The sequence below is a fragment of the Chelonoidis abingdonii genome, chromosome 1 (assembly GCF_003597395.2).
Source record: "Chelonoidis abingdonii isolate Lonesome George chromosome 1, CheloAbing_2.0, whole genome shotgun sequence".
Taxonomy (NCBI): Eukaryota; Metazoa; Chordata; order Testudines; family Testudinidae; genus Chelonoidis; species Chelonoidis abingdonii.
In genome coordinates this window covers 245,022,079-245,094,167 of record NC_133769.1, presented here as the reverse complement: position 1 = coordinate 245,094,167, position 72,089 = coordinate 245,022,079, and the positions used below count along the sequence as shown (strand labels likewise).

Here is a 72,089-nt window from a genome sequence, read left to right as displayed (position 1 = left end):
CCTAGCGCAAAACTTGTTTTCTCAAGACATGATCCCCAAATCTTAGCCATAGAATCATAGAAATACAGGGCTGGAAGGGACCTCAAGACACCATCTAGTCCATCCATCTGAGTTGAGGGAGGATTAAGTGTATCTAGACCATCCCTGACAGGTGTTTGTCTAACCTATTCTTAAAAACCTCCAGTGATGAGGATTCCGGTGACAGGGATTTCACAACCTCCCTATGTAATCTGTTCCATGGCTTAGCTATCTTTATAGTTAGAATGTTTTTCCTAATATCTAATCTAAATCTCCCTTGCTGCAAACTAAGTCAATTACTAAGTCAATTACTTCTCATCGTACACTCTGTGGACACAGAAAACAATTGATCACCATCCTCTTTATAACAACCTTTGCCATACTTCAAGACTTTTATTATGTCCCCCTTCAGCTTCTCTTCTGTACACTAAATATGCACAATTTTTTCACTTTTTCCTCATAGGTCATGTTTTCTAAACCTCTTCTCATTTTTGTTGCTTTCCCCTGGATTTCTCTCCCTTAACACTTACAGTTTCACCACTTCTCTCCCCATTTTCAAATCCCTGGGGGAAAAGATGAGCCTAGAATAGATAGATTGGATACATGTAGTGCTGGCTGGAAAATAGGATTCTTTACTCTGGGAATTTTCATGGGGAAAAAAATCTCCAGTCAAAATTTTCCCATCTGGAAACAATAGTTTTGCTGTGGGAAAATTCCAATTTTTAAAAGAAAGTGGAAAACTTGCTTTCCCCCACTCTTTTTGTTACTGATTTCCAAGTTTTGTCAATTGGAAACCAGTAACAAAGTACCAAAAAAATGTTTCCCCCCCACACTTTCTGACTGTTTTCCAACAGGGAAAAAAATGAATGTGACTTCTTTTCACATGAGAAATTTAAAAAATAAGAGAAAAATATTACTTTAAAAAGTGAAAGTGTTCATTTCTATCTTTATTTATATTTCCCCCACATTTCTGAGGGGGGAAAGGAAAGAAAAAAAACTGAGAAAAACCAGGCACCTTACCACAATTTCAAAACAACTATATTGAACATGCAAAAAAAAATCCCCAAATTTGTTTTTTCCCACATATTGTTGAAAATTCTATTTTTTGAAAAAATAATATTTCAGCAAGTTCTTATTTTTAAAGAAAAAAAGTACAAAAATTCATTCAGCTACAGATACAAGCCGTTATCAAGCTAGAGGTAAAATAACATGATAGGAAAAGGAAGACAGGCAAGAGACTAAGTGGACAAAGTATTCAGACAAGGGATAATAAAAACAAAGAGTAAAATAGGTAAGAGTTCAAAAAAGAACGTAAAATAGAATGTAAAATGTAATCAAATATGTGTTCTGTTTTCCTACGTATAGAGAACAAAATATATTCTTTCATAGTGATTACTGATTACTTATTTTAGGAAAACAACAACAAAAAACAAAAATAAATCCCCATGAGAAAATCCTATGTGTGTGTTTGTGTGTCCTGGGTTCAAGCTGGAGTAACTCTGAAAACAAAATGGCTGCCATCTCTGCATATTTGCGAAGTCTGTAAAAATGTCAATGTGCCAAACATGGGAAAACAAAGGCATCACAGTTTGTCAGCTACATACAGGACATTCCTCCCCAGGAATTTTTCATTATTATTTTAAGTTTAGTCAAGTGGAAGGTCTGTATTTATGTTGTGGTTGACCGTGCCTGTCAGGAAGGGCATTTGGCACTTGCTCTTCTTCTGCACTTTGAGATTCACTTCCTGCTAGAACATTTTCCAATCATGACACTTCTGTCTTCACAGCTCAGGAGTAAAAGCTGCTCACCATCCCCCAGCGCTTCAAAGTGCATAACCATAATTTAGCCCTAAGGAAATGAACCAATTACAAGAAATCTGGCTTAACTTCCCGCTGCTATAGATAAATGGGGAACAGCATTGAGAATAAGCCTGTAATTTTAAGAAATGTAGTTAGGTATTCAGCAACTACAGTCAATTGGCTTCTTTTTAAGAAACCCCATCAACTTCTGTAAGGCTGTAATAGCTGATTATGGGATTTGAGGAAAACTACAAGATTATAGTTTCCATATTCTAAACAGAGCACTGTTTTTGAAACTTCCTGTTCTGGTTACAGATTTCAATATTTGAATGGTGGTATAATCAGACACCAGTCTACAAACTGCAAACAGTCTGGGTCAAACGATGGTTTCATTTCTGGAAATGGAAAAACACAGATATACTGTAAAGCCTCACACAGATAAGTGACATAGATGCCTCCACATCTTAAGGTTAAATTCAGTTTGAAATAAAATTTTGTAATGGAAGTAAAGGACTAGTTGATCTACTGCTAATACTGATCTGAAAATGACTCTCTTTTGGTGGAGTACTTGTTCTGAAAATAATGCAAAACAATAAATTGGGCAGGATATTCACTCCTGAGGCTGTTCAAGGGTAGCCTCATTAATATTCAGCACCACAGCCAAAGCAAGAAACGGATAATTCAGAAAAAATCATTGCAAGTAGTATATTTTTTTAATGTCTAGGGCTCTCTCTTTAAAATGTTGGATCCTTCCAAACCCAACCCAAGTAACATAATTGGCACACTGCATGTTTTGCAGATAGGTCAGCACTAGCAAACATTAATGGGATGCATATAATACATGGGTACATGATTTTGTGTTTACCAGATAAACAGCAGACAGACTTTTTTATTTTTTGGGTGGATATGTGAATGCCTTAAAACTGCAGCCATATCCTCTGAGGGCTATCAGATAATATTGTCAAATCTCACATGTTAAACAAGGTCAGTCAGGCTTAGTCATTATTGCATGGTGCCCTCAAAGAAAACCCAGGAAGTTGTAATGGTAATTGAGTGTGGTGGCAGCATTCCCTCTGGCTCAGAACTGAGTCAGTGTTAGGACCAGTCTGCTAAAGAGGCTGCTGTCTTTCAGATGAAAAATAAAACCAAAGCTCAGTCCCTTTAATGACACTCTCCCATTACATATTTGGCAAAGGCAGTAGTGCTCACACTACTGTGCTGGCCAGATTCTCACTTGGATCATTAATACAACTGGCCAAATTGTCCATTGTGAACAATCTAGTAGAATCATTCAGCCCTTTTATTTGTTCACAAATTGTCTCATAACCAAGTCATGAATAAAAAAAATGCAATTCAGAATTTTTCAGATGAATAATTTGTGCAAACAAATGTTCCATAAAGTTGCTTGCAAGCTGGTCACTGTGAGCCAGATTTTCAAAAAGAGTTAATCTCCTAGCTAGGTACCTGAAAAGAAGTGGCTGGACTTTGCTTAGTGCCCAGCAGCCTCCCATCAGACCATCCAGTCCAGACTTCACACTAGGTTCTGTAGCTGAGGCCTGACCCAATATGAGTAATTGACACATGGAGGGAGGCCTCATTTTTTGGAAGATAGAATTAGACCGTAAATTGATCATCAGGTTGAGAACAGAACGTTTGTGCTAAATAAGCTGAGTAAGTAGGTCAGTAGGCTAAGAGGATAGAATGTCTGAGCCAACTAAGATAAGAGGGAGAATACCCAGACAATTATTTTATTATGAACTAGATAACAAGGGACAAAATAAGTTAGGAAGATAGAGATTAGGTAAAGAGGAAGTTGAAGCATAGACAGTGCATGGATAGTGCATGCTGCACAGGGATTGATTCCTGCAAAGCAATCAAGCCGAACCAAAAATGTGTGAAGCAATGTATAGTAAATGCAATGAGATGTGTATGTATAGAAAGCGAGAAGGTTTATGTGTAACTTTGAAGTTGTGATACACCCTGCATCCATCCCCACTGCGTTTGAGTCTGATCAACTCAGTGTAGCAGTGCTGTATGCCAAATAAAGATAGCTGAGTAATGAAGGCTGGAGTCACACTGAGTTGGGAAGCTGAATGGAAAGAGATCGTGGAGGGAATCCCAATGTTAGCGATGTCATGAGTCGACTCGGATCCATTTGTCTGGAGCAGGTAACATGTAGTTTATTATGCATGTAGCTTGGCTGACAAGGTTCACTGCCCTCAGCAAAGGCATTAGGTGGGTTCAAATTAGAGTGTGTTAAATCAAAAGAAGGTCCCTATGGAGTCCCCAGAGATTTATTAGGGAGAGATTGTGACCGATTGGAAAAGGAACTGACAGATAATGCTGAGTAAGAAATGCAAAAAAGATAAGCAAAAGACTATTTTGTTACAAGGCTTAATATTGGGAAATGAAGCCTTGAATAAGCAGGTAAAGGACTTAAAGGTCCACAAAATAGAAAAGGAAAAGAAAAGTCAGGAGGAGCAAAAGGAGACTGATAAGGTACAAGCCATAATTTACCTACTTCAGTGGAAAGTGGCCCAAGGGATTCTGGGAGAAGGGTCGGAGAGATCAGGAACACAGAAGACTGGGGGTGCCATTTTTTAACCTTAAGAAAGAGAAACTGAAGGAAGAAGAGAAGAGATTGAAAGCTCTCCGGCGGGGTTGGGGGGCAGCCCAGTGAGCAGCCTTACTTGGTAAACTCTTAGTAGAGCTTACAGACCCCCAAGCCACAGGTGTCTTTTGTAGTGCCTCTTTCACAGGAAGGCTGGATATGCCCCATGGTAAAAACCACTATAGCTGATTTTCAATCGCAAGACCCCACCTGTGCTTGGCACTAGACTTTATCTACCCTACTGCCCAGGCATCCAGACCTCAGCACCAATCCCTGCTAAATCCTCAAGCCAATAGTTTTGCCAGTGTCCAGATTTCTTATTTACCTTCTCCCTTGTCAAAACCCCAGGCTACCAAACTAAGTTATTCCGCCCACACACTTCCAATAGCCAACAACTTAACTTTTTCTTTCACTCATTTGGAAGCCCTCAGGCCAGTAACTTGAGCTACACACCACAGCCAGCAGCCTATCTGGGAAATATTGCTTTGTAGGACAATAGTGACACTAAACATGACAACAACAACCATAGAATTATAGACTCATAGAATATCAGGGTTGGAAGGGACCTCAGGAGGTCATCTAGTCCAATCCCCTCCTCAAAGTAGGACCAACACCAACTAAATCATCCCAGCCAGGGCTTTGTCAAGCCAGGCCTTAAAAACCTCTAAGGATGGAGATTTCACCACCTCCCTGGGTAACCCATTCCAGTGCTTCATCACCCTCCCAGTGAAATGGTTTTTCTTAATATCTAACCTAGACCTCCCCTACTGCAACTTGAGACCATTGCTTCTTGTTCTATCATCTGCCACCACTGAGAACAGCCGAGCTCCATCCTTTTTGGAACCCCCCTTCAGGTAGTTGAAGGCTGCTATCGATTCCCCCCCACACGCTTCTTTTCTGCAGACTACATAACCCCAGTTCCCTCAGCCTCTCCTCATAAGTCATGTGCTCCAGCACCCTAATAATTTTGTTGCCCTCCACTGGACTCTCTCTCCAATTTGTCCACATCCCTTCTGTAGTGGGGGGACCCAAAGCTCTAGATCTGGCCTCACCAGTGCTGAATAGAGGGGAATAATCACTTCCCACGATCTGCTGGCAATGCTCCTACTAATGCAGTCCAATATGCCATTAGCTTTCTTGGCAACAAGGGCACACTGTTGACTTATAACTAGCTTCTTGTCCACTGTAATCCCTAGGTCCTTTCTGTAGAACTGCTGCTTAGCTAGTTGGTCCCCAGCCTGTAGCGATGCATGGGATTCTTCTGTCCTAAGTGCAGGACTCTGCACTTGTCCTTGTTGAACCTCATCAGATTTCTTTTGGTGCAGTCTTCCAATTTTTCTAGGTCACTCTGGACCCTATCCTTATCCTCCAGCATATCTATCTTTCCCCCCAGCTTAGTGTCATCTGCAAACTTGCTGAGGGTGCAATCCATCCCATCATCCAGTTCATTAATGAAGATGTTGAACAAAACTGGCACCAGAACTGACCGCAGGGGCACTCCGCTAGATACCAGCTACCAACTAGACATTGAGCCATTGATCACTGCCTGTTGAGCCTGACAATCTAGCCAGCTTTCTATCCACCTTATAGTCGATTCATCTAATCCATACTTCTTTAACTTGCCGGCAAGAAAACTGTGGGAGACCGTATCAAAAGCTTTGCTAACGTCAAGGTATATCACAACCACCACTTATCCACAGAGCCAGTTATAGAAGGCAATCATAGAAGGCAATCAGATCGGTCAGTCATGACCTGCCCCTTGGTGAATCCATGTTGACTGTCCCTGATCACCTTCCTCTACTCCAAGTGCTTCAAAATGGATTCTTTGAAGACCTGCTCCAAGATTTTTCTGGGGACTGAGGTGAGGCTGACTCTAATCACCTGAGTCCTCCCCCAATCGCCATGAGTTTTCAAAGATAATGTCTAATGGCTCCGCAATCACATCCTCCAACTCCATCAGCACCCTTCGATGAATTTCATCTTACCCCATGGACTTGTGAATGTCCAGCTTTTCTAAATAGTCCTTAACCTGTTCTTTCACCACTGAGGGCTCCTCACCTCCTCTCCATACTGTGCTGCTCTGTGCAGCAGTCTGAAAGCTGATCTTGTTTATGAAGACCGGGGCAAAAAAAAGCATAGTGTACTTTTTTCACATCATCTGTCACTAGGTTGCCTTCCCCATTCAGTAAGGGTCCCACACTTTCCCTGACCACTTTCTTGCTACTAACATACCTGTAGAAACTCTTCTTGTTACCCTTCACATCCCTTGCTAGCTGCAACTCCAGTTGTGCTTTTACATTCCTGATTACACCCATTCCTGATTACACCCCTGCATGTTCAAGCAATATTTTCATTTGGCTATCTCTCCTGGACTCCTTTCCCCCTCACATTAGCCTCTCAGGGGATCCTGCCCATTAGTTCCCTGAGGGAATCAAAGTCTGTTTTTCTGAAGTCCAGGGTCCGTATTCTGCTGCTCTCCTTTCTTCCTTTTGTTAGGATACTGAACTTGACCATCTCTGGTCACTGCTGCCCAGGTTGCCACCCACTTCTACTTCCCCTACCAGTTCTTCCCTATTTGTGAGCAGCAGGTCAAAAGGAGCATGGCCTCTAGTTGGTTCCTCCAGCACTTGCACCAACACACTTCAAAAACTTCCTGGATTGTCTGTGTGCTGCTGTATTGCTCTTCCAGCAGATGTCAGGATGATTGAAGTCCCACATGATAACCAGGACCTGTGATCTGGAAACTTTTATTAGTTGTCTGAAGAAAGCTTTGTCTACCTCATCCTCCTGGTCTGGTGGTCTATAATAGACTCCTATCATGACATCAATCTTGTTGCTTTCACCTCTAAACTTAACCCAAAACTCTCAACAAGTTTTCCTCCAGATTTATACTGGAGCTCTGAGCAATCATTGTGCTCTCTTATATCTCTTTTCTCCCCCACCTGTCCTTCCTGAACAGTTTATACCCATCCATGACAGTGCTCCAGTCATGTGAGTTACCCCACCAAGTCTCTGTTATTCCAGTCACATCATAGTTCCTTGACTGTGCCAGGATTTCCAATTCTTCCTGCTTGTTTCCCAGGCTTCTTGCGTTCATGTACAGGGCCCTAAGAAAACTAGCTGATTGCCATACTTTCTCAGTGTGAATCAGGAAGCCTTCCCTGTTGCACCCTCCTCCTTGTGTTTCCTCCCAGTATCCCACTTCCCCATTTACCTCAGGGCTTAGGTCTCCATTCCCTGGCGAACCTAGTTTAAAGCCTTCCTTACTAGGCTCGCAAGTCTGCTTGTGAAGATGCTCTTCCCTCTCTCTGTTAGGTGGATCCCATCTCTTCCTAGCAATCCTTCTTCCTGAAACAAAATCCCATGGTCAAAGAATCCAAAGACTTCTCTCCGGCACCACCTGCGTAACCACACATTTACTTCCTGGGCCTTTTCCTTCAATGAGGAGAATGGATGAGAACATGACTTGCACCTCAGACTCCTTTATCTTTCTTCCCAGAGCCACATAGTCTGCAGTGACCCACTCAAAATCATTCTTGGCAGTATCATTGGTGCCCACATGGAAAAGAAGGAAGGGGTAGCTGTCCAAGGGCTTGATGAAACTCGGCAGACACTCCATTACATCCTGGATTCTAGCTCCAGGCAAGCAGCACACTTCTCGAGTTTCCTGGTCTGGACGGCAGATGTACTGAGGTAGTAAAAGTAGTAAAAACAGGACCTAGCCTCTCTAATTTAGTCTGATATTTCAGAAGCCGCTGAGCCTCTAGGTGCCTCATAAGAATGACTCCATCTATTAATTTGCTTTTTGAAATCTTGCCTTTTTGATCATGTTTAAGGGTTCTGTACTGAAATGTAGCAGATTCTGTGAAGAAGTGCAGCAACAAAGATGTGGCTTTGGTGAAACAGACAGGTGCTGACTATGCAGGCACATCATGAGTTCCTGAAATATATTATGCTACTGTGCTATCTCTTCACAAGAAAGTCACTTTGTTCCATGGAGACCTAGTGCTGAAAAACTTCACAATGTCTCACAATAACTCATGTGATAATTGTACAATTACTGAGTTACCACTGCTGCATGTACCCTCACAACACTGATACATATTGAGGCTGAAAATGGAATGGAATCACTCTTCAAAACACATCCTAATGTTTAAGGGAGTGCTGAATTCTTTTACTGACTATTTAAAATTGTTTAGCACGCATGGACAGTTTTGCTCAGTGGGCCCATGGCTCCGAGAATAATAACAAAGGATTGAGTTATGTTGTCTCAAAACCAGTGTTAAGCTGAAAGGGGCAAATTTAGCTCTTCACTGCAGCCTCTTTGCACTGTTATTCTGGCACAAAGTGACCACAAAGGGCCACTCACTCCACTGGGGAAATTCCCCAGGTGTATGGAAGTGGGAGGCACAAGTTAGAGCAGATTCAGGACCGCCCTTGCCCACGGCATGGTCTCCAGCTGCAGCAACAGAATAAGGGAAGCATAAGCAGCCACCTCCTTTCTGTCTCTGGATCAGATCCAGTGCCAGCACAGGGATGAATCTAGCCCAAAGTGTCAATCTGAAAATACCATCCCTTCCCAGAAACTTGTACACCGCCACTATTCCTTCTGGACACTGACCTATTTGTAAAATGTGTCGTTTTCTGGAGTTTTCAATGTTTTCCTTTCTTCTTTACTCTGAGCTACAGCTCCCTCAGCTCCTCTTACCAGTAACCCCCCATAGTTGTTAAAAAAGAAAAAAAGGAGGGGGAGGGTCAGAGGAAGGCTGAATGAATAGGCAATTAATGGGAAAACTTATGAACAATAAGGAAAATGCGTTTGGGAACAGACAACTTTTTTTCTTTTTAGCTCTTCATTTCATCTCTAGGAATTTTTTTAATGCATATCAGGCTTAGGTAAAAATTGTGCATCTTTTGTGATGGTTTCATTCTTCTTTTATGGTACTATAAATATCGAGGTAATAATCGCAGTATGGGAAACCATTTAAATGAGAGAAATCCAAATTAATGGGTAAGCTAGAGCAGAGTCTTTCATTTGCAGACTTCATGATCAAACCACATTAAAATCAGCGAGACACAAACCCACTCTGTGTACAGCCTACAGATTATCTAATTTGGAACCTTTCTGTCTAGAATCATTAAGCCACTACTGTACAGTACCCACCATTAATTGGACATTTGGATTCTAATGACTGGTGTTTGGGGACAGAGGTTGGGAATACTGAAACTTGCCCTGTGCCTTAAAATGTATTCATTTAATTTAAAGTCTTTACACAGCATTACAAGTTATTTAAAAGTTAAACACTTAGACACACTGTTCTGCATCCAATGCAATGAAAATATTCACACTGAGATTTTAAATTACCTCCTTTCAGTTAAAGATGCCAATTCCACTAAGTTGCCTGAAACATCATTTACATAGGGCCATTACATCAGGTGATTTTTTTTTTCTCTCTCTCTTGTGTTCAATGTCTGGTTTCTCTAATCCTCACAGACTGTGATGAATAAAGGCTTGCTTTATGCTGCCAATTTCTTTTACTTCACACACTGGCACTTGTCAATATTCCTTACCACATAAATTAGGCAAATATTCTAGGACACATAACAGCTTTAGTAGTTTGCTGCCACTTCTATGTGGCTGTACTGTAAATGCATACATATTAATTATTGGAAAGACAGGACTGCTTTGATATTGCTAGCCCGCAAATGGTAGCTCTACCAGATGAGCTAATGAATCAGTTCCATAAAGTGTTAGTATTCTTAATCAGGATCACATTTTTTTAATAGACAGTAGAATACATTCTTGAGCTATTTAGAAAAAAAATTATCCTATAACCAAAGGAATTCTGTAAACGTGTGCTTTTCTAGGGCCTTTCTAGGAGAAGAAATAAAATATATTTCCAGCATACGTTTCTTACATTATTTTTGGGGATGGGTTGAAACCAACACATCCTCAAATTCTGAGATAGTTTGGATCCAGATCTAGAGTTTGAGGATGTTTTTTTTCTAAACAGCACAAGAATGCATTCTGCTGCTATAATTCTGTCAGCCTCCTCTGGTACAGGAAATACAGAGATCAAATACTTGTACTGAGTCTAAATCAAAGGAGATCCAGTGCCCATGGGGAGTTCCGACAGTTCACACTGTTACCTGGGGTTCTTTCAACCCAAAGCTCTTGGTAACTTTACTCTGTGTGAGAAGGTGTCAGGAAATAAATCAGGGGAGACCCAGCCCTCTGACCAATAGATGGCTGGCACAAACAGGAGAACTCAAGAGTGCTTGCACTTAAAGCTAAACTTTACTAGTCTCAAGTACTTACACATGTCCGCAACAAGATTAGTAAAACACCCCCAACTCTTGATAATTACCAAAGCTCAGTGTGGCTTTCAAGTGATACAGCGGCAACCCGTCTGCCTCTGGGGAACACAAGATGCATCCAGAGGGAGAGACCAGTCCCCCAAAAGGCCCCAAATGAGTCCCCTTATTTATACATTAGGAATAGAATGACACGTCCCTTAAAGAAACCTTGTTAAGTAAGCAGTTTCAATGATCAAGCAAGAGGCTCCTTCTGATTATTGAATAATCAGGTGTGGGTTTTTCCAGAACTTGCGACCCTGAGACCTCAGTAGATATTCCTGGGGGATATCGTACTCTTTTAAAACGCATGTATCCGCAACTTCAACACAATTCTTATCAGGAAGGACGCGGGGTCAAGCTGCCCTTTCAGTGACACCTTAAACCCCCCTCCCCTCCTGCCTTGGTCAAGCTGAGACTTGCTTTTAACAGCTTGCAGACTAGGCTGTCTTTAACAATAAGCCGTAGTGGTTTCAGGCACTTCACTGGTTTGCCAAGTCTCCCCGTACAACATTACTTGAAGCTCTGCCTCCATGGATTCACAACTCCCAAAGTATGGCTTTGGCTAGACTGTGGTGGCATATTATTATGGGCAGTTTACTACAATCCTAAGTTATGTGGTAGGAGAGGTTATCTCTCTTCACATGCTATTAAGTGCACTGACATCTTTTGGGATGAAAAGCACTATGTCAATGTAAATATGAGTTGTTGACATTTAGCCTATCTATAATTGATTATCTGTAGATTTTCAAAGCTAATATTTGAGTTCAGACAAACATTTTATTAAAGGAGAGAGGAGAAGGCCAACAGTGTGGAGGGTTATTGCAAATGTGAATGCAGCCCTTTCTGCAGGAAGAGGTCCTTGGACACAGACAACTAAGAAGACTATGTGGAAGGAGGAAATGGTGCCAGGGAGATAGATGATCAATCTCCTTTCACGAATTGCAAACACAGATCCAAGTGTGAGCTGTCCTTTGTGCATAGAGAGTCACTGGGCACCATCTGGTTCTTTGCTTGGATTGTTGTTAATTACTACTAATATGGCCATTTTTTTAGTCTGATGTTTGTTAAGGAGGTGAATTTAGAAATGGGACCTGAGACGATATTTTTATGCAGCAGTTATTCCAGATACTTGTCATAAATATTCTGTCCCTTACTTAAACCATCTGTTGATACCTCCAGCATAATGGATTAAGATTGATGAGGGTTTTATTTCTACCATTTACAATGGCAATAGATTTAATAAAGACTAAAAGTGTGGAAACACTCTTAAAAGTATGTTTGAACTAATGGTGGCTGAATTTTTTTTTCATTAAATGTATTTAACAAAAACAGTTTTCATTTCACTCAGAAATTTTCACCTTTTCCCTTTTTCACTGAAATAATTCAAAACAAAAAAAATTCCGTTGGTTTAAATAAAATGTTGTTTCAATTTTTTTTTTCAGTTCTCTTGACATTTTTACTCCTCTCATTTTCCTTTCTTGCATTCTCTTTCTCTTTTATATTCTCCCGTTTGCTTCTTTCCACTGGAGAAGGGGCGTGGGTTAACAATGTGAAAGAAAGCGTTACTTTCTCACAATTTTTAATATTCTAAAACCTTCTTTCACACTTTTCCAGTGTATAAAGAGGTTGAAGAGTACTATGTGTCGTTCAACTGGGTGTGGGTGAGAAGGAGAGTGAGTGAGACTTTTATGGATTTTTTTCATACTATAAGATATGAAATAACATTTATATTATTAACTATTTGTTCATATGCAAGATTATGGCCCTGATTCAGGGTAGCATTTAAGCTTGTGCTTAAAGTTAAGTATATACTGAAATTTTTTTCACCTCATTACTGGAACTAGTAATAACAACTAGTAAATAGCTATTATTCCATAAAGGGAAGACACAGCTGCAACTCAAAGCACTTTGTCCTTTAGCCAGTAGGTGTCAGTTATCATGATATCTCCACTGGTCAACTTAACAAATTTGATTATCAGTCTTAATCTATAATGTATGAAAAACAAAATGCAACAATAATGGTTTTATTATAACTTTTTAGCCTCTTATGAACATATACGGTGGGATTTTCAAAAGGCTCTGTGATGACTTAACTGCTCTGATTGAAATGAAAGGTAAAGCTTCCATTGACTTCAAGGGGAGCAGAGTTAGGCCAATACTGTGTGTTTTCAAACACCCCACCCATAACTACTGAATGAAGTACTAGACATTTCAGTATTGAACTTTCATTTGAAGCCATAACCCACTGAAGTTTCTTATTAGTATCCTTGCTGGTGGACACAAATAGCTTGTGAGTCACATAAGTTTGAGCAGCTATTTTGTACAATTTGCTATTCATATCACTAGTGTGAAGAAGACACTGTTCTTACCAAGCAGTACAACAGTGCTGTGTTTGTTATAAAGTAGGGTGGCTGATGTTCTGCATCTTTTGCCTGAGTTAAGACATAGGGAAAAGAGTTCCCTTCAACGGTGCTGCTCTGGATTAGATTCCTTTCTTTGGGTTTGCCCAGAATTTATTTCAGTCTGAAATCATGTTCTTTGATACAAGCTCCCCAAACTACCACATCATCTACAAATGTTTCAACTTTGATGCCTTCAACAGTTTGTTCATTGGAAAAGAGTTTCCATGGAAAACTTCTGATGCCTAATTTATTCTGAATGGCAGATGTAAAAAAATTGCACCCAAATGGTGTATTAAATGTATAGCATTTGAACTCTTGTCATTTCATTTTAGCTGCCAAAATCCTGACCTTACATCAATGGTTGAATAATATACCATATACTGTAGTACTGGAAAACTTGCTTGTAATTTCCTCTGTCATGTCGTGGATCATATTTCCTTTGCACAACAGTGTTTAGGTCTCTTGTGTCCAAATAAACCCTCTAATTTCCATCAGCTTTTATGATAAATAGTGAATTTACCCATTCTGTGTGCCTTTATGTAATTTTTGATTGCTTAAAAGCTTTCCATTTTGTCTAGTTTCTTTGGAAACTATCTATCATCATCACTCGTACTTTCTTTGCTGGAGGCCTTAGACTGATATATTTTATACTGTTATAATCTTCCAAGTATCCCATACCCACGTTTTGTATTCAGTTTAAGTGTCAGAGATGGTTAGTAGAGCTGCTCAATTTTTTTTTCTGACAACAGGTTTCAACTAGAAAATGTTTATTTGACAACTCTGAAACATTTCACTGGAAAGCATAGATTTAATTGAGATTGTCACAGGAAATGATCAAAATGTATTGTTTCAATGTGGTTGAAACATTTTATTTTGCCTTTATTGTTTTGACTTTTATATATTGTATTGTATTATACTGTATTATATTATTCTATAAAAATTGAAATGATCAAGCTATAATGGAACTTTTGGCCTTATCAAAATGATACATTTCAGTGTGAAATGATCAAAGTGAAACTTAATTTCATGGAAAATTATAAGATTTTGACTTTGTGTTTCAATCTGGAACAAAACTAAATTTTGAAATCTCAGAATCTCAGAAACATATTCACTCTTGTCTCCTTTTCTAATTTTGCGCTCCTCTCTCGTTTCCCAGCTGTTTGGATCTGGAACCGTGTCTTCTTATATTATGGGTTGTACCATAAAATATGGAATAATAGCAATTCCCGATCCAGCAAAGCACTTAGCCATACACTTATCTTAAAACATATATTCAGTCCTACTGAAGCCAAAGAAATTAATCGCATACTTAAAGTTGAACATGTGCATTAACCCTTCTCTAGACAAAATGGTCAGTACTTTGAAGGAGTGATCCCCAGTTTTCCAAATTCTGTATTAGATCAGACTATAGTTTTTAGGGTTGTATTTGATTGTGCCCATTGGGTTTTTTCTACCTTGCCTCAAGTTCCATGCATTCAGAGTGACTGTCCAATCCTTCTGATTCCCAAAGCCCTTTATTCCCTCTCCCTGAGTATCTGAGGCTTATTTTCTCCTCAGTGACTTTTGGAAATTTCTGTTTTCTCCTTTTCCTTCCTATCACTTTCTTTGCTCTTGTCATAAACTGGGACGTAAGTGGTCAATCCTAGTGGTCAGAGCCATGGTGTTCAGAAGCCAGGAAGCAGAGACCAGAGACAGAGACAGTCAGGAATCAAGCCAAGAGTCAGAGACAGTCAGAAATTGAGCCCAGGGTGAAAGCCAGAGTCAGTAGCCAGGGGTGGGGTGTAGAAGCAGGGATCTGAAACAAGGCAAGTGAAAAGGCAGCGTTGTGACACTCTGTACCCCAAAGCAGCACCCTGGTACCCCATATTCACTAAGGTCATATAATTATGACATGTTTTGTACAAAGTATGCTGTGTGAGGTATGATTTTAAAAGTCTTGATCTGTTGAACATTAATATCCTGTTGGATTGTATATGCCATGCTTGTATGCGGAATTATGAAGTTTTGATATATGTGTGTTAACTGAAATATATTGTAAGGTTGGGGACACCACAACCAGCCTTTCAACTGCAACAGTGGAGTAGCCAGATATGCTAATGGCTCATTAAGGGGAAGCCACACTCACAAGGACTATCCCAGGAACTGTATACAACAGAGACTTATCAGGGAGAGAACTTAGACAATGGAGACTGCTTGACTCATGTTATGGCAAAAGATTTTTCCAGCAAGCTGGAGGAACTTATAAAGGAGAAGAAGTGACATCATCATTTGGCCTCACTCCCCCCAGAACTCAACATGTGGAAACATGTCTGGAGAACAAAGTCTGAACTGGGGAAGTGGTCCCAGTCTGGAAAGGAGAATCCCAGCTTGTGTATTAAGCAACTATACCATCAGGGTGAGACACTGCTTGATTCAAATCCTGTCAAGTTTATAGATTTCAGATTGTGATTTTACTTTTATTTCTTAGATGACCAACTTTAATCTGTTTGTTTACTGCTTCTAATCACTTTAAATCTATCTTTCTTTGCAGTTAATAAATCTCTTTACCTAAACCAGCATGCTTTGCTTGAAGTACTTGGGGAATCTGCTCAGGAAAAGAACCTGGCGCATGTCCTCTCCACATTGAGGGAGGGGCAGACTGGGTATAAACTTATACTGGTCAGGTTTCTGATGGTACAGCTCTGTGGTCCTAGGCAGGGGAGCTGAGGTAATTGGCTGGAATCTCTCTATTGTTAGTTCATGAGTGGCTACGAGAATCATTCATGTAACTAAGCTGGCTATGTCCCTGCCTGTGGATGTCTGTGTAAGTGCAGGACCTGGAATTGGTGGCAGCTTGTCACAGAATCATAGGGAGAAAGGGAGCCCAGTTCCAGGTTGCACCCTGGGGAGTCCGTCACAAGAGTCTAATGTGTATGCCAGCCAGCCAGTCAGTCTACCAGCCCGACAGATCTAACTAGCTGACTGACCTGTTGTATTTTTCAAAACACAAGACGAAAACTCCAAGATACATCCTAGTGCTATTTTTTTTGGCAATTATTTTACCTTGACAGAACACATATATCATTATTTAAATGTTATTAAGGTGGTAAAGTGACCCATAAAACATGCCTTCCCTTTTATTGTGGTGCTGTTGTAATCATGATCACACTAACAATGCTTGCAATACATTTATATTAGGCAAAATATTATCAGACAGTATTATTGATGTGGCTTAATAAAGGGAAAAAATTAAGAGTGGTGGATCTGATTTCTCAAGAGAATAATCACTGCCTGGTACCTATAATAACTCCTTTTTCTTCAAAGCTATGTACTTTAGAAGACAGAGCTGATGAAGCTCATTGATCCATCCAAGCTTCTTCTGCTATCTATGTATATCATCTAGCTCCTTAATATTCATACCTCTCTTACACTTGCTTTGGGATAAGATTCCTGTTTAACTACTCCAGGATGTTTAACTTCATGAATGCAATCTTAAAGTAATCTGTTAGTGTATGGAAAAAGTAGCACACTGTTCCTCTAATATATTTAAATTATATGTGCTTTTTCCTCATAACTGCTGGTATTTTACAATATCATAGGCTTTGACTACGTCCTATACTACTGATCAAAGTGGATTGTGCAGCAGCATATGAAAGGGATGAAATAGAAAGAAAGATATAGATGCTTCTACTCTTAGTTATTTCTGTAATGGGGTAAACAATCTAAAAGTACAATTCCTGAATGGTTATATTTCTAGGTGGGAAATATCAGGCCAGAAAGTCAGTGCTTTGAGTACTTGGGGCCCCAATTCAGCAAAACCCTTAAGCATATGATTCATTTTAAGCATGCGCTTAAGTCCCAGTGAAGTCAATAGAACTTGAATACATGCTTGAAGCTAGGTAGATGCTTAAATGCTTTGCTGACTCAAGGTCTTTTAATCCCAGAAAGAATATTTATGAAGGCAATATAGCCCCAAATCAAGTAGCAATGCAGTGAGGGGCATAGCATAGCATTGCCCTCAAAGCCAAGGAGTGGCAAAATTACTAAAATAAAATGTCCTATCCAGGGGTTCTCTAGTAGCCATGGATCAAAAATGAAAGCCGAAAAACAATGAACCGAACATCCTAAAGTTTGGATAAATTGGACCTAGAGCTGAACTACCCCTGGTTTTAGTTTTGCAACAACAGACTAATTGACAAAGATTTACAAAACCAGCCTCTTTTTAGCTCCCCCTTATTCTACAGATAATATCATGTTAAAAAATTCCCACACCTTGGTGAGGATACTTAGTTAGCTTTAATTAAATGAGAGAGAGAGACACACACACAGAGAAATAAGTTTGAAAGAGCTGCTCCAGTAATTTTGGGGCTATGCCTATGTTACACCATTGTGTATATTTAACACAAGTTTGGAAGCCAGGACTTGTGAGTTCTATTTGCAGCTTTGCAATTGCCTCCAAAGTGTCACATCAATTAACCTCCTCCGTGACTCAGTTTAACAATCTGAAAAAATAGATACTATGATAATGCTAACTTGCAGGGCTTCATTGAGGTTTTGTGAAGGTCCTTACGTTACTGTTGACAGCGTGCTCCCTGAGATTCCTGGATGAAAGTTGCTACTAGGTGCAAAAATAGGATTGTGAAAAACAGAGTAGGTAGCATAGCCTAAAAGGATAGTGGCTGGAATTATGTTTTATGATTAATGCGCAGGGGTAGGTTCTATTCCCAGTTTTGATGCTCACTTGCTGCGTGTGACCATAGGCAAGTTATTGTGCCTCAGTTTATTCAAATATAAAATGATTAGAATTAATATTCAGCATAATTAATGTTTAAGTGCTTAGAGAACATGGGATGAAAAGTGCTATAGATGAGCAAAGTATTTTTGCTTCAACCTCTTTAAGACTGAATCCCCTAGCCACACATTTTCAAAAAGTCTACATTCCTTACGAGAGCTAAATGACTAACTCAAATGAATAATTTATCTGAAGAATTTTGCCTTGTTTTCTCTTTGCAAATTGTTCTCAAATAGGCTGAAAAATTCTTGGGTTTATTAGTTATTGAAAATTGTTCACAGATGTCTTCAGTGAATAATTCTTGATCTGCAGAACATTGGCAAACATTTTGTTGCAAATATTTTCAATTTTCACTGTGCTGTTTGTGCTGTGTTGTGTTTTTTTCCTCTGGTTGGATACCTTATGCAATTAACCTATCCAGTGTGAGTGGCAAACATTGAATTTTATAACTGTATATAAAATTCAAAATTCACAAATTCATGGATTTCGGGGACAGAAAGAACCATTAGATCATCTATTCTGACCTCCTGTGTAACATAGGCCAAAAAATTTCAGAGTTTCTCCTCTGTTGAGCCCATTTACTTGTTTGACTTATAGCAAATCTTTCAGAAAATCATTCGGTCTTAATTTGGAGACTTCAAGAGATGGAGAATCTACCACTTCCTTTTATAGTTCGTTCTAATTGTAAATCATCCTTGCTATTAAAAATATGTGTCTTATTTCTAATATTTATTGGTCTTGCTTTAACTTCCAACCATTGGTTCTTGTTATATCTTTTTCTGCTAGATGAAAGAATTCTACGTGAAGTGATTTATACCCTGTAATCAAATTACCTCTTGATCTTTTTGATAAACTAAATAGAGTGAGTAAGTCTTATCATAAGGCATTTTTTTCAAGCCCTCAAATAATTTTTGTGGATCTTCTTTGCACCCTTTCCCATTTTTCAAATTTCTGTTGAAAATATGGGCAGAATTGGTTGAAGAATTCCCATATCAGTCTCACCAATACTGTATGCAGAAGCAAAATTCATGAAGTGTTGATTAATCACATACATTTCCCAATCAGGGAATAGAAAAAAACCTGGTGTGACTTATGTCATTAATCAACACAGCATGAATTGTGAATGTTACAACTGAATATTGGGTTATGAGGCATCTCGCACTACCTGCCCTTAGTGTGAAGGAGTCTCATCTTTGCTTGCTGTGGATCAGCTTCCTGAAACCAACAGCCTTTGGCAGCATTTAGATATATTTATAGTGAAAATAAGAATAAGTTTATTATTAAAGACTAGAGATTCAAGTAATAGCGAGTAAGAAAACTGGAAACAAATAGTTACGTATAAAACAAAATCATAGCACACTTTCTAGGGACTAAACTTATCTAATTGGTTAACCTCCTGTCTAAATAAGCTTATCTCAGAGTCCTCTTCAGCATTTTCAACCCAAGCTAGCTGAGACTCCACTTTCATGAATGCAAACACACTACCTGTTTACTTCCTAGGAGCAGGATGATAGGGTGTCTTCTTTCTCTTCTAGAAATACCCCCAAATTTAATCCCCATTACTTACAGACAGAATGAGCCTGTGGCTTGTTTGTTTTTTTCCCTGTGTGCTCCTTTCTCACTGATTTCACATCTCTCAGTTAACAGTTGACTTTTATGTAAATAGGCATCCACTGTGTTAGCTTACAATGCTTACTTTATATCGTGTCACAGAGATACATGGTTTTTACCACCTGTCTGGAGGAACTGGTCTGAGACATGTCACCTTTTGATGACCTCCTTTGAACTTACAGGCTGAAGAACATAATTTTCTAGTCCAGATACATAAGTCCTCACACAGTACATGTACATACATGTCACAGTCATCTTGATGACTAGTGTGACACTGGATTTCATTTGAGATCTGACATGACTTTCTTTGCTGAACCAGAATGTACATACCAGAACCAAGAGATGCCTGTATCCTTCTGCACTCCCTTGGCATTTGGCATTAAGAGGTTCTTGGGTCACAAATATACAATAAGAAATGTATTTTCAAGTAATAGCCAAACTGAAAACCAGCTTTTAATGGACATCTTGTAAATCTAAAGCACATAGGTGCTGGAACTAGAGGTGTAGGGAGAGCTGAACCACCCCCTGGCCTGACGTGGTTTCCATCATATCCAGGGTTTACAGGTTGGTTCAATGGCTCTCAGCACCTCCATTATACAAATTGTTCCACCGGCCCTGCTAAAGCAAGTGAATATTTGCAGCAAGCAGACAAGAAAAGGTCACAAATATGGCTGGATTGAAATGTTCTTTTGAATCTAAAAGATAATTTTTTACATAATTTGTGCAGGTGTATTGCTTATGGTGTGTTTCAGTGGCTCAAATGCCTGCTTTAAGGCCTGACCCAAAGCCCACTGAAGTTAATGGCAGGATTCCCACTGACTTCAATTGGGTTTGGATCAAGCCCTTGTAGAGCACAGCTACTTGGCAGCATACTGCAGGTTATATGAATGGACACTTCCCTTTCCTCTAAGCGGTCACCATCTGTTCTGTCCTCTAATTGCAAATGCAAAATGAACATAATTAAATATTGGCATCACACAAAAATAAGTTAGAAGTTATTTCAATGAAGATGTGTGTCCTTTATTAAATGCAACAAGCATCTAGTCTGTGGGTTTGAGATCTTGTTTGTTTTGTTTTGAGACCCAGGTGGGGGAAATCGCTTTTTCCTGACAGAAAGGATTTTTTTAATAAGCAAACTGGAATTTAGTACATGAGGGTAGCACTCTACAACAGCTGGTAAATTGCACAAATTCCATAAATACAGATTCAGGGCTGAATTCTCTTCTCCTGGGGCAGTATGAGAGTAAGCGGCAACAGAAAGATTGTGATTATACAGTATTTTGGTTATTCAGGGAAAATCAGGCTTGGTGCATGTACCTGTGGATAGCTTCACTGATCAATGAATGGACTAGCACTTCTAAATAATGCTAAGACTCTATCTGCATTATAGTTGCATCTTAGGCTACTCACCTCCTTTACATTGGCCCAAACCGAAATCTTGCTTTCTACCGTGGTCTAGACTCCACCTAATCTAGGGATTTATAAGGCTTCCAATACCATAGTATCTAAGCACTTCACAACTTTAACGTATGTGAGGTAGGATTAGCCAGATTTTACAGATGAGGATCTGAGGCACAGAGAGTGGAATCCTCAAAGGTACATAGGTACCTAAACCCCAGGTTTAGGCTCAGGTGCCTAAACTCACTTTGCACCGAAATTTTCAGGGTAAAAATTCCCTAGTCACCTAAATTATGGCCTCTGAGCATGTGCACTGCAGCTCCCCTCTAGGCATCCAGATACCTACCTCCCGCCTAAATACCAGAGCAAATCACAAGCTGAGGAAGACAGGCCTTCAGCCACCCATCTCATGTACAAAGCCAGATCTGATAGGTGGCCTCTGAGCACACCTACCAGCTTAGGTCCCATTCAAAATCTGGCTGGAGGAGGTGGTGGTGCCACCCACTTTGTACCTTTTAGCCCAGTGGTTAGAGCACTAACCTGGGATGTGGGAAATGCAGACTCAGTTCCCCCCTCTCTGCCAGAGAGGAAGAATGGATTTGAACAAGAGTCTCCCATTTCTCCTGAGAGGGCTCAAACCACTGGAGGATGGGATATCCTGAAGTTGGTCTCCCTCAGTCTCTCCTTTTGAACCTGTTTCACTGCGGCTAAATAGTGAGAGTGACTGGAGCAGGGGACTGAGGGAGAAAGAATTTAAACTGGGGTCTCTCACCTCTCATGTGGGTACCTAACCATTGGACTACAGAATTACTCTTGATCTTGCTCTCTTTTGCGGTTAAATGTGTTTCATTATTTATACACAGTGCAATAGTCATTGGGCTGAGAGGTGGGATGGGGGATAACTATGTAGTCCAGTGGCCAGAGCTCCCATCTGTGAGGTGGGAAACCCTGGGTCCCCCTCTGGCAAAGAGGTGGCATTTAAACCTGGCTCTCCCACATCCCAGGGTAGTGCTCTAATGCCCCAAAAAGTTATAAGAAGGACAGCATCACTGTCTCCTCCTCCAGCTGTTTTGTGTGGAGCAAGGCAGGTGACTAACTAATTCCTGCAAGAAATGCCTGAGGTGCCAAAGCCACCTTACTCTAGGTTGGAGATTCCTGTTTGTGGATCACTGCTAAGCAGAGCTAGGTGCCTCCCTGCAGCCTGAACTTAGCTGGGCTAGGTGTGAAAGAGAGAGCAGGGCTTAGCATACACCTGCCATGTTGGTATCTCCCATTGGCTAGTTTAGGTGGCTCTCTGCCTAGCATGCTGGCTTTTGCGGATTGTATTTTGAGGGACCAATTTCTCCCCATTCATTCTATAGGGAACCTAGGGACCTAACTCAGCCTTTGTGGATCACAAGGTTGTTCCTGTGTTTGCCTAGGTGCCTAAAAGTTAAGAGCCATAGCATTCAGCATTGCAACACTTAAGTCCCTTTGTGGATCCCGCCCAGCGAGACTACTTGACATAGTGTGACTAGATCCCATAAGCATTCTGGAGCAAGGATTTGAATCCAGGTCTTTTAAATCCTTGGCTGGTGCTGGTGCCCCAACTATAGGGCCGTTATCCTTCTCCACTAGGTTATTTACTTTCTCATAATCAACATTGCCGATTATCCATGCACCCTCGCAGTCTGACCCACGGCTTTAGTATCATAGGCTGGGACAGCTCCAGGCCCCAGCACACCAAGCACATGCATGGGGTGGCAAGCTGCGGGGGGCACTCTGCTGGTTGCTGGGAGGGCGGCATGCAGGCAGCCTTCAGCGGCATGCCTGTGGAGGGTTCGCTGGTCCCACGGGACCAGCGACTGGCAGAGTGCCCCCCGCAGCATGACGCCATGCTTAGGGTGGCAAAATGTATAGAGCCGCCCCTGATCATAGGTGCTGGAACTACAGGGGCAGAGGGTGCTGCAGCAGCCCCTGGCCTAAAGTGGTTTCCATCATATGCAGGGTTTACAGTTTGGTTCAATGGCTCTCAGCACCCCCACTATACAAATTATTCCAGCCCCTCTGTTTATTATAAATTTAACATATAATCATTTCATCAAGAAGGAGCAGCTCTTAACTAAATGATCAGTTACAAATGAAAGTTGCACCAGTGGGCACATGAGTCAAGTGTAACTTCTCCCATGGCTCCTAAGTGAGCCCCTCCTACCTTCCTGAAAGCTGTTGATCATAACTGATGTAAAATTTGTATAAGTGCTGAGCAGTATCTAGGGCACAATTCACTAATCTGATATTGCTATCGCTCTTTGTTAGAAAGAGGCAGACTATGACAGAGACATCAATTAGCCTCAATCATGATTTTTTAAAGATGGGCCTGAGATGCAGAATTCAAATCCAAGGCTGAACTTACCCATATTTTAGGGATGTTCTGAGTCAGTGTTTCAGATCAGACCCATGAATCTGAACTGCAAAGTTTGGATCCATATCTAGCTCTGGGTTTTCCCAAAGTTCAATGGCGGCTGGGAAGGAGGTCCTATGTCTGTTGCTTTTAAATGCAAAGGTTTGTTTGAGGAGGATAACATCAGACTGGGAATACACCTCACCCAGTGTGAGCAGAAAGCAGTTTGTTTTGCCAGCAGTCCTGTTGAAGTGTTAATTTAAAGAAGCAATAATATAACTCTTAGTTCAAACATTTTGTTTCCATCACACGGCTCTGTTAAGACACTGGGGTAGCCAACCAATGTTACCTGAGCTCGGTGGGCACTATTTTCTTTTGGTAAAAGGGAACTAGAGCAAATTTCAACAAGAAGGAGCAGAAAGGGCTTATTTAAAAAAATCAACAGTCCTAAATAAGGCTTGAATATGAAAGGAAAATATGAAACAGATGAGAATTATTGAAACTTGTTTTCATATCTTTCTTTTCTTTTAAGATGTTTTAAAAGCTTCCTTCATTGCCTTGGCTTTCTGCTGTTGAGTTACATGAATAACAGATTTGTTCAGCAGCAGCAGCTGGGAAGTAGCCATTGACTGCGCATTGTAGGGCTGCTAAATGAAGTCAATGGGAATCTTGCAGTGGATCCCCAAAGCAACTTAGCCACTGAGTTCCATGGGGCAAGAAGTTTACCTCTAGTGCCCCAGACACAAATCTGGGTACCCTACTTACCAGCCCAACAAGTTGAGATGTGAACGGGTGCCTCTGTTTGGCACCTCAGATCAAGTGTACCTCTCTTTCGAGTTAGAGGCTTGAAAATTGTAACAAAGATGAGTAGGGGTATGTTTGAAATGACACTGGACTCCTCAGCCCTCTTTTAACTCAGCAGCTGAGAAGGAATTTTTGTCTCCTTTTCTGCTCCTCCTAATTAAGAGATAGTGGCCATTGCAGCTCTGGGGCCCTTTCCTTAAGCCATTGTTTCTCTGTATTGTTTTACTGGAACATTAAAAAAAGGCTGAGGGGTAGGAGTCACATGGTATTTTCTCCTGAAGCTTCAGCTTTAAAGCTGGAACTCAGACTGCTTCACTCTACAGCTGACAGTTTAGCAAATGGTCCATGTTATGCTGCTTTGATCTCGTGAAAGTTTTCAAAAATTTCAGCCTTGAAGAAAGCTGCAGACCCAACAGATCCCCCAGTTCATTAGCAATCCTTTAGCAGTTCCCAACAATTAGAGCTGTCAGCCAGCTGAACTCCGTTCCGAGGCCGTACATTCAAAATCCCTGACTAATGACTTGTTAAAAAGGCTTGACAGTATGTTGCAATTTGTTATAATTGAATCTAAGCTGCATTAGCTGTTTGAGGGGCTGAAATGTTTTCAAACATTACACTGATTTAAATTAATGCCACAAAAATATTCAGAAATCGTGTCTGTCACATTCAGTGCTAATAATCATGTTCTCTCCATTTCATCACCAGTTTGAAAGCATTGTCAGAAAGACAGTTTAAGTTTTCCCTGCCCTTCCCCCCTTTACATGAGAAGTAAGGTGACAATCCCTATTTTTCGTGAAAGGAAAGCGCTAGGTAACTGTAGGAGAATCGGTTGGGTCTCCTGGGCTGGTGTACATAGAGGTAGAAAAATTTGCACAAGCAATTTGCTTTAAAAAAACTCCCTAAAAGACTAATTTGCTAAAACATTAAAACTTACCAACCAATTCTCTGTTGATAATGAGAGAAAAGTAGGGACAGGTTTTTTACTCAGTGCCTGTCTTTATTTTAACAATGGGCCAGGAATCCGAACAGTGGGACATTTGACAACTGAACATTCTGCACAAGCTTGATGGTTAAAAACTCTATCTGCTTTCAGAACAACTTTCACTAGAAGAGAGTCAGACAACGCAAGATATCAAAGCAGCTTTATGATCCCAAAATCAATCATTTGTCCTATTTTCTTATAATTCTCTGTTCTTATTATAGGAAGTGTCACAGGAAGGCTGGCCCTCTGTGACTGAAATAGGTCCAGCACCCTGTGCTGGGAGCAGGTGCTCCTAGTTGAGGCAATTAAGGGGGTGGGGCTGCACCTAGGCAATAAAGAGTCAGAGGGAGCTGAGTGAGGGCAGAACAAGAACGGGGAATGACAGAATGAAGCTGGCTGGGCAGGGATTGGTTCCTGCAGCGGTCCTGGAAGAAAAGAGGTGAGGTTGGGTAAGAAGACCCAGCTAAACATTTTGTTTTCCTTTCGGAGAAGGAAGGTCAGTCCTTGTATCTTCTCCAGCTGCTTAGAGTCATAGAACTGTAGGACTGGAAGGGACTTTGAGAGGACTAAGTATTGTCTAGACCATTTCGGACAGGTGTTTGTCTAACCTACTCTTAAAAACCTCCAATGATGGAGACTCCACAACTTCCCTAGGCAATTTATTCCAGTGTTTACCCACCCTGACAGTTAGGAAGTTTTTCCTAATGTACAACCTAAATCTCCCTTGTTGAAATTTAAGCCCATCGCTTCTTGTCCTATCCTCAATTTTTTTCTCTCCTCCTTTATAAGTACAATCTTTCATATACTTGATAACTGTTATCAAGTCCTCGTGCTCTCTCTCACACTCACTCGTATGCACAGTCTTCTTTTCTTGAGACTAAACAAATATACACACACAGAGTCTTCTCTTTTCCAGACTAAACAAACCCAATTGTTTCAATCTTCCCTGAGATGTCACGTTTTCTAGACTTTTGATCATTTTTGTTGCTTTCCTCTGGACTTTCCTCAATTTGTTCACATCTTTCCTGAGAACAGGAAAGGATAGTACCTCAGACAGGATGGGCTGTGACCAGCTTAAGGCTCAGGGAAAGATTTGTTTTTGTGCTTTTGGAACTTTCTGTTAATAAAGAAACCAGACCCTAAGAGGGGCTGTGACTGGATAAGCAAGACTGGATGGAGTTTTGTTTAAGGAGCTGGAAGAAGTGGGAAACAGAAAAGGCACTGTAAAGGCATTTCTGGCCATGAAAGGGTGCTGATGTGGAGGTCAGCCCTCTTGCAGTTCATATTAGAAGGGTCTTGTTCTAAATTGTGATTGGCTTTATCTGTATTTTAAAATTTTGAATGTTCCAGAGTTCAGGAGAGAGGTTTCGGCTCAGTCCTTCATAAATATAGAGGCCACTTACAGAAGTGAGCTCCAGATCCAGGTTGGGATTTCAATTATTCCTTTGGATTCAGGGATTTGCTTTTAAATTATAGGTGTGTATCCATCTGTAACAAAAGGACTCTTTTTAGCTAAAAAAGGTGAAATATTCAGGCTTTGCAAGTGCAGCATCTCCAGCTGCACAAATGTATTTTAAAGAACGTTTCTCCCTGCACTGTGTGTATGGAACTGTACAGGATTTGGGAGCACTTCCTGAACTACAGCAATCAGAGAGCATGACTCCTCCCTTTGTCTAGCGTGAAAATGAAAGTTGCCCCAGGATGATGTTCACTGAGCTGAGCATACTACGGATAGACTTCATTTCTCTAACCTCTCTGGAGCCTCTCTTGACACCAGTTCTCTTCTTCCAACATGCACCGAATTGATGTCCACAAAACTTCTGAATATGTAGAGGGAACAGATTCATACTGTTTGCATTTTGGGGTGTGCTGGCTAAAGTAAGAAAAGAAGCTTTCAGATTATCATAATGAATCAGACATCTTTGAAAAATCTGATTGTTTGAATAATTAAAAAAACCTGACTGTGTATGCAATTAACTCCTCTCATCTCCTGATTCTCCTTTTCCCTACAGTCCTAATTCCCCAGCTAGTTGGGAATTAAGACCAAATAGAAAAGGAGAGCCTATTATCTATATAAATATAATTTGTAATCACACACACACACACACATTTATGAATTATACTTGTAATAGATTATAGGGTACAAAGAAGCTGGGAAAACCATATTTTAGTATTGCAATATTTAAATAAATACATACAAACAAAATATGGTTGTGATAATGAAACATCATTATTTGGACACTACAGAATATTCTTGAAGAAATCGACCATGCAGATCAGGCAGAAGAATATAGCCTTCAGAAATGACCTTTGCTGCAAGGTTGTTAAAATATGTGTGTAGCTTTAAAGGAAATGGAATACATTTTTGATCCTTGTGTGATTTCTACAACTTTAGGTTTATATATCGGTAAAAGGGAGAATTGGGAAATATAGTTATACCTAGACACTCCTTTAATCTTGCCCAATTCACAAATGAATGTGGATCATGAAACTGCTTATATGACTGATTTGTGAACATTTCAAAATTTTAGACAGACAATTGTATCTTTTTACAATATACCATCCATACCTGTTCCAATAGCAAAAGAATTAATTGCACTTCTAGGCACATAGTGCTCACCATAGTTACCATTAAACAAATCACAACAGAATCCTCTGGTAATATGGAGTAAGATTATTTTCTTATAACCATTCTCTTCAAATATTATGGGCCTAATTCCATTACACAGTGAACTCCAGTGAAGCCCTACATGTAACCTTTGATGAGTCACATAATATTGTTCATGACACAGGAATAAAATCAATTCAAATGCCATTTCAGGTCAAAATGCTATTGTTTATTAGATGCTTAGGCAAAGAAAGTTCCAGAACCATCCATGAGGTTGTGATGAGGAATTTATATTCTCACAAGGCCATTTCCTCTTAATTAAACCTTCCAAAGTTCCTTACGATGAGCTGGGTAACAAATGTCTTGCTTGTTCCCCTAAGGGTCTGGACTATGAGCTAGGGTGGGTCCCTTCCTGTACTTATGCTCACAGTCTTGCATCAAGAGTACAAACCCTCCTGAAACAATTGGGTGCATACTCAGTACGGCTAAGCCATGTTTCTGCTACTGCGACCCATGCTGCTGTGGCTACACTGTTATTTATATCTGCATTAGGTGTTGTCCAGCTAGCACAAATGTGTATATACAAACAGGGGAAGCACACCCGTAGCTTGCAGTGTAGATGTAGCCATTCAGGTTATTACAACTCCTTGCCATATTTAAATGATCATTTTCAGCTGAAGTCATGATCCCATCAAGGTCCCATTACATAGCAAACCTCATATCAACAATTAAGCCATTTTTTTTTAATTATGTACCTAAAGTGAGGCTCCTAAATCCATATTTCGGCATGGACTGATTCCAATAGTGCTAAGTATCCAACATCTACTGAAGTCAGTGGGAACTGGTGGGAGATCAGCACTTTTGACAATAAGACCATGAATTTAGGTGCTTAAATATGGATTAAGAGGCCTGAACATTGAGCATTGTTTTTTGAAAATATAGAGTAAAATATACTCACTACGTTAATGAAATATACGAGTATGTAACTGACACATTTTTGTTCTGAAAATCTGACTATTTCATCAAAAAGAAGCAATTTCCCCTTGGATTTGTATTTTCCTGTTGAATTTCTGAGTCAGTTTTTACACCAAAAGAGTACTTTCAGATTGGATCATGCAGCAATCATTCCAGGTTACTTTTTAAAGCATCCCTCATCCTCCTTTGTGAATCACTTTAATTTTTTTTAAATTTGCATTGTCTTTTAGAAGGCAGTTTGCTTGAATGTTTGGTGTAGTTTCATTTTTGTTCATTGATGTTAGTCTGATCAAAATATTTAGCATAAAATAAAAGCTGATAGAGGGAAAAAGTGTAATCGTACAAAGGTGTTATATCTACAAAAAGAGCCAAGTCACAAAAGGATTATCCATTTAATTTAAATAGCCAAGTCAAACAAGACACAACTGAAGTTAACTTAGCTTTCCAGGCATTCATAAACCAATACTTGGGAGGTCGAAAGAGAGAGTCAATTAGCTCCAATTGTGCCTTGTTTAACTTGGCCAGTTGAATAGCTAACCTTTTTGTAACTTGGCTCTTTTTATAGATATGACACCTTTGTACAACTGAACATTTTTGTAACTTGCCTTTTTTATTGATGTTACATATTTTTGATCAGATATCGCTTTTTTTGGCACGATAGCAACAGAAGTAAATAGTGAGAATGCAGCCATACTTTGTATTTCCAGCGGAAAACAAATTCTTAAGGGCAGAATTTTGAATGAAGTCACAAACTCAACAGGTTTTGTGTTCAGAAATTCCTGAAACAGAGCCAGACACGTAATCCACTGGACTATACAGAGCCTTTGGTGAAAACTTGCTGGATTCTCCATGTGTTAAAGAAGCCACCCTAAAGAAGCATCAGTAGTCCCTTAAATGTAAAAAAACCCAACACAAACTATTTTAAAATGAGCATAAAAAGAGCTACCAACTTGAAAAACTGTCTTCCACAATTTGTTGTGCTCTTCATATGGCTTCTTGATGGTAAGGTGGAGAGGATACTATTCATTAATGCCATGGATTAGATTATATTTGCACGAAAAATGTCACTAAAATTATTTTTTGTAGTACTATGGCTAGAAAACTTGGTCCCGCTCACAAAACCTGAGTAATTGACCTTTGTTCAGGGGAATCAAAGCTGTCATTTACTATAATTTTCCCCAAACTCAAGAGGTAGGGAGCAGGCCCCTAACTGCCTTGCAATCCAGCAGCAAGCTCTATACTTTAATTAGTGGTGAAATTCTGAAATCCCAAGTCCAGAAAATATGAAGTTTTTCATTGCAACAAGTCCAGATCCCTGGAACAGTTAGTGATTATGAACTGTATCCGGAAGCCCTAACTCAGGGAAATCTAAGGGCTTGTCTACACTGTGCATTAGTTCAGTGTTTTTAAACAACTGGTCTGTGGACCAGCACTGGTTCCTGAGATCTCCCCTGACACAGCTTAGGAAGGCAGCAAGCTGGTCTCTGACTTAAATTGTAGACCTTGTTGGCACGCACTAAAAGTTCCCTAGTATGCAGAGCTTTAGTACTGTTTAAATTGGTACTACATCAGTGTGCACTAAGGGAACTTTTAGTGAAGCATCACCAGGGTCCACATGGCCAGTTAGTGAACAACATGCTAGTATGCACTAGTGTTTACACTCCAGCTGGTGAGTACTAATGTACTGTGTCGACAAGCCTTCAGAAGGCCTATTCTCCAGCTGCAGGATGCAAGTACAGTAACTCCCACAGAAATCAGTAACAGCTATGGGTGCTCTGATCTTCTGAAAATCAGGCCCACGATTTAGGTGTCTAAATATGGATTCAGATGTCTATCTTTAGGCACTTATGTTTGTAAATTATAGCCTTAATTCATAGATTGATAAAGTATTCAGATCATAAAGCTTGATAGTGATTCAGTCTCCACATGTATTCTCTGTAGCAATGGGAAAAAATTAAAAGAGACCCAGATAGTGCATCCATAGCAAGTGTTGAGGGCCCCCTTTTGAAATTTTCAGGCAGGGATGTTAAATACCTAGTTGCCAGCTGAATCCAGCTTGTTTGGTATATTTTCATGGCCCTTGTGGCATATTTAGATTCTGCAGAATCTTCTAGCACTCATGAATGTGGCAAAACTTTTTTAAATGCAGAGTGAGTATAACTGAGGCAGGTGCTATCTGCCTGAGTCTGCAGAAAGCCTGAAACAATGACTCTGAGGGATGTGAACAACCTCCTAGTTAATTTCATTAGGCTCTCAATTTTAAAGCCCAGTGATGACAATTGAACCATTTCATTGCTTCTAATTTTAGCAGATGTAAGGGGCTGGAATGAAGCCCCCAGGAGATGGGAAATAAAAGTTGGCACAGGTAAGGAGTTATAGAGGGGAGGAGGGGAGAGAGAGAGAAAGGCAGGGAAGTGGGAGAGAAACAAAGAAATGAAAGATAGAAATGATGATAGGATAATGGTGATGTCAAATATAATGAGAAGGTCCTGAACAAATGATAAATAATAACTAAAAGTTTAGTTACTACATACAGGCCATCCCAGGTTTGATCTTTGTGCAAACCTCCTCAGGCAAGAGACCAGAATGAAAATTAGAAATTTGCCATCTCCACTTAATGAGTTTGCCTGGCTTAAGGTGTATAACACAGAGGACCTAATTGACCCACGAGTCACCGAAAAGTGAGTCAGCCCAACACATGGGTCTGCAAATGTGAGGGCTGCCAACTTGTCATACCAGGAATTGAAGCAGGCACCACCAGAGCTAAAAGAACCAGGCTTTCTGGCTGAGACATGCATTCTTGTTGACCTGGCTCAGAAGAGGACATGTAACATGTAGTGATCAGTGGGTTATTCCATAGATTCCAAGGCCAGAAGGGGCCATTGTGATCATCCTTCTATATAACATGGGCCATAGAACTTTCCCAAAATAATTCCTAGAGCATATCTTTTAGAAAAACCTCCCATCCTGATTTTAAAACTGTCAGTGATGGAGAATCCTCCATCACCCATGATAAATTGTTCCAATAGCTAATTACCCCCGCTGTTAAAAATGTATGTCTTATTCCTGGTCTGAAATTGTCTAGCTTCAACTTCTTACCCTCAGAGCATGTTATTTTCATCTTTGTCTGCTAGACTGAAGAGCTCCATAGTGAGTGCTGAGTGATGTCAGCATCCATGGTAGCCAATGAGAGTTGAGGGTCCACAGCACCTCTCAGAAGGGATGAAGTATCTCAGAGTACTGGGCCCAATGTGCACAAGATTGTATATCTGAACAGCAGCACATCTATTTCCCCTATTAAAGAAGAAGATGAGAGTGCAGTCATGTTGTGCATGGCACAAAAGTGTAAGGTGATGGGGAAGGCGATGAAAGAGAAAGCAGGAATTGTCTCCCGACAAACCAAAACCCAGCTGACAAGACAGTCATTCAGTAATGGGAAATCCAGGGCCAGTAGATAGATCAGATACAGTTGAATGATAGCCATGACTTGTATCCGTTACTACATGGTCTATTTCAGAGTCTAGCAAGCCAGACTTGGGAAAAGAATTAGTAATGCAGAAGAGGCTGCCAGCAAACTCTCAGTACTTGTTTCATAGTATAGAACTGTAGAGAAATGCAAGAGGCACAGTGACACTTTGTCAGTGCTCCACCTGGGGGAGTTAGGTTCAGCTTCTACAGATGTTAAATGAAAGGCACCTATTGATTTCAAAGGGAGTTGGGTCAGGCCCTCCAAACATAAGACATGAAATGTGAGTAGAGAAAGAAAGGAAATGTATTACCAGCCTGGTATCATCCAATGATTCATTCTTTGAAGATGAGCCAGTGATGAAAATGAAGACAGAGTGTTCATCTACAGCAATCAGCAATGGCCACCACCACACTGATACCATGACTGCCTGCTTGTATGGTATGCACACATTGTAGATACCTCTGGTGGCTTTAGCTTGTATTCTTTATGCAGTCTGCAGAGGAACATTCCAGGAGTGAGCATGCTATCTGGCCATCATTTCACCCATCCTTTGCCACCCCCTTTTCGGATTACTAGTTTTTGAAGTATGCCATTTGAATGAACAGTTGTCTCACTCTCTCGGCCACAATATTTGTTTCCCAGCATGAAGCTACCACTATTAAAGTGTTCATGCAGGCTGTCCATCCTTCCTATACTCACGTCATAAATTTAACTTTTTGACTGTAGCTAAACAGGTGATCAGGCCTGAGAATTGCTATAGAAATCTTATTTTGATAGATGACAGCTATCTTGGAGCTTATGTACCTACTAGTCAGTTTTTAGAGTGTCATTAGGAGGTCTGATAGATATGCTTTCCTTTTGCTTGTTTTATTTGGAATATTCCTTGGATAAGAAGATTTAGTGCAGGTCATTCCTAAACACATTGGCCCAGGGAATAAAAGAGTTTCCTTCTGGATGAATTGAAGTTACCTGCCTCACAATATAATGTTAATGTATGTTGTCACCAAGCCATCTGGAGATAGCATTTCTTTCTGATATGTGGTTATGTTGTACTTTAGTTGCTTTGTCTAGTTATATTCCTTAGAATTACTGAGATACTGGAAATGCTTGCACTTCCCTACCCTGCAAAAGAGTCATGCATTTTCATTACTTTTAATTTAAAGGACCTTTGGTAATTTAAAGAGGTTAGAGATGTATTTAGCTACTGCCTGGAATTAATCTGACTAAGATGAACACAGGTCTCATCAATTCCTGGAGATCATGGATAATTCAGTGTCAGCTGTGGCTGGTTTTTCATATGCAGGGAATGAAATCGTATGTACCAAGTCAACAGACAAAATAAACTCTGTAGTTAGCCCTTTGATTTTGTCATGAGCACATTTTAATTCAGCAGTTCTTCCTGAGTATACCTTCTAAAGATGTTTGCTTTCAGAGTACTCTAAATGATGTTAAAGGTACACACACCCTTACACTTTATAGCACAGTGCCTTATGTTGTAGTGTGCTGTAGTTCTGTCCATGCTGAGTCTAACATTAATTTCCTCCCCTTCAAACTAGCAAACTACACAACTACACTTGCAAACTACAAATCTTCAAGCCTAGTGAAGGGGCAGAAAGAATACATCGAGTGAGAGACAGAGCTCACTAGGGGAGACAGGGAGTCAGAGGAGGTGGGAATGACCATTAATTAAATAGGATAGAAGAAAACATATCACAGGGGAAGTGGCATAGAAAAGAGGACTATCCTTTCTGAAAGACAGACAGCTAAGTGTTGTGCTGCAGTGTCACATTTTGGGGTCCAATTCAGGTCAGTGAGAGTTTGTGTGACCTCAGGGAGCAGTAAGGAGCAAAGATTGGCCTGTGTTTTAATCCCTGAACACGAGAAGCCTCTGTGAGCACATCACTCCTGTGCTCCAATCTCTCCACTGGCTTCCAGTCCATGTCTATTGCCAGTTCTAATCCTTGGTCCTGCTCTTCAAAACCATTAATAAGGCAAGAATCAGCAAACCTATCTCCATCCAGGATCGATCAAGGCAGCTGTGCTCTTTTCAGACATCATAGTCCTCAAATTTAGGAGAAAGTGCAGAAAGTGTTCTCAGTCAAAGGGGTATAGCTATGGAACAAGCTCCTATAGGAGATAATCCAGAGTGTGACCACTTCTAGGGCAGGTCACAAGCCCTTTAATAAACCTCTACAACCACAACCAGAATGCTGGGTGTAAATGGGAGAACTATAGATGTATCCCAAGCAAAGCTTCCCATAACCAGGTAAAGAAAAAGACCAGAAGACCCCATGAAGGTGACTGGGAATTTTGTCATGGTAATCTAATTTATCTAAGAAGCACTTAGACACTAGGATGATGGGTGCTATAGAAAACCCTAAAACACCTAGATAGAAATTGTGATCCATTGTCTTTTCTTACACAATTTTTCTTTGAGAAGTATCTGTTGGACCCAAATCTTTTCTTTAGTATCAGATGATAGAAATACAAATCATCCTCAAGGCAAAGCTAACATTTTCTCAATTCTAGCATTTCAACACTAAATCAGCACTTTTTGGTTGTGGCCCTGTAAGGAGGAGCATGGATTAGTAAACTGTATAAAGTGTGAAGGACTATTTTGTGGTACTATGAGAGTGAATTTGTTGCATTTTCAAAGACTTCCTATATTTGCTCTTCAGTCTACTTCTGATCATTCCACCACTGCTGTGATTTGATGTGGTGGTGATTGTTTCTACAATAGACTTAAATATTTGCAGGGATTGTCTACTCCTGCTCTTTATATCTTTGCAGTCCCTGCAAATGTCTTTCAGGCAAGACTATCAAGACAATGTATTTGCACTCTAGTGAGTTCAGCCAGCCTGGTGCTGAATGATGATTGGCTATGGAGTATCACTTTTTCACAGTCAATCTGTGTGATTCAAAAGGCACAGCTGTTGTGTGTTTGTGTGGGGAGGGAGCTGCTAGATTTTTCAGGCATTCATCAAAACATCAGCTACTAAGAAATAATAATCAGCTGTTATGGATGTCTTTAGACATAGACTTTTCCATCAACTGTGCTATCTCACTGTGGCAGCGTGAAGGACTGACAAGTCTTCTTGATATATGAAGTATTAATTTTTTGGTTCAGAAAATATACCCTGATAACTGTTTAAATGTGAAAGGTTACAAAATGAAGTATCTCACTGTCTAAATTGCAGCCTTCAAGGCACAATGAGTCTGTTAATCTCCCTATATAGTTACTATATGGCAGCTCGCATGATGGAATTTCTTCTTAGCACAATAATAATACAATCAAAAAAGACACTGTTAAGCTGTGGAATTTCCCCCCCCCCCCGCTTTGACTTACTTTAATGCTACCAGAAGATTCAAGAATAGCAGGTGTTCTGTTGGCATCACTTAGTCCCATGATACCTCATGCATAATATAGTCACATTTGTGTCAGATATCCCTGATTGCCCTTGAAGTTCACATTTAGTGCGTAAAACAAGACTGTTTTTTTTCTAACTAGCCAACTGCAGAAGCATACCTAGGATTCACTACACCACTCCAGAACTGATCCTGGCCATTGCAGACTCCTGTGGCATCAGTGCTGATTGCTGGCCTGCATTCTAAGTGTCTTACCTACATCACCTCGTATCAGTCTGCACAACCATTGTGATGGTATTATTCAAGCACAGACATCTCTTCACACTCTTATGATGCTTGAGCATCCACATGTGGTGACTGTGTTTGAAGCAAAGTAGCAAATTTGCACAAGCTGTGGGAATTTGCCCAGTAAGAGCTGCTCACAATCTATTCATTATTTAATAATATTATTATTTATTATCTGTATTGCCACAGTGCCTAGGAGACCAGGCCCTCATTGTCCTTGGTGCTGTACAAAGACATAGGAAAAAGATGGTCCCTGCCCCAAGGTGTTGTTTGAAAACCATACAAAATCTTGCACTGTTCTTCAGCACCTTAGAACCTGACACAAGAGATTCCTGCTAGTGATGAGTAAATCCTCAGAACTTAAGTGTTTAAATTTACTTAAGATAAGCAATTGCCCCAAAGTGCTGCTTATCCAAAACTCTTGGGTCTGCACCATTGAGCTGGAAATCAAATGACATGAGGCACTCGTACATTTAATCCCATCTGCTATAAACAGAGAACCATAAACATTCATTGAATAGACAAACAGAGCCATTCTAAGCAGAGGAATTGCATTAATGTTAGAATACTTCCAATGGCTTTGTATGCAAACTAAATCTTCTGAAGCAGAGCCAGTCAGGAATTCTGCTCTCCTTCCCCACCAAAAAGCAGTTTTTCATTGGATACGCTGATTTGACGAAATAAAAAATATCAGTTTCGACAAAACTATCAGTTTTGTTGAACACATGATGAGCAGGATTTCTTGTCAGCTCATGTGGTGGACTGCTGGGGACTGGGACTTCCAGGATCTGTGGCTTCAAAGCAGGCTCACCATGCAGACTGCCCAAGGCTTTCAGGGTCTGTGGCTCTGGGGCACCCCCATCAGGTGGAATCAGGGAGCCCGGGCTGCCAAGTTCTCAGTTCCATGGCAGGGAACCTGAAAACCCCAAGAACCCAGCTCAAGCCAGGGCTTCCAAAATCTATGCTGTGGAGCTGGGATGCCTAGCTCCCAAGCGCCAAGGCTCATGGCTGAGTTGTGGCTCTTGGCTCAGCTGTGGTTTCTAGTCTTTCATCTCCCTGTCAGTCCACTGGGACTTCTTCAACCAGTTTTCCCTCCTCTGCACTAGCCAGATCCCTGTGGGAGATTGGCCTTGCTGATCTGTCCTGAGAGAAAAAAATTCTACCTCAAGAAGAATTTTGACAAAAAGACCTTAATTATAGAAGAGAACCTCAAAGTGGGTATGCTTGAAATTTCAGAGGAACCCCAAACCTGGAACTAACCCAATATACTTTTCATTTCCCTGAAGAAGGTGCATGTGTGGCAGAGGGATCAGATTGCATTGGAAATTTTACTATTCGATGACATGTACATCTAGCAGAACCTGGTGGAAAGAGATGCTTTAAGTGGTCCTTCCTTTCTGTTGCTTGACAGCAGCTTTACCTGGCTGAGGACCAGGGTGTGCCGGGGGTTTGTGGGGATAGCTTGTCTGGAGTTCCAGTCTACTCTCATTAAAGTGAGATTTTTGCTACTGGCTTTAAAGAACAGGATGAGACCTCTGGAGCACAAGCTGCATGATCTTGCCACTGACCAGATCTTGCCATCCTAATCTTCTCAAGAGAGCTCATTTATCTTCTTCAGACTCTCATCCATGACATGCTTTGGCTTCAGACAGGTATCACCAAAGGACTCTTCAATACCTTCTCTTCAGAGACTGGCATTTTCTTCATTTTGTGGAGTCTGAATTTCCCTAATGATCAGTTTAGCTGCTTAAAGGGCAATTCATTGGAGCCCTAGGATTGCCTGGCCATTACAAAGGCTAGATGCACAAGAGCCAAGATGGAAAAGAAAACCAAAATAATGAATCTACTAATATAGTTAGAGTATGAGACTGTTAGGATTTAGGAAACTCCATAGTTCAGAAGGCTGCAACGTGTCTCCACAGCAACACTGTCTACCTCAGTTCTCTACACTGAGTTTCCACAGAATTTTGAATCAAGTTTAAGGTCTCAGTCCTAATTTTCAGAATTTTCCATGGCCTTAGCCCAGGATATCTAAAAGACCACCTAAAGCTCTGAGGGGAAGACCATGGTTGACAACTATGCTTCACTGGCACAATGGAACTCAAAAATAAAAGTAAAGCTTATCTGTGTGGGAGACAGAAATTTCTCTGGGGATGATCCAAGACTGTGGAATGAACTCATCATTTTTTCTCTCCAAATGTAAGGCCCATTTTTTTAATCCTCTCTTCCATAAACATATAGCAACAGGCAGGTATATTTCTATTAAACTAACAAACAGAAACCCTACAACCTACTAAAACAAGACTCCTCACTGCACACACTTCTCCTTCTGGGAGAGGATGAGAGAACAAACAACATGTGACAGATGTGTAGTCATGTTACTTAATGCACTCCTGGAAGTGCTCAGATGCTGCAGTGATGAGCGTGGTATAAAATAGCATATCACATGAGGATGCTGAAGTACTTTATAGTTCATTAGTAACTAAGGAAGATGTGAGTAGAGTGACATCTCCTAGAGATAAACATTTTCAACTCAGCAGGCCTGGATAACTTCAATCCAAGAGTCCTAAAAGAGCTGGCTGAGGAGATCTCTTGTCCACTGATATTAATATTTAATACATTTTTGAATACTTGGAAAATTCCAGAAGAATAGAAAAGTGATAGTTTTGTGCCAATATTTAAAAAGAGCAAGTGAGATGACCTGGGTAACTATAAGTTGGTTAGCCTGACCCGAATTCCAGGTGAAATAATGCAAAAATTGATACAGGATTCAGTTGATAAAGAATTAAGAGACATTCAACATAGTTTTATATGTTCTCATACAAACCTGATTTCATTCTTTGAAGAGATTACAAGTTTGGTTGATAAAGGTAACAGTGCAGATGTAACATACTTAGACTATTTTAAGGTATTTGATGAGTACTGTAAAGCATTCTGATTAGAAATTAACACTCTACTGTATCAATAAAGCACACATTAAATGAATTAAGAACTGCCTAACTGACAGATTTCAGAGTCGTTGTGAATGGGGACTCATCACTGAATGGGGGTGTTCACAGACGGGTTCAGCACTCTCCCTGACAGTAGTCAACATTTTCATTGATGATCTGGAATAAAATATAAAATACACTGCTGATAGAATTTGCGGATGATACAAAGATTGATGGAATAGTAAATAACGATGACAGGGTAGTTTTAAAGGTAGTTTGGTAAGCTTGGCCCATTCAAACAAAATGTGTTTAATACAGCCAAATACAAAGTTATACAAGTAGGACCAAAGAACACAGGCAATACCTACAGCAGGGGTGGGGGGAGAGGCCAGGGCTGCCCGGGGGGGGGCAAGTGGGGCAATTTGTCCCAGTCCCCGGGCCCCACAGGGGCCCCCACGAGAATATAGTATTCTATAGTATTGCAACTTTTTTTATGGAAGGGGCTCCCGAAATTGCTTTGCCCCAGGCCCCCTAAATCCTCTGGGAAGCCCTCCGAGGGGCTGTATCCCGGAAAGCAGAGACCCTGAAAAGGCTTTTGGGGATCATAATGAACAAGCAATTCAGCAAGAGCTCCCAGGGCGATGTTGTGGCAAAATGGGCTAATTCAATCTTTGGATGTAAAAACCAGGGAGCAATGAACAGGTGTGATGACTAGGAGGTGATTTTACCTCTGTGCACAGCATTATTGAGACTGATACTAGAACACTGCATTTAGTTCTGGTGTCCACATTTTAAAAAGGTTCTCTTGGCCTGTAATACAGTGTCAGCATAGGTTTTGAGGAATTCATTATGTTCCATCCTGTCTAAATCAGGCTTTGGTTTCCACCATTGGCACTCAAGTTTCTGCCCCTCTCTGTTCGTCCATTGCAGGGCATCAGAAAACTGAGGATTTGTGTGGGCAATGGGGAAGAAAGGCTGTTTGAGAGACACGTGTAGAATGGTCATGACTGATTAGGTCCTTGACTAGAGGAAGAGGCGTTGTCCTTTACCACACTTGCAATTTGTGGGAGTCCATGTGTCTTTGTTGTCAAATCAGGATCATGGGTCTTCCTTGTTACTTGGAAGGTCTCTGACACAGGGAATGCTCTTCCATGTATCCCAGAAGTGTACATCACCCCAAAGGGAGCATGAAGGACACAAGACTTATTGCTAATCCACTTTGCACTGTTTTGCTTTGCAGGCCAAACTCACCAGAGGGAAGTTGTCCCATCACCCAATACGGTACAGTGATTTAGTGCCACAATTTAGCTCAGGAACTGTAAATTACTTTTGTAAGGTCAGTCAAGTCTATAGCAACATCAGGAACTTAAATCCTGACTTCCTTTTAACTACTAACTGCTGCTTCTCCACATTCCTAGACAGCTTTCAAAGTGAAGATTATCTTCTAAAATCCACACAGGGTCTTTTCTCTATTTGCTAAACGTAATTTCAGAATAGAATGGGATCTGTCTTTTTTATTTAAAATTCAGTTTACACCTCCCCCCCCCACTTCTCATTCTTTAAATAATGAAGTATGTACCAGGGACAATAATAGGTGCATACCCGCAAATTTCCCCTTAGCTTGTTGCTCCATGGCTCCCTCTACAAAACCTTCTGACTGTGCAGAATAACATTTATTTGTTTGTTTGTTTATTTAATTCATTTTCCTTAGTGTTCTGCACCCTCCACATGGATATTTCAGATCATGCTGTTACACAAGCAAAAGGGTTCCATAAATCAGCATCTAGTCATCATACATAAACATTTTTTTAGGTTTGGGGTTTTTTTAATCAGAGCCAGCATTATATGCACACATATATATGTATACATTTTCCTGGCACATTTTGTATAATTTAGATTATTTTGGTATTGTATGTTCTTTCTTCTGTTCTGATGAATTAGTTAGAATGAATAATTTCTGCCAATAATGAACACAGGAATCCCGTACAGGAATACTCAACGAGATGAATAAATATATAGGCTTTACATATCAATTTGTGGTGAATGTATCATTGAACAAATGCACAGAAGCTGATTTAACTAGCAGGCAACACAGATAAAATTGATGGCATCTAAGTGTAATTATATTACATGCAAATAAATAAGGAGGTATAGATAGCACTGTGCTGGGTAAGTGGATATTGTAATGAGTATCAGGGTGGTGGAGGGGCCCTCTGCACAGACAATGCATCACTTCATGGCTTTAAAAAATGTAACAGCCATAGAAAAATACTAATAAGCAGCAATGGTAATAGGTAGAAAAATAAATGTATTCAGAATGAGACAAATTAGTGAGGGCTAGGATGAAGTTATGAGTGCAGAAATGAATTTGTGCATGTGGAAGGAGGAGGTGATGGGAATGAGGTGACATAACTGTAGGCCCACTGAAAATGATTGCAGTCATGCCATCACAGACTTTGAATCAGGCCCCACAAGATGGAATACTCCATATGTAGCATGACTATGGTCCTTTGAAACCTTAGTTATGTTGTTTTCTTTAATTTTTGACTAGATTAAAAACAAGATATTTTCTCAATTCCTAAACCTTTGAAAATTTCTCTTATGACTAAATAGTACTAAGTATTTTTAAACTAGGTAATGTTTTTGAGACACTCAGTCATCTGATGCTGTGGCTATACGTAATACAGAATAAATGTAAACACTAAGAGAAGTTGCGACTTAAACTTTATCTTGGCTGTTTCAATAAAATGCAATTTAATATAGCAAAGAACATGTTTCATATCTAATACTGACATTGAGGGATCTTCTATTGCTTTTTTTTTACCAATTCAAATGACAGTGATTCATCAGCTTTTGTTCCACTTTATATTGCTCTCTTGCTCCACAGTTCCTTCCGCCAGTGAAGTTCTTCTAATCTGTGATAAACTTTACTTACTGAGTTCTTTTTCTTGCTGCCTCTGAATCCCAAAATATATGTCTGCAAAGGCTCTGGTATTTTCGTTACATTCCTGATAGTCACATCTGATAGTTTCTTGTCCCTCTGGAATCTGAAGAATTCTCTCTCAAATGACTCCTTTTTTGAAAACGAAGATGTAATGACCAATGTGTCATTCTAAAGGCTTTTGGAGTTTTTGGTTACCCTCTCCCTTTTTTGAAGAGATTTCCTTGATTTCTGTGTGTGAGAAGAGGAGGCAGAGTTTGAAAACCATGTTGGTTAGCATATCCCTAAGATATATAGCCTTATAAATATTAATTGCACTCTTTGTCAGTAAACTTGATTTTGCAACTCTAATTCGATTAATCATTTTTACAGCTCATATGTTGCTTTTTATTTTGTGTGCCAGTCTATATAGTGCTTTTAAATATGGGCCAAGCAGGGGTAGGCTCTGTTGTCCTTCTGCACAGCCAGATCTGTGTACAGCTTGAACTTCTTCTTCCACCAAGTCTATCACTGTGTTAGGTTAGCATTTGCAAAATCCAGCTCTCCAGAGGACTTCAGACTGAGTTCCATGGCTTATTTTGCCAGCAGTTGCACTTCAAACTGCACAGACACTGCCACCATGTTTCATTCACAAAGAAAAAGTCTGGATGCAGGTTAAGTTGAACAAGAGGTATGTGAAATGGAGCGATTCCATCAGTACACCTATGACCATCCACAAATCCCAAGAAATAATCATGGAAAAGCCTCTTCTTAGTGCTCCAAAGAGATTGCAGCACATATTGATGCATCTTCACAGTTTTACCAGGTAGAGATCAGATATTATTCAGGACAATCGCTGTTATTAGCTGTATCAGCAGGGCATATATACTCAGCATATGCAAGTTGGGAAAAGGGGATCAGAACATAGCGCAGATTGTATCTGATAAGAGCAGCAGTGGTTGCAGGGGTGTGGAATCCATTGTTGATAAAGTATCTTCAAAACTTATCTGTAGGCATTAAGTGAAAACTCAGTGTGCAAAACCCTATACACAGGACCGGTGCTAGGGTTTTGAGCGCCCTAGGCGGATGCAATTTTGCCACCCCGAGTGCTGGTCCCACGGCTCTGGTGGAGCTGCCACAGTGGTGCCTGCGGAGGGTCCGGTGTGCCTGCGGGCGGTCCATCCGAGCCATGGATCAGCGGACTGCCCGCAGGCACCACTGCGGCAGCTCCACAGGAGCTGCTTGCAGCCCCCTCCGACGGCGCCTGACCCAGGGGACACCCTGGGCTGCCAGCTGCCGCGGCGGCACCCTGATCCAGGGGACACCCTGGGCTGCCAGTTCCTGCCGGCAGCTCAGACTCCCTCTCTGTCCTAGCAGCAGGGCTGCTCAACCATTTAAAAAAAATTGGGGGGCGCTTTTTGGTGCCCCCAAATCTCGGCACCCTAGGCAACCGCCTAGTCCACCTAAATGGTTGCACCGGCCCTGCCTATACAAAATACATACATGTATGTTCATAAACACATAATGGGCTGTTATAAACAGATAGTTAAGGGTTAATGTCTCTTTTACCTGTAAAGGGTTAACAAACAGGGAACCAAACACCTGACCAGGGGACCAATCAGGAGACAAGATACTTTCAAATCTCGGTGGAGGGAAGCCTTTGTTTGTAGTTTTGGGTTTTTTCTTTGTGCTTTCTAGGCTCTGAGGGTGACCACACGTCTCTACAGGCTCTCTAATCTTCTGTTTCCATTTGTAATACAAAGGTAGAAACAATATTGTCTTTTATGTGATTTGTTTTCTTTCTGTCAAGTGTGATGTTGCTGGAAATATTTTAAATTGTTTGTTCTCTGGATACGGGCTGTTTATCCCATTTTTTATAAGCTAAAGACCCGTAGAATATTTATTTTGATCTACAAGCCATTTTTATGTTTTTCTTCTTATTTATAAAGTTTTCCTTCTTTTTTCAATTAATTAATTATGATCTTTTGGTTATTCTGTATATGGCTCCAGGGAAGGAAGTCCTGCACTCACCAGGGATATGTTGGGTAAGAAAGGAAAGAGGGGAAGGGAATGGTTTATTCCCCTTTGATTGTGAGACTACAGGGAGAATCTGGTTTTAGGGTCTCCAAGAGAAGGTTTGGGGAAGACCAGATTTTTCCGGGGCTCTACCCATAAGTCCTGATTGGTGCAGCACTACAGCAATTCTAAGGCTGGGTAATTTAGCTTTTGAGGTTATGCTGGTACCTCATTATTTGGACCACTAAGGTTCAAATTTTGGAAATTATAACCATTGAATTGTGACAACGGGTGGATAAGTAAGCAGATCCAAAGCGCAGTAAAGATTATGAAAATTTTTTTCTCTTTCCTGCTAGCAGCTTATTAAAGCAGCAGAGAAGGGTTTGTTTTTTTATAAACTGCCAGAGAAGATTTTATTTCTTTCGTCCGCATTTTCTTTCCGGCTGTGCCAAAGAGATTGCTCTACAGGTCCAATAGAACATTAGGTTTAATCAAGGTCTTTCTGTTAAACAATAGAACCCACTGTGGAACACCGAGACAGTAAGACATATTTCATAGCAAGTTTTTTTTGTTTACATTTACACGTGAAGACTAATAGAAGATAGTTAAAAAAAAAGACACTATTTAGCTAGGTACATCCCAAGCAAGCGCAAGCCAGAAGGAACACAGTTCAGTACAATAAACGACAGAGGCGACCACTCACACACAAGATAAGACAGGACCTATCGACTTCCAGGGCAAACTGACTATGCAAGAAAAAAACAAGAAGCAACACACAGGCGACAATGGAAAAAGAACAAGAGGTCGACTGAAAGAAGGGAAGAAAACATCAAACTGGTAGTCCTACAAAGAGAAACAAGCAGCCAAGAGGCAGCCCATGAAAGAAGAACAAGAGCCAAACGACGCAAGCCGTACCACGGGCTGGAAATGAAACAACAACAACGAACGAAAAACAAAAAAGCAAAGTGAAGAGAGAGTGAAACAGACAGAGAAAGCATAAACTGGAGTTAGCGAACTAGGCTCGGCAGCATCTCCACCAACCTAAACACACCTTCGCCAAATAAGTTGTTCCAACATCACAAGAAATTTCCACCTACAAGCAGTGAGTTGACAGCCCTACACCGGCGCTTGCTGTAGAAAATTTGAAAGGGCCTGCCTGGTATACATGCATCTCTGAAGACCAGTAATGTAACTGAGGCCCAGCTCAGTGACCCTTAGCAAGGTTGGAGGGCTGAAATGCTAAGGAGAATGACATGATTATAAACTTTTCGAAACCAGGCCGAGATACGAGAAGGGGAAACACCTGACGTCCTGTCGGCGTTCAGAACCCTAAATGGAAACTCAGATGTGTGCATTCTCTGACCGCCTACACACCACAATTGCAAAGAATTATGATAGTCCTGGATATAGGAGACTAAGTAACAGATATGGACGAGTTGCAACTCTGATCACAATGTGAGCAGTCTTAGATGGTGTTTCCTGAAACAAAAGACGAGGTATAACTCTAGATGGGAAACCCAAAACTCAAAAAGGCTCCCTCGCATCCGAGATTTAAAATATCTGTTCGCTGATTGTCCCTCTCGGTCAAGTGTTCGGTTCCCTGTTTGTTAACCCTTTACAGGTAAAAGAGACATTAACCCTTAACTATCTGTTTATGACACGTCTTGGTCAGGTGTTTGGTTCCCTGTTTGTTAACCCTTTACAGGTAAAAGAGACATTAACCCGTAACTATCTGTTTATGACACGGGCCTATAAAACTTGGAAGGAAGTATAGGTGCACATAGAGGGAAGTACTTTTAATATGTGGAGGTTGCTTTTACTGATGACTCATGTGTTAACATAATTTGTATCCCTTTCATGTTTTTCTTTCACTGTCCACTGTTGCTGCCATGAACAAACACTGTACTCGACTTTCTGAAAGATAGAGAGAGAGAGAGAGACTTAAAATATTTCACCAGGATAGACTGCTTTCTTGCTTCCAAATTTTCTCGGGTGGTTAAACTCAGGAGCATAAGTGTGGGTCAAGTAACTTATTGACACACACATAGACAAACACATTGGGGAAGACAAGGACACGGGCCAGTTGCCCTAACATGAAAAGGCAGCGTGACTTTACACCACAATGCTGTCACCCCACCTGAACTCTGTGACAGCTCTCTCTGAAAGCAAGCAGAGAGTAAGCAGGCTCCTCTTTTCCACAGGATTTTGCTTCCTTGCATTCATTGACTAAACTAGAAATAAAGACCCAGAACCAAATATCACACAGTTTTCAAAAGCAGTCAGTTGCTATGATACAGAAAAATTGCCAAAACCCAGACATTGATGGCCCCAGTATAAATCAGGAGTAACTCCACTGAAGCAAACAGAGTTACACTGATGGGCCACTGGTGGAACTGAGGAGAATCAGGGCTACTTTTTCCAGGCTTCGGTGTAGTTGTTGTTGCCTATATTTTGCAGTGAACTGCACCAATTATGAGTGAGCTTCAGCTCCAAAGTCTATTCCAAGGACATGCAGGGAGTTTAGTTGGAAGAGGAGTTCCCTGTTCATGGTGCCTTTTTTCCCATCACAGTGATGAAGCTGAGTATGATTATACTATAGTAAGTTTTATTTTTGTTTTAAATAGGAAGAGGATATAAGGGATGAAGCAGCAGAAACCTCATGGAGGAAGTGGGTAAGAAAGACCTTGAGCAGGAGAAACTTCCCGCTAGGGTGAGTTGAGGTAAGAGAATGAAGAAACTGGGAACCTTTAGCAATTCTCGCACTTCATCTAATTACACGTAATCTAGTAAAACTATATGTGCTACCCTTGTCTGGCTTACTGCTAGGAAAGCTGACTGTAGTACATGGATGTATAGAGGATTGTGAAAAGAAAAGGGTTAGATATGGTCAAAGAGAGAAAGCTGAGTTAAATAGTCAAGGAGCAAGGCAAATGTCAATGAGGAGGAGGGTGGGAATGGTAGCTAGGTAAGAATACTGCAGCAACACCAGAGAGGTCTACGATTTTTAAAGAGAAGCTGTTGTATAGGTGACTGAACCCTGAGCCAAAGGCCTTGGGTCATCTCTCTAGTATTTTCTTTTTCTGACAATAAATACATTTTTGTATGCTCTTGAATATGTCACCCCCTGCCAAGCAATAGCAGATGTGGGTGGCTTGCAGGCAGACTTCCCATTGGAGGATAAATTTGTGATGTACTGTCTGGATATACTTAGGGAGACCAGATAGCAAGTATGAAAAATTGGGACAAGGGGTGGGAGGTAATAGGTGCCTATGTAAGAAAAAGCTCCAGTCCTTGAACAGAGGTATTTACAAACAGCATGCAGACATTCCTCTTCAAGGCTTTCAGCCAAATACCAGTGCTCAGTTTCCAGGGAATAACTTCCCCAACAATTGAAACTAGTTAGAGAGATTAGGGCAGAGATCAAACTTGCTTTGTGCTTGCCTCAATGCTCCTCCCCCGAAAAAAATCTGTAATAAAACTAACAATTTAGTATCTCTTCAAAGACAGAACATTGCTTGCACGCTATGAACTTGTAAGACTGTGGGTAACAATACTATCTAGGGAATTCTGTCATAACAGTAACATTCTTGTTACTCAGTATTTGAGCTGTGCAAATAACTGATTTTCTGTTTTCTAGTCAAACTGAAAAGTTAAAAAAAACATTTTGGGTCAATTCAGAACAAAATTATTTCAAATTTTTGAGCAAAGTCAAAAAGTTGAAAAAATCCCCCTTTCCTTCATTTTAGAGGGAGTTTAAAAACATTTACTATAAAATTGGAATCTATTTTGCAATGAGAAGTCATTTAGAATCAAAATACCCGTACATTTTATTTAAAAAATGATGGAACAAAACATTTTGCTTTTTCCAGATGTTTTGTTACTGACCAAAACTATTCAGAGAATCTGACATGAATTTGCAAAGTCATTCTCTCAACCTGAATCTACATTTTTTCTTTTTGGCAAAAAAATGGTTTGTGCAAAAAATTTTGATGCTGTTCTACTTGCTATATTACCACACTTCAAAGTCCTGATCCTCCTCTAATGGAATTCAGTTGAAAAACACCCTCTGACCTCAAGGAGTGGATAGATATGATTTTCTGCTTTATTTTGCATGATTATCCATTTTTCCAAAACTTTAAACAATAAGGTAAATAAAATGTAAGCAGGGTCTGAATGAATGCTTCTCTGACAGCTAGTTGGGAGGGGGAATGACTTGGGTGTGTTTATGTAAAGACAGTTTGCTTCTGCTCTGCTTACATACTCAGCAAATACACCGGTGTCAAAGTGATCAGATTTGGCTGGTGTTGGGTACAAATCACCTTAGTACTGAATGCAGGGGTAGTGAAATATGGTTACCAATGTTGTAATTATTGTAGGAATACAAGAAAGCAGGACTGTGCTTAACCTGTCTGAAATGAGGGGGCACCTTCAGCTGAAAGAACCTACTTAAGCCAGGGGCTCAAATGTCAGAGCCCTGTGAAAGTAAGAGGGGCGGGGACAGGTATCCCCAGCTAGGAGGCTGCACACTCTCATCACCTCCCTAGACTGGTTTAATCTGTTCCTTCTCACTGTTCAAAGAACAGAGATAAATAGGCTTCACTAGGAGCCTCTTTATGTTAAATGCCACATCAGAGCTGAAATCTCTTGAGATGGGGCAGTGTTTCTGCCTAGCCTGCAAAGAGGTGAAAATTACTAAGAAACTGATACGCAGAGGTCACAGCAGAGAGGCAGCTGACAGTCAGCTGGTGCGGTGGAAAGGCGTGATGAGCAGCCAGCAGGGCGGCTTGTGGAGAGGCATGGCAAGAGTGGTGAGCAGCCAGCTAGCAGTGCAGCGGGTGGTGAGGCATGACGAGAACAGTGAGCTGGCGGCTGGCAGAAGTGGCCAGCGAGATGGCTGGCAGAGAGGTGTGGGGACTGAGTATCTGAGCAGCGGAGCAAGTAAGGTACCTCTTTACCCCACCCAGGGTGGAGGTGAACTCTGCAGATGCACCTCTGAACTTTAGGTATGCACTGACGAAGGACAGCAACTGTGAGTGAGGTGCAGAGAAGGGTTGGACACATGAAAGGGACTTGTGGGTTGCTGGACTTAAGAACTTGAGGGGAAAAGGACACTGCCCAACCTACTTGCTGGTGGGTTTTTTACTCATGGTTATGTTTATGAACCCTATTTGCAGTGTTTTCCCAAATTAGCACCAAATAACTTCCTTCCTTTTATTAAAAGTTTCTTTTCTACGCTCGGACTCTATACTTGCAAGTGAGGAAGTATTGTCTCTCAAAGATATCCAGGGGTGGTGTATAAATTTCCCAGGTTACTGGGAGAGGGGAGAGGGCTCAAGTGGTTCTCTGTTGTATCAATGGAAAGGAATCCCTAGGCTTGGCAGATTTTTTATTTTTATCTTTTTATCATTTCAAAGGATAATAGCAATGATTTTTAAGCTTTTTTTTATTTTTATTGATTTCAATTTTCAGAATTCCAGGGAATTATGGGGGAACAGACAATTATTTAATGAGGGTATACACTGAGATTTTAAAAGTTAAAGCGTTATCACTTTTAAAATATAAATTGTGAACATCACATCAAAATACACAAAGTAAATATCCTTAAATCAATAAAACATACCTGGTTTTACTACTCATTTGTAAATCCATTTGTGACAAGCCTAATTCAGAATTTTAAATCACTGGATTTTGACTTTACCAAGTTCTCAGGCAGCATTTTTCTTATTTTACCTATTGTTTGATTGGTTTGTATGTGTATCGCGAAAGTGACAATTACAATAAAAATCAAATCCTTTCAAGCCTACTTATAATGTATTGTAGTTTGGAGTGATGAAAGTAAAATGAATGAAAAACTCTAATTTAGGAGAGGGATGAGAAATGTAGGGCCTGATTCTGCTTTCACTTTCAGCAGTTATACAACCATGTAACTCCATTCATTTCAGTGGCGTTACTCCAGGTCTACGCTGTTGTTAGGGAGAGCAGAACAAGGTACATCTACGCAGCCTATGGCAGTGAAACTCCCAGCCGGAGTTGATAGGCTTGGGCTCACAGACTTATGCCACCATGCTAAAAACAGCTGTGTAGACAGCACTTTTAAGTTGCCATTTGGGGTCTGAAGCCCACCCCCGTCCCTAGGTTTCAGAGCTTGAGCCACAACGTCTACACAGATATTATTTGTACAATAATATGAGTCTTGTGAGCCTGAGTCTTGTTGAACCAGGATCAGAGGTTCGCTGCTGTGGGCTGTGTAGACATATGCAACAAGGCTGATTTGTGCCTTAAAGTTAATAGAAATATTAAAAATACTCAGGAATTATTGATAATGTGTTTGTTTGGCTTCTTGGCAGCAGCCTCAACATTCAAGTATGGGCTGGTTGCTGACTTAACACACACACACGAGTGCATGCACATACACACACACAACCCCATATACACCCACACCCTACTGCACCAAGACAAGAAGTAATCCACTTCAGGCCAACCTGACATGGAGTTCAGGTTTTCATCCATCCTTCATTTTAATAGTCAGTTATTCCTTCTCATTTCAAACCCCAGTTCCCCCTCTAACTCATGTGCCATAAGCCTTTTATCTGGGAGAGCAGGTGGTTTCCTGGAACTCTGCCATGCTACTTATCCTGACAGCTAGGAGAGGTACCTGCTGTATCTTTCTTCCCATTTCCTTATACTGCCTCTAATACAGAGGCTCAATAACAGCCAAGAAGGGTGGGCATATGCGATATGATTTGCATTCACTCCTATAGAATACTGTAGAACTTTTATATAAGGGATGCTTTTGTTCTCTGTGACCATGTGATGAGTGAGAAACTAAAACATGAGTTTCTCCAAGAAGCATTAAGTGCAATTCCACCAAGCACACTCATGAAATTGCCAACTATATTATCTGGGAATGTTTTTGAAATGCGCATCTATCAGACAGGCATTCTCTGTATAGAGAACAAAACATGCTGTTTAAAAGGAAAAATAATTCCCACTGTAAACATTAGGAAATGACAAATACACTCAGGACATATTTATGTATCCAAACCAAAATCAATTATTAAAGAGAAAGGGGGTTGGAGGGAAACAACAAAATTTAACTAAAAATAATGCCGAGTGTTTAATAGATTTGTTTAAGAGTCATAAACAAATAACCCATGAATACTTTAAAACAGTGAGTGTTGAAGGATAGAGATACCCAGAAGAGTTTATTAAAGATTCAAACACTTATGGAGTGTGCTCTAGAAGTTAGTGCAGGGCACTGCCATTCAAGAGAACTGACTTCTGCTCCTAGCTCTGACATAGACTCACTGTGTGATCCTCGGCAAGTCACCTAATCACTGTATGCGCTGGTTTACCCACATATATAATGGGCATAATAATACTTGCTTACATTAGAGTGTTTTGTGATGTCTCATTAATTAATGATTGGCAGTTTCAGCCTAGGGAAAGGCCTATTAGATAGCCATCTAGGATGCCGCAATTGTTATAAGCATAAGTCCCAATTCTGAACCTTAGCGTCCAAAATCTGGGTGCCTGCATGAAACCTCCAAGCTTAATTACCAGCTTAGATCTGATATCGCTGCCACCAGCCAAGGATTCCAGGGCTTGGCTCCCTCTGGTCTCCCAAAACCTTCTCTGGGGGACCCCAAGACTCAGAAGCCCTGAGTCTTACCACAAAGGGAAATAACCCCCCTCCCCTTGTCTTCTCTTTACTTCCTCCCCAGGCTTCCCCTCCGTGGGTTATCCTGGAAGATTACTGTACTTAAACTCCTTGAATTACAAAACAGAGAGGGCAATTTACCTTCCCCCCTCCTTCTTTTTCCCCCTCCCAGTCTTTCCCTGAGAGAGACCGTAATCCTGGCACAGGGATTTCTATCCCCTAGAGCCTCACTTAGAAAAGAAAATCCAACAGGTTTTAAAAAGAAAAGCTTTATATAAAAAGAAAGAAAAGACATAAAAATGCTCTCTGTATCAAGATAACAATATACAGGGTCAATTGCTTAAAAGAAAAATATGAATAAACAGCCTTATTCAAAAAGAGATACAATTAAAACATTCCAGCAACTACACACATGTAAATACAAAAAAAACAATATAAGCCTATTGTTTTTCTACCTTTGTACTCACAACTTGGAAATTGAAGATTAGAAACCTGGAGATAGAAAGATCACTCTCAGAGCCGAGAGAGCACAGAGCAGAGACACAGACAAAAGACACACACCCAAAAATTCCCTCCCTGAGCTTTGAAAAAATCCGGTTTCCTGATTGGTCCTCTGGTCAGGTGTTTGGTTCCCTTTGTTAACCCTTTACAGGTAAAAGAAACATTAACCCTTAGCTATCTGTTTATGACAGCAATGTGGGAAGTATCACCATTTATTAGGAAATTTCTAGCTGGGAAGTGGACAGGGTCAGGGATTAGTAAAGGTAGAAAGCAACTTCTTTAAGCCTTTGTCCACCATTCAATCAGACCACTCTGTTTCTTCACCCAAGTGCCACTGCAAACGGATGCAGGCTGCATTGTGTTGACAAAAGGAGGTGCTACTACCCCTGAAATGGATCTTTACTGGCTTCCGGTGGAGCAGATTACTGTCATACCAGTGAAAAAGGTCCACAGTAATTATCTTCAGTACATAACAGTTTATTGAGAAGGAATTACACAAGCAGTAAAGAGTTATATTAAGCACATAACTCCTATCTTAGACATTAAGAGCTATACATTAAAAGCTATATGTTCCTTTTAACGAGTCTCTCTTTCACAAACCTATACAAACAGGCCCTGCGCTAGCCTCATGCAGTTCTTGCTTGGCAAACAGAGAAGGTAGTTACCAATTTTATAGATGGCTTCTCCTCTCCTGGTCTGTTCTTCTCAGCCCTTTGGTTTGTTTTGGATTTGCTCAAGGCAAGGCCTTGGTTGCCTTGAGATCCCCTGGTTCACAGCCCTACTCGAGCCCAGGGAGAAGAGTTTTAGCTACTCTGTCTAGCAGCATTGCTTCTTCAGGCATCAGTTAAGGAATCCCAAACACAGTAATTTAATTTCCTTGATTCTTATGACCATTATCCTCAAAGAAGTCACGTCTCAAAAGCATGCCCAATGCTTATGTGGTTACTAATTTTTACCTGATTAGTATTTTAGAAGGAGTTGAGGGGAGGGGTACCGAACACAGATCACCGCATGATTACTCGCTCATCAATCATTCATTCCATGTCTCTGTGTGGCGTCCTTGTTGTAAGGTCACTACAATGCAGATCTTCTGCATCACAGTTCAGTACCTTAAGCAAAAAGCCATCATCCTCCTATGCAGATGAGACACTCTCCTCTTTTGGCCTCTCACTTGGCATTCCCCCAGTGGAACCTCACTGGCAATATACAATGGTCTGGAGTGTCTTGCACTTCCGTCAGCAGCAAGGACAGAAGCTTGCAGAGAATAATTAAGAGCCTTGGATGAGCCCTCTGTGCCTCACGGATCTCTCCATCTGACTCTCTCAAACACCAGTGCTGCTTCCCTGCTGTCTATTACTCGCCTCTCCTTGGGGAAGAATCTATGGCTTTTGATTCATTCAAAGGTCTCGGGTGACCTTTCCCAGCCCCACCTGGCTGAGAAGGTAAGCTCTCATTGCTGTGGGGACTGGAGCCAAAACTAGTGCTCCAGTCAAGAGGATTTGGGGAAAGATTGTGTCTGGAGTCACTGCTGTAAGTATGATTGTATTTACCTGAGCCCCACTTCCCCACCTCCTGACTTTGAAGAGAAGGATTAGCAGTGTAAACAGACTAAATGGGAAACCTGCTCATGGCTGCATTTGCAGTGCAATAGACTTTATTAAATTTCATAAAGGGAATGCTACCCCAAATTGTACATCTCATCTAATCCCAGATTAGTACATGCATTACATGTATTAATATTATTTACTCTGCAGTAGCACCTATAGGCCCCAGTACCATTGTTCCAGGCACTGTACAAACAAATAACAAAGTTATGGCCAGACGAGTTTACAATCTAATTTTAACACTAGAGACAACAGATGACTATGACAAACAGCTGGGGGAGCACAAGTTAACAGGGAGACAACTGTGATCAGCCTGGAAAACTGCAGTCACAGCAACTAGCTGCCTAACCATTGCATGGTACCTTAAAAAATCTGATCACTTTTATAGCTAGATGGATAATGATAAGTGTAACGAAAACATTATATATGTAGTAGCTCTGTCAACACCAACTCTGCTATGGTAGGAATGTAATTGATTAGGCCTTTTGTGAGTTATGCAGTCATCTACGATTAATGAAAATGAAAGACCGTTCCATTGCTCACCATCCCATTTTTTTATAGCTGTGTATGTGTTAAATGATATCAGGAGAAGTCCTTCTCCCCCATCCCGGTAAAGAGATTTAGCAAGTTTCTCCTGTTTCTTTTTTAAATATCTTAGGAGGAAATGACAGATGTGCATTTCTTCCTTTCAGAAAAAGGTAAAAAAGAATACAGCTATCCCCGTTTTCTTGTAATCCAGGCTCTAAGCAGATTTAATGGTCCTGTTATTGATGAGCAAAATTAAGTCCTTATGAAACATGTTACAAAGTACCTTTGTAGATCCCACTTTTCAATAAAAGAGGGGTTTAGGTCATGTTGAACAATCTGCTACTTATTAGCACTTTGCTTTCAATAGGTCACCTTTCAGAGTGCAATACTCTGTTTTCATTAAGCATTGAATCCAAAGGGGCTATATTTTAGAATTCAAACAAAATATATAACTTGTATTGTGAGCACAGTATGAAGACACTCAAAGCATTTAAGTCCCAAACTCTTATCCTGTACAAATCTGTCAGATCCAATGCTTTTAGTTTCACTAAATGCTGTGATCATAAAGGCAACAGATCATATTTTTTTTTAATTTAAAACTTCAGGTGTAACATTTGTTGTCCAGCCAGTTTTCTTTCTCTAAAGCAATAAACAAAGACGATATTTGAAACAGAACTTACAGGCCATAGCATGATCATCTGGTCTACATCTCAACTTCCTCTCCAATACACCACGGAAGAAAGAAAATAAGGTATTATAAAAGTTAGTGTGCAATAACTGTAATAGATTAAAATAACTCTAGATACCATATGTCATAAATTGTTTTATGAATGATTTTGTTTTATTTTTAATGCATCATCTTCCTTTCAGGTTTGTTTCAGGAATATGTTGGAGGATTTTTAAAATTCTTTTTCCTCACCCTCACTGATAATAGTTACCTCTTCTGAGAAGTTCAATCTGTGCCCTTGTTGATATTTCCTCAGTGTTACTGCAGCACAGGGGCACCCTTGTTTGTTGCTTTTGAGCTGCTTGTGAATGTTTGGCTTCTCCTATTGGGTCACATTCTGCAGAGCCATTACTTGGGTGCACAGCGGTAAAAGAAAGAAGGAGCTGTCCTACCCTTTGCCAAGCATGCATATAATCAGGCAGAATTGGTTTTACTCAGAGGCTGCTCCCTCCCTCCCTTTTCCCTTAGGAACACAAGACCCTACAAATAGTGATGGTTGGTAAGTAGGTGAAGCCAGGACTCTATTAGTCTCTATTCACCAGCTCAATGATCTGGCCAGTCACATGATAGGGGTAAGATCCTCCCCACAAGAAGGTGTATAGTGGATATGCGGTTTCTGAGGTTTCCAGGCTTCCCAAGGTATTTAGGCACAGGAGCCACAAAGGCACTTAGGTGCCGCAAGGCTCAGCATCATGGCACCTACCTTTTAAGCACCTAGAAAATCTCTCGAATAATCCTGCAATCCACAAAGCCTGAGTTAGGCACATAATCTCCCTATACAATGACTGGGAAGAGACAGGTGCCTTAGAACGGGATCCACAAAAGCTAGGCAGCTCCCTGCCTAAGCTAGCCAATGGGAGATGCTGACAACAGGGGTAAGTGCTAAACCTCACTTCTCTTTCTGAGATAGGTGCCTAAATCCAGACTATAAGCATATGCCTGTGTCACTTTAGTGATCCACTAATGGAAACTTTTCACCTGGACTCATGCAGCTTAGGTGCCTAAACCACTTATTGAGGGAATGAGTTCGGCTCCTGCCTTGCTCCACACAAAACAGCCACTGGAGGATGTTTTGTTATCTGGTTCTACTAGTTTATGCTTGTTCAGTTTTGGTTGGAGGATATAACAGTAGCCAATGGGATAGATAGACACTGACACTCGCCATCACTATTAACTTTTTGCAACTCTGTCCTGCATTAGGTAAGTGGAGCCAGGAAATGAAAAGCAGTTTCTTATCAGCACTCCTCTGTGTGATACAGAGCGGGAGGGAATTTCAAACACCAGGATTTGTATGTCTAAATGGTGCACACAGGACACAAATATCTCCTGAGCTGAGCACTAGAATTAAGTGGGAGAAGAATTCTGCCATCGAGTCATCTGGAAGCAAGAGGAGAGCTCCATGGAACCTATTTGAACCTATGGGCTACATTGGGCTCCTTGGCCTCAGTGTGGGGAGGCAGAGACTGTAGGATCCACATAATAGTGGCTCCCCTGGCCCCACCCCTGCCCAAGCCCCAGAATTCCCATGTGCAAGAAGCATCCTCTGAGCTGAATTTAGTGTCATGTGCCTTCTGTAGGAACACCCCAAATCTCTTTTGTCCAACAGAACCACATAGGTTCCACTACCTGTGAGGTCCTCTATATGTGTGGAAACAGGATTTGCCTCCTAGTGCCTACAAGAGTGTATGATCTGATGAGCAGTTAATGGTAACCACAGTATTAAGGCTCTCTGTCCACTGAAGTATCCCTCATTTTTAGTAGGGACAGAACTGGAACCCTAAGGTAACTTAAAATGTTGGAATGGTAATTATCTCTCAGTGATATCTATTTAAATCAATATTGCTTTCAAAAACCATATTGACATAGTAATGTATACAGTATTTATACTCTTTTGCACATACACAGCATACTGTTGATGTGTACAGTATCAGTGATGATAAATATTAGCACTTTATTAGTGTCTCTCTGACAAATGATGAGTTGTTTTATATGAGAGTCTTTTTATCTGGGTGGAAAGGCAGAATTTTAATTTTCTTTATTTCTATTCTCGGTGGATTAGAAATAATTTCTCCTCACACCATTAATTTTAACTGGTGTGTACATCCATACAAGCAATAACTGTATACATTTGGGCAATTATTGCTGAAGATGTTATTCCATTTGAGAATCCTGCATTTTAAATATCAACTCCAGTGCATATTGGATAAGAAGGCTGTGGTTAATATATGGAAACAATATTTGTATATAATCATACTATTGGGAGTAGTTAAAGCAAGTGGATGTAGACAGTTTACAATGCACAGATTGTTGCTGCAACCTAGCTTGCCCTGGGCATTTTTTCCCCTTAGCGCTGAATAAATGAGGCACAATAAATTTCTTCCCCTTAGTGCACAATAAATGAGGTCAGCATTTGACCAAATATTTCTATCATGTAAGTTAGACTCAGACCTATTAACTAAGGTTGCACTCAAGAGTCAGGAAATGTGAAAAAGAAGGTAGAATGTGCAACCTTAACATTGCCTTTTGTGCACTTTCCATGTATGCCACAGTAGCAAACACCTTCCATTAACAGGTGCAGCCTGGGCTCTCCCTTGTTCCTGACCAGTTCTCCTGCACTGTGAAGACAGGGTGGGGCTATGGCTCCTTGCTGACCTCTTCCAGAAGGCTAGCACCAATGTGTTGTGAGCAGCATTCACTGGAGTCAGCACTGCTTCCCAGCCACAAGGTAGCTGACTCCTGCACTGGGCTCAAAGGGAGAATTTCTATCATTTTGCACAGCAATGTGAAGCCAGCACTGGACCAGGAATAGAACATACAACATGTGTTCGGTGGGTAGAGTTAATAGTACTGGGATGAGTTTCCAGAACAAATTAAGCTAATTCACATTCTGAACCCCATTAGAGAATCCTGCAAAACCCCTTTCATTGATGAAATCTCCCTCCCATAACTGGACAATGGACTTGAGTGTAAATACATTCCTTAGGCAAAACCTCCTGTATACCAAAAAGCAGAAGACGCTGATGTCTACTAACATACATCTAATTTTCTTGGGACTCACTTCAATACTACAACAATGGGCCTCATAGAAAAACTGAAGATGGTTAAATAAACCCATATCTATACACATGGTGCAGCAGCGTGCCTAACCTTTACAAATTGCCCTTAAACTATAGCTGTAGCCATTGAGAGCTTTGCACTCAATACCAATTTTGCTGCCTCCTACATCCAGGTAGTACATAGTAAGATAGTGAAGGAAGTGAGCTTTTGTTCTTTTGTTCAAAGGAACAAATACACTGCTCCTGTGGCGTTCAGTAACATAAGTGTACAAAATTAGAGTTACAAAGGAAAATGTCGGGGTTGATATTCCTGACACAGCCTTTTTCACTGAAGTAACATCTTATACTTGCACATCTGAGATGGAATAATGCAGTAGTCCAAGATCCCAGGAGGCTCCTGGTACCATTATCTCTTAGTTTTTTAGCCTGTTGCCTTGATTGAAAGGAGAGTTTCAGTTGGGAGTACTCCTGCTTTATTATTTTTTAAAAAATAGGTATTTCTGGTATGCTTTGTGAGGCTGGAAAAAAAGGCTTTTAAAATATTTGCTCTCTGCTCCTGTGTAAAAAGTTCTGAGATGGAGTTTGGCAATTGATGTTGAAGTAGAACTAGGCAGCCTTTGAAATGCTTACCTAGTTCACTAGTAATATGGACGATCTAATTCAGTGCAGTTTGGATTCATAGATAGCATTTTCCATTTCTGTGATCAATTTTGCGTGTGCATTTTGAAGGTTTTATGATCAGAGCTGAATCTACACAACCAGGCATATGTTTCTGAGGATTTTACTAGCCTTTAGCATGATAAGTCAGTGTTGTAATGGAAAGGGGGTATATAGGAGTCAATCTTATTTGTAGTCTACAATGCTAGAGTCTTACATGTACAAAGTATTTTAAATTTCAAAATTAAATTAAATTTCAACTTCAGTAGGCTAGAAAATTGAATTAACATTGTTCTCTCTACATATGTAATCTCCTTTCCAGTTCCTCTCCAACGCTGTACACCACTCACTCTTTGCCAGCTCTTCAACGGGTGCCATGTGGCATTTCCCCACCAGGAACTGTCTTGAGGGGCTGCTTGGTATTGCTGCTGCCTCTCTAATCCAAAAAATTTAAAAATGCTTTCTGAGAGGTTGGAAGTTTTCTCCTTGAAAGGCATCTGTGGCTCTCTGTAACAGGCACACAAAGAAGATTTGACAAATTATTTTATTATATTTATATTGTGGTAGCAATCAAAGGTCCTAATAAGACTCAGGACTCCAGTGTGCTAGGAGCTGTACAAACAGGAAGATTTGGTCTCTTACATGCTTGCCATCTAAATTGACAAGACAAACACATAGTAACCATGTAAGCAAAATGTCAAAGGCATGTGGTTTTAAAATGTTTTTAAAGCCATCTCTCTATCTAAGGGCCAGGTGCACCAGTCAATCGGCACCATCAGTGCAGACTCAAAGGGCCCTTCTGCTCCATGCTACAGATACAGGTTCAGTGTGAGTGTATCTGTTAAATAATTCACAGCTAACTGAAGTCCAGTCAGCCATTGGTGACAGATGGGCATTCCCCACAAATGTCAGTTGTGAATGGATGACCCCTTCTCAGCACCTCACACTGGTGATCCAACTTTATTTTTTCATACTAGCTGGGTATTGCTATTTGACTAACAGTGTGCTATGTTTCTGTATAGCTAATCCATTCATCAGAGAAATCCTTTGTCTCTGCTACTGAAAACAGGTGAGGAGCATACTAAAGCTGTATTCCCTTAGTGACCAGTGCTATTTGTCTGTATGGGCTGTACTAAATGTCTGATTTTTGCCAGCCAATGTAACCTATTTCTCAGATTCCCTAACAGAAGAGTATCAGAGGAGTAGCCGTGTTAGTCTGGATCTGTAAAAGCAGCAAAGAATCCTGTGGCACCTTATAGACTCATAGACTCATAGGTCAGAAGGGACCAATATGATCATCTAGTCTGACCTCCTGCACAAAACAGGCCACAGAACCCTACCCATCCACATCTATAACCCTTAACCTATGTCCGAGTTATTGAAGTCTTCAAATTGTAGTTTGAAGACCTCAAGCTGCAGAGAGTCCACCAGCAAGTGACCCATGCCCCACACTGCAGAGGAAGGCGAAAAACCTCCAGGGCCTCTGCCAATCTGCCCTGGAGGAAAATTCCTTCCCGACCCCAAATATGGCGATCAGTAAACCCTGAGCATGTGGGCAAGACTCACAGCCAGCACTCAGGAAAGAATTCTCTGCAGTAACTCAGATCCCATCCCATCCAACATCCCATCACAGACCATTGAGCAGACTTATCTGCTGATAATCCAAGATCAATTGCCAAAATTAAACTATCCCATCATACCATCCCTTCCATAAACTTATCAAGCTTAGTCTTAAAGCCAGATATGTCTTTGCCCCCACTATCCCTTGGAAGGCTGTTCCAGAACTTCACTCCTCTAATGGTTAGAAACCTTCGTCTAATTTCAAGTCTAAACTTCCTAATGTCCAGTTTTGTACCCATTGTTCCCTTGTCAAACTGGTACATTAGTACTAAGCTTAAAAATAATTCCTCTCCTCCCTAATGTTAATCCCCTGATATATTTATATAGAGCAAGCATATCCCCCCGCAGCCTTCTTTTGGCTAGGCTAAACAAGCCAAGCTCTTTGAGTCTCCTTTCATAAGGCAGGTTTTCCATTCCTCGGATCATCCTAGTAGCCCGTCTCTGAACCTGTTCCAGTTTGAATTCATCCTTCTTAAACATGGGAGACCAGAACTGCACACACAGTATTCCAGGTGAGGTCTCACCAGTGCCTTATATAACGGGTACTAACACCTCCTTATCTTTGCTGGAAATACCTCGCCTGATGCATCCTAAAACGCATTTGCTTTTTTAATGGCCATATCGCATTGGCGGCTCATAGTCATCCTGCGATCAACCAATACTCCAAGGTCCTTCTCCTCCTCTGTTTACTTCCAACTGATGTGTCCCAATGTATATCTAAAATTCTTATTATTAATCCCTAAGTGCATGACCTTGCACTTTTCACTATTAAATTTCATCCTATTACTATTACTCCAGTTTACAAGGTCATCCAGATCTTCCTGTATGTATCCCGGTCCTTCTCTGTGTTAGCAATACCCCCCAGCTTTGTGTCATCCGCAAACTTTATTAGCACATTCCCGCTCTTTGTGCCAAGGTCAGTAATAAAAGGTTAAATAAGATGGTCCCAAAACTGATCCTTGAGGAACTCCACTAGTAACCTCCTTCCAGCCTGACAGTTCACCCTTCAGTACGACCCGTTGGAGTCTCCCCTTTAACCAGTTCCTTATCCACCTTACAATTTTCATATTCATCCCCATCTTTTCCAATTTAACTAACAATTCCCCATGTGGAACCGTGTCAAATGCCTTACTGAAATCGAGGTAAATTAGATCTACTGCATTTCCTTTGTCTAAATAATCTGTCACCTTCTCGAAGAAGGAGATCAGGTTGGTTTGGCACGATCTACCTTTTAGTAAAACCATGTTGTAATTTGTCCCAATTACCATTGACCTCAATGTCCTTAACTACTTTCTCCTTCAAAATTTTTTCCAAGACCTTACATACTACAGATGTCAAACTAACAGGCCTATAGTTACTCGGATCACTTTTTTCCCTTTCTTGAAGATAGGAACTACGTTAGCAATTCTCCAGTCGTACGGTACAACCCCTGAGTACCGATTCATTAAAAATTCTTGCTAATGGGCTTGCAATTTCATGTGCCAGTTCCTTAATATTCTTGGATGGAGATTGTCTGGGCCCTCCGATTTTGTCCCATTAAGCTGTTCAAGTTTGAAGTCGCAAAGCTAGGTGGATAATAGTAACATAGATCCTGGAGGGGTGGGGTTTACCTTGAAATAATGTGTTTGTACTAATCTGCATGGAAGTTGTAGGCCGCCTGATAGGCTGAAGGAAGACAAGATTCCGAGGACTGGAGTGCACGGTGGAAACTTCTGGTTGAGTTTATTAGAAGGGCTGGTTCGGAGCAGATGATGGGTACACAGACACGAGGGTTGGCTCTGAAGGATAAGCTCAGTAGCAGTTGCAGATGGAAGAGACTGAGAAGAATTCTGGGAAGGGACTGCTGGCTGGTGAGGAAGTGGACGTGGAAGACATTCGTGACTAGAGAACCAGCAGAGGAAAGAATGGCCATGTGATATAGAAGGAGATACGCAACTCAAGGAACGGCGTTTGCCAGAGTTGGAAATGAAGATAGAAGGGTCCAGCAGAACTGACGTTGGAAGTGTTCCACACACAACTTGCACCCCTTGTTTGGCTCTGAATTCGAAGATTGTGGAAGAGGGCCAAAGAGAAACAGTAGAAAGAGCTGCTATTCCTATACAGAGAAGGGGGAGAGGAGTCAATGAGGCAACACTCAAATATGAGCCCCAGGGGGGATTTGCCAAGGGTGAATAGTACAATCGTTGAACGAAGATTGAGCCACGGGTGCAGGGATGGACTGGGGAATTCACAACCTGTTCACCAGGAAAGGGCATGTCTTGATTGGCAGGACTTCCTTTACTGAGAATGAATAGACAGGCCTGTAACTAGGCACGCTGCAGACGGTGCGCGGTCGAGTATACCTAGCTGAGGGTCCCGTCGTGACCAGTGCCATGTAATACTAAGATGTGGAACTGAGGCTGAAAGGATCCTAGCTGGGAGCGGGATAATAGAAGTCGCTGCCAGTGTGTCTTCATGTGGGAACAAAATATACGGCTAGAATACTTCCTGACTGTATCAAAGGGAGACGTATGCCAGATTGCGGTGAAGGACCGCTTAAGGAAATCGAGGCTCAGGATGTGATCTTTCCAGGGGATTTTCTGCCGGTTTAGAGGAAGGCAACAAAGTGTGACAAGATATAGGGTGTATGAAATCACAGTATGGCTCAGCATGATGGTGCTATAAGGGAGGGCATTATGGCGGATTGTACGGTCGATTTGGGAGATTTACGGACAGAGAGACTGTTCTCTCGGGAATGGACTTACCTTGAGTAAGGAGGAGAAATAGACTTCTAGGATGGGAGGCTTGCCCGATGCTGATTAAGAGGCTTTCAAACTCTCGAATTCTGGGGGTTTTATTCAGGATTTTGCGTTTGGGAGATGTCCGGCGCGCTCCTTGAGAGGGAAGTAGTAACCAAAGTAAGAGGGGATACAGCCATGGACTGAAGAATTGACATAAGGGAAGGTGGTAGAACCAGACTAAAGGTGATGCTTGGTGGTACTTAGAATGTCTGGATAACAGGGTAAGAAAGTAATATTCAGTGACACTACAAGCCAAAAATTAAATCTCTTCAATGTTATAACAAGTGTACACTAAATGCGAGAGAACACTTAGTTTGGTGGTAACAAAAATGGAGGAACGTGGAATTGCGCTACCAGTGCAGGAAGTTGAAACCGGATATTATGGGAATAAACAGAAACATGGTGGGATTAGTAGTCATGACTGGTTGGAGTACAGGTATTGAGGAAAAGGCTATCTGCTGTTAGGAAAGGACAAAAAATAAAGGCCAAAGGTTGGTGGAGTTAAGTTAGCATTGTACCATCAATGATGAGGTTAACTGTTTAAAGAAAAATATAAGAAGTGATGGAGGACAGACAGAGTCTGTCTGAGGCAAAAATCACACTGGGAATAGAAAAGCTACTTAAATGCCTTACACCTGAGAATAGTGTGCTATGGGGTATTAGAGCTAAGACCGCCAGGATTCTGCAATTTGGACTCATTGGGATAGAGGTACTCTTCTTTTAATGTTTTTAGATGAAGTAAACCACTTAAGGGGAAATGTAGTGTCAGTTAGGGAGAACTTCGTATTCTCAGATATAGACTGGAGGACAAGTCTGCTTGCCAAAGAATTACATAGGTGGCTCAGATTTTATCTGGACCGATGTTGATAGCAGAATGTATTCTCATTCACCATAGTAGTTTGAAAGAACAACAAGAGGGATGCCATTTTAGATTTGGGTTTTGGTTTGAGCAGTGAGGACCTCCATGAAGAAATGGTTGTAGGGGAAACCTTTCGGTATCGAGTGATCATTGAGCTAATTTTCAGTTCAAATAGAGGTAAGGATAACAAAAATAGATTCTGGGATTAGGGTTTTGACTTTCATAAGGGGCTAACCTTTAAAAGAGTGTTAACGGAAATTTTAGTATGGGAGTGGATTGGACACTGGAAGACTTCAGGATCTAATAAATGCGGAGGAGGCCTGGAATTACTTTAGAGTCACAAATGCTGCAGAAAAAATACTCTTTATTTCCGCGACAGCCTGCATCCAACGGTATAAGGTGTGATAAATCATACCGCAGAGCCTATGTAAGTACCAAGCTTGGTGAGTAAGCATCCGGTGATTAAAAAACACCTAACAAAGGGAATGAAAGGAATATCCAGTCATCCTCATTGTGTCTTTCACTGCTGCCTCTGTATCAGTCACGGCCTTCTCACTTCGTGCCTGGCGGTCCAAGCCACACAACACAGCACGGAACCCCAACAGGCACCAGGCTGCTAGCAGACCACCACCCACTCCCTTGTCTAGCTTGTTGGTTCCTCTGTCTTAGTCTCCCCCGCAACCTCCCCCTGGTAACTCCCTCTGAAACTCCCCTGTTAGCAGCTCTGTTCGCTGGCTGCTGTGCCGCTGCAGCTGTCTGTGCCACTGCCTGACTGGCTGGCTACTTTTATAGGACCCCTAATCAGGTAAGCCCCGCCCCCTAATCAGGGCTCAGCCGCTCTCCCAGCACATGGCAAGTTGCATCTGACAAAGTGGGTATTCACCCACGAAAGCTCATGCTCCAAAATGTCTGTTAGTCTATAAGGACCCACAGGATTCTTTGCTCCTAACAGAAGAGTGACTCTTACTGGATGAAGAGTGGCTCTCTTTCTTACTCACTTCTTATATTTACTTTATTGTCCTTTAATTTGATAATAAGAATACCTCAGGTCTGAATTAGGTCAATATTTCAGTTTGGCAGTATTCTCCCTAACACTGGCATTGATATGGTGTGGAATTGGATTTTCCAAGCCTTTTAGATTGTTTTAATTATACAGTAGTCAGGTGAGGAATTTTTCTCTTCGCAAATTAGTCTCTAGAGTCTTGTTCCAATATCTGTTAAAGGTAATGGGAGTTTTCCCACTGACTTCAACAGGCAGTCATTCTGCATGGTGGGTTCCTCAGTGTCCATAAGAGCTCTGTTATTTAAAACTAGAAACCAACCCATAATTCTGAATGACAATCCAGTTATAAGTAATTTGTCTTTCATTTACTGGGTAACTTTTTTTAAGTCTTCCCCTGTACAAATTCTCCCTGCCAATATAGCTAGAGCTGTGAACTCTATTGATCCAAGTTCTCAGAGAATTTCCCATTGGACTGGCTTGTCTGTGAATCTCAAGTCATACATGTGTCAATGCATTTCTGTCAACACAAAATCTCATGTTAATGTCTGCACAAGCTCAAACGCTTGTCATTTGTTCTGAACTTCTGCATTGCATGTGAGTTCACATGATCCTAGTGTTAATGTATAGCCAAATTACTGCTGATTCTATGCACACTGATGGTCACTACTCTGAAGATGACCAAATCAGAGTTTGTCTCATTTCCTTGTACTCCCCTCATTGTCTGTATCATCTGTGGTCTCTGGTACTCAGGTTGTGAGCTTTCTGGGGCAAGGACAATCTTATAATTCTGTGTTTATACTGCACCTAATACAAGTCTTAGTCCATGACTAGGGCTCCTAGGTGTTACAGTAATACAAATGATGGCCCTCTCCACAACAGGCATTTCAGACAGTAAAGAAAGTTTCAGTGAGACAGAACACCTGTAAATGAAATGTGGAAACTGAAAGGAATCACAAAAAAATAATAGGTGTGGTGCGGGGGCATTCCCATACGAAGCTGATATCTTCAGGTGTTCAGTTACAAAGCAACCAAAAGACATAAGAAAGAGACAAACAGACTTCATTTGCCAACTGGCTCTGTAAATGATAAATGAGTTGTGCCCTGAAGCCCCAATTCAGAAAGGCACCGAAGCACATGCTTAACTTTAAGAACGAAGAATGTTTTGTAGTATTTTTGAGCCCCAGCAATGAGATCCTATGAACAATGCTGGAGTTAAAAACAAATGGTTAAATAGGGAGTCATGGCGGGGAGATACCTGGGCTCCCTGACTAACTGACTCTTCTTGTCCAAACCCAGGACCAGAATCATCTGACAGCCTGTCTCGGTTGCAGGATGAGCTGCAGCTTACACCTCTTTTTATTCCTCTTTTGAGTGCACCCATTAGTGATAGGCCTGGCTTACTCTGAGTCCTCCCATTCTTATAGAGGATCTCTGGGCTGCAGCCCCTGTTTACCAATCTTATTAACGTGACAGTCCCACTGCATTTGGCACCTGTAAGCCCCCCCCACCCCAAGGACCAGTGAATTGATTGAAATGACTCAGAAACAGTGTATTCAAAACAAAGCCTTGTTTGTGATTTCCCTCAAAGATATAAAGCACACAGAGCAAAGAGCACACACACATACACAAAAAAAGGCCTCTGGGCATAGACAACCCCTGGCCTCTTACTCAAGCCTCATCCTTTTTTGATGCCCTGAGATCCTCTAATGTTTGGTATTCTCTTTTTGATTCTAGCCTTGAGAAGGGTAAACAATTCTCAGCTTTCCTGTACCCAGGTAGGCGGTATTCTCCAATAAACAGCTTCCCCATTATTTCCTCCAGGACTCTTGTCTGTGTCATTGTTTTGTCTTTCCTTGGCTTCTTGTAATGGGGGTGTGACTCACAACCACAGCGCCTCCTGCTGGCCATCCTGGGAATTAGTTTGGGGGTTGCCAGTATATCCTTCTCAGGTGGTGTCTCACCCGTCATCTTGTCTGTCTCCACCTTCAGGACCCGTGTCACTCCCCAAACCGTGTTGTCCTCTTCTGGACACAGCCTCGACAGTTTCCCAGTCAGTCCTTTCCCCACTTCCAGGGGAGCAAGAGTCCTTAGTCCAAACACTTGCCACAGTGGCAAGCTGCAGTCCCAATTCTAGCTGCTCATCTCAGTGGCAAACTGGAGTCCATTCACTGGCCACTCCTCTCAGTGGCAAGTGGGGGCAGAGTGGGAAACCCGGGCTCACCTGCTACTCCAAGTCCTGACCCAGGGACCCTAAAGCTGGCAGCCACGTACTGCCCCTCTAACTCTGTGGTCTCCTTCCCTGGGCCACTTCCCCGCAGCCCTAGCACCTTCTCCGCCTTGTATTAGGGCCTCAGTCTAGCAGCCTGAAGCTTTCTCCTCCTCTACAGACCCAGCACTGCCCTGTCCATGGTGCTCCAGCCTTCTAAGCAGCCAGTCCTCCTCCCTCATCCTTCAAGGAGTGACTTCTTCCTCTTCTGCTCAGCAGCCCCTTCTTATATAGGCCAGTCTGGCCCTTATTGGCTGGCACTATAAGCCTTTTCCTCATTGGCTGTCTCCTGCCTAGCCTCTCCAGGGTGGCTTTAACCCGTTACCTACCAGTGAGGGACAGCCACCCCATCAACAAGCTCTTTTGATGAACTCCATAGCAAGTAACCCATAATAAAGAAACATGCAGAGGCATGTATCGCATTCATAAAAAAATATACACGTAGTTTCCTTGTAGGCAACTGACAGCAGAGATCACTCTGAATTCTTTACAGAATTGTTGTGTTTATGGGAATTCTCTGACTAAGCTTTCCCATTGCCATTCCCATTCCCTCTCTTTCCCCTTCACAAGTGGTATCACAGGGCTATTACAGCTGCAGAAGGAGAGTAGGGCCAAGATCTTCAGAACTCCAGCAGCAGTAGGGGAGGAGCAATGATGTCCTGTCTATAAGACTAAGGAACTTGTGCACTGCTAAGTTTCTGAGCCACAGTGATGGGTGTACCAGGGCCGGAGGCCCTGTTCTGGAGGCCTTGCAGTCCTACTACACCCCTCCCAGAAAAAGGGCAGTAGAAGAGAGTCCTCCAAGCTACCTAGAGCAGCTGTGTGTGGGACTCAGCCAACTAGCTACAAGGAACAGCCAATGAGAGCCCAGCAGACTCTCATAAAAGGATCTGTAGGGCCAGAGTGAGTTGTCTGCTGGCAGGAACTGGAGGAGCAAGGAAGGTGCTTCTCACTGGCTGGTGGAACTCAAAGAAGACAAGGGCTGTAAGGAGTTGGTTAAAGGAAATATAGTTAAAGCAATGTGGTACGTGGCTGCTACTTAGATGGTCTCTGGGTTGGGGCCCAGAATAGTGGGCCTGGGTCACCCCCCTCCCCCCATCAGCCACTGGGGAATACTCAACTGAGCCTGGAGGTGCTTGTGTGAGGTGAGTGCACCCCATTGCAGCCAGTATAAAAAAGTGATAGAAAAAGTATGATAGCTTTAAAAAGGAGTGTGTAGATACAGTAGAGAGCTTTCTGAAAGACCCATTTGAACATAAATGAACACAGTAAACTGGAGCTGAGGTCCATTCAATGTCCTACATGGTTTAGAAACCTGCAAGATTTATACTCATTAGTATGAGTATAAGCCTATCTTTGTATTGTACATCTAACTATTTGACCCAGACATTTGCTATGCATTGACTTCAGGAATTCTCTCTGGGCTAAAATTTAGCGACTACAACTGTTATGACCTTGTCAGCCTGACAGTCATTTATTTGTTGAATCACTCAATGCTTTTTATCTGAGCCCTCCTAATTGAGTATTTCCACTTTCTGGTTTGGGAATGGTTTGTTAGAAAAGATTTTCCAGTGCTCAGAATGCTATAGGGGTAGAATCAAAGCTCTACCACAGTCTGAGAACATTTCTTAAAAGATCACTGCCTTGTAAACTATTGGTGATTTGAACCCAACAAGGAAAGAATATCCTTTTTATTCAAGTCTACATCTTTGCTAGAATCCTTATAGTTCTCTGACCTAAGTACTGGTCTAAGCTGTAAATTGCTTATCTTTAGTCTATTGGTCCTTCTGTATACATGCTCAGATAGTACTCTGCACTGTACTAGCAAAATGCCAATAAATAAATTAGAAAATAAATAAGCATTTTGGAGAATAGTCAAATATACATCTGGGAAATGAACAGCTAAACTGTAAGAAAAACATTCTAGTGGAATTTCCTTGAATATAGGCTTAAAAATGTAGAATTCTTTAGGAATGCCTGACCAAACATACTTTGAACTGTGTGTGTGTTAACAACCACATAACATATATAGCTAGTGTGTGTTTAAAAGAATGTAAAATAAAAGAAAAAACACTTATTTTGATGGAGCTTCTTGACTTAAAATGGAATATAAAGGCCTAAAACATCAGAAACTCTTCAGAGTTACAACTGGAAATGGAAGAAGTGCAGGTTCTCTGAGAGCTTGTAGTTAGTACCAGAGCATAGATGTTTTGTGTGGGGGGAGGGGGCGGGGAGTACTATGCTTCCCTAATGCTATTTAGATTTGGTAACAAAACATGTTGTGTATTGAGCTGATTAAGCTACCCTTTTATATCTTGACGTACACTGACTAGACATTGTCCAGGATTTTCCATTGGCATGCTTTTTTGATTAAAAGTGCAGTTTCCACAAAGTCAAAATTTTCCCTAGGAAAATTTCAATTTTACTGAAGTTTTCCAAACTTTCCGTTGGGAAAAGCTAAATGAAATATTTCATTTGGTTTAGTTCAACTTAAATGAATATATTTGGTTTGCTGAACTGACCCAAAGCATTTAGTTTCAAGACAGTTCAACATTAAATTGCATTTCCCTACAGACAAGCATTGAGTTATGGGAGTTGTAGTATGGGTACCTGATGCCCCCATTCTATCATCTGGGCTAAGCTCTTTGGTCAGACTACAGGTCTGGTATCAATAAGGTATCACCTCCAACTCAAGTAGTTCATCATGGAACTCACATGGCTGTGGGTGCATCATAGGAGATATAGTCCAGTCAGGGAGCCTAGCCCCTTAGGGAAGAATGGTGTAATCAGACCCGAACTACACAGGAAAATGTAGTTTAAAGTAAACTAATCTGGAATGAAGCTTTTTGAGTCAGCTGAACAAATCAAAACCAAAAAAAGCGGTTTGGGAGTATGCTGAACTGAAATGTTTCTGAACTGCGATTTTTCAGAAAGTTTTGTTCCATTAAGAATGTCCACTTTTCATCACAATTTGTGATAAAAGCCAATATTGAAATATCAGAATTTCCCGCAAGGTGGAAAATCCATTTTTTTTCTCAGTTCTAATTGACAGTGATAAAGGACAACTTACAACAGTCAGCTATCAAAATAAAAAAAATATTATAACAGCTTATAACCATTTCTTTAAAAAAATCAAGTCTGAGATTGTATCAGAAATAGGCACTCTTCATAATGGCAAACCACTGGCTCATACCTCACTACGACTGGACAAAAAACTATTAGTCCTTTAGAGAGCAAAGTGAACTGTGAAGAATTTCAGAGAGACCTAAAATAAGTAGGTGAGCGGGCAACATGATGCCAAATGAAATTCAACGTCGATAAATGCATACACTTTACAGGGTTCGAAATTAACTGTATCAACTCAGGAAAGGGACCTGGGTATCACTGTAAATAGTCAAGACCTCTGTTCAATGTAAACTTGCAGTCAAAAAAGCAAACAACACATGAGGATGTATAAGGAACTGGGTGGCTAATAATACAAAGAATATAATACTGTCTTTATAGAACTAAATGGTACAGCCTCGTCTGGAATATTGTGTGCAATACTTGTCACCCCATCTCAAAAGGATATTGCAGAAAAAATGGGGGCTAGGAGAAAGGTGACTAGAATGATCAAAGACTCAGAGAAACTCTTATTAAGAGAGATTAAAAATATTGAGAAGTTTTACCTTAGAAAGGAGATGAATAAGAGAGGAGACAATAAAAGTATATAAAACAGCCAGCAGCCTAGAAAAGATAGATTCAGAGCTTCTCCCTGTCTCAGAACAAAAGAACAAAGAGATATTCCAAGAAATTAAAAGGTGGGAAATTCAAAACCAGTATAAGGAAATCCTTTTTCACACATCATGTAATTAGATTGTGGTACTCACTGCCACCAGACATTATGAAGTCCAAGAACTTAGATTTTAAAAGAGCTCAAACATTTATATGGCTATTAGGAATATCAAGAATTAGCCTAACTAATGATAACAAAAAATCTAGAAGGCTTTTTAAACCTCCTGCCATTAGAAACCAGGCAAATTAGTGGAAGGCAAATTACTACACATCTATCTACTGTGAGGTTCTTACACTCATATTTCTCTGACGCAACTTGAACTGGACTAGATGGACCAGTAAAGCCGTTCTTATGTTCCTAAACCTTTACTAGAGCCACTGCAGGCATTTCAGAATTCCTTTAAACTGGAAATCTATCCAAATACAAACACAAGCTGCAAGATCACCATCCTGCTGATCCTGCAGAGAGAGGAAGATTGTGAAGTTTGCAAATCTTGTCTTCCACATGCCTTTCAAAATTCAGTTTTAACATTTTGCCCAAAGTACTTGCTAACTGATTAGCCCTACGCTTTATATTTATATATATTAACCAGTTGGAAACCCTCTCAGGAACATCAACAAGCAGCAATAATATCTACCTCTTCCAGAGCACTTTTCATTATTAGTTCTCAAAGTGCTTTACAAAGGAGGTCACTGTCGTAAGACAGATATATTCTGTTCATATTAGATGAACATCAGCTAGAATTCCCTAAACTTAATAGACTTCTGTCCCCTCTTGAGAGCTGCTTATCATGTCATTTGGCAATTTTTATTGCAAGTCTTAGAAAAGGTAGGCAGTTTATCTCCTGATTAAAGATGTTTTACAGTTCACTGAACTGTTTTCGTATTTACATAGCATACAGTCAGAAAATTCTTTCCTTTAGTGGGAGACTAGACAGGGCTGTCTTCTGTCCCTATGTTTTGCTGTTTTCATAAAGCCTCTGGTAACTGTGATGTGAAATTCACTATCTGCCTACTTTGGTTCCCACCGCATGCAATGAAAAGTGTCCTGTTAACTTCAGTGGGAGTTGGATTAGGTCCTATTTCTAAAGTAAAGTATTAAAGTAAATGAGTATGAACACAGAATGTAATCTACAAATAGTGCTAGTTTACCATTTTTAAATAAGCCAGCTACTCTGTTTCTTTTGAAACTTTGCAGAGGATTATCAGGATTTAAAATCAATATCAATAAATCTAAGACAATATGCTTGGAACATTTAATTACATTTCACCTTCCACCAGACTTCCAGGCCAGCTCGTTATCTCAGGGCTTCAAATACCTCAGGATTCATCTTTTCCCCCTGAATTGTTCT

General features: G+C 40.9%; 1 long non-coding RNA gene across 1 annotated transcript; it reads right to left on the bottom strand.

Annotated features, from left to right (window-relative positions):
• Positions 1 to 38,235: 38,235 nt before the first annotated feature.
• LOC116820670 (uncharacterized) lies at positions 38,236 to 56,255 on the bottom strand. The gene is made up of 6 exons (XR_012654854.1): positions 54,993 to 56,255; positions 54,676 to 54,959; positions 53,611 to 53,653; positions 52,529 to 52,641; positions 45,497 to 45,616; positions 38,236 to 38,943 (listed from the first exon to the last, which is right to left on the bottom strand). It is a non-coding gene; the product is annotated as an uncharacterized LOC116820670 (long non-coding RNA).
• Positions 56,256 to 72,089: the final 15,834 nt, after the last annotated feature.